Source organism: Stegodyphus dumicola, chromosome 3, assembly GCF_044657685.1.
Source record: "Stegodyphus dumicola isolate Sdum_Otavi_A_Nest chromosome 3, ASM4465768v1".
NCBI lineage: Eukaryota > Metazoa > Arthropoda > Arachnida > Araneae > Eresidae > Stegodyphus > Stegodyphus dumicola.
In genome coordinates, this window is record NC_140770.1 from 186669804 (window position 1) to 186741892 (window position 72089).

General features: G+C 34.4%; 1 protein-coding gene across 1 annotated transcript; it reads right to left on the reverse strand.

Annotated features, from left to right (window-relative positions):
- Nucleotides 1-15064: 15064 nt before the first annotated feature.
- Nucleotides 15065-54046, reverse strand: LOC146998228 (uncharacterized). Its single transcript, XM_085812472.1, has 2 exons — nucleotides 51882-54046; nucleotides 15065-16968 (listed from the first exon to the last, which is right to left on the reverse strand). Exons 1-2 carry the CDS (start codon nucleotides 53583-53585, stop codon nucleotides 15190-15192), a joined length of 3483 nt encoding a protein of 1160 aa, XP_085668598.1. The 5' UTR covers nucleotides 53586-54046; the 3' UTR covers nucleotides 15065-15189.
- Nucleotides 54047-72089: the final 18043 nt, after the last annotated feature.

Here is a 72089-nt window from a genome sequence, read left to right on the forward strand (position 1 = left end):
GAACGCAACAATATGCTATATACTTAACTTGTGTCTGCTGCTTATTTAACTAAATAAAAAGCGATATGACTGCGATTCCTTATGAATAACTAAGTTTTCCTTATTTTACAGGGCCTACTAGCGGCAGAGCGGTAAAGTCGCTGAACACTGGTAGTTCGGTCTGAGGCTCGAATCCCTCGAACGGTCCGGCTGCATGGGTGCCTTCGTAGCTTTCCCCATGCGTAGCGTGTATACGAGACAGTTTCCCTTAGAAAGCTTTCCACGAAGGCATCTCTACCCATAGGCAGATAGCTATCGAGGCTTTGCCATAATCACATAAAACCCCCAAAAAATTGCTTATTTAGCAACGAAACTTAATCAATTTCTTGAATACAATTTAAACTTTAAATAACTGTACCATGTCTGCAGATTAAATTAATTTTTTTATAAACAATCTAAAAAAATCACAAAATTAAAAAATTAAATTTATATACATCTTACTTCCTGCAAGATAACTTTTGATAGATGTGTAGTAGAATCGAAATTCTGATCTCAAATTTAAAATGAAATAATACGTTATTGTAGGAATTTAAAGCTTTAAAGTTATCTCCATTTTAATTTTTTTTAAATTAAGAAATACAAGAATTCTGAAATGTATAAATTTTATTGCATATATTGTGCAAGCCTTTTATGATCTATTGCTGATCTTAATATAATTGAGGTTTGCAGAATTACTATTCATAATTGGAAGTAAATGTTAAATTTTATAGCTTTACACTAATTACTCCTTCTCTAGTCTTGCAGTGAAATAACGAGATTAGAAACTGAGAGAATCAAATTGAAGATGCGGAGAGCCTTCAGCACTAAATTTTTAATTTAGTTTTTAGCTGAATTTTTCTCACATATCTTTTTAACCGTCAAGTTGTCATCTATTACGTGTTCCGCCAACAAATACTGATTTTGGCACGACACGGACTGAAACCCCTAAATACCCAGGTATTAGGCGAGAGGTGATCCACCAGTCGGTAGGCGTAATGGCAAACCATACATTAAATTGATCAATGTTGAACGAATTTCGCTTACTGCGCATGCCCAGAATAGAATTGGGGGCAATTACAACTTTGGCGCAATTTTAGATGAAGATAAATACGGTATGTGGTTGATATTGTGTTATCTGGGCGTATACAGTTCGGGGTTTTAAAACTTGTTAGGTTGCTTCATTACTTAAGAGTGATAATGTTGATTGTAAACTACGCAAATTTTCGTTTAAGAAGGATTACAAAACAGGAAAGATATATTAATTAAATGATGCAAGATATGCCATTCGTATATATTTTCACAAATTAAGGAATAAATCCAGCTTGAATTACTGAATAAGTTAAGTAACTGATATTAAATGTAATGTTTTTGAACAAAATAAACGAAAATGAAATGAAACACAAGCACATGCAATAAGCACGCAGCAAATTTCCGTAGATTTGCAATTTTTTAAAACAGTTAAACCAACATGATTAACAGGCTTATATAGAGTTGCTTATGCCCCCTTTAGTCGCCAGCATTTCCTCCCACGCCAACGGTACACCACTGAGCATGCGCAGTAAGCGAAATTCGTTAACATTGATCAACTCAATGTGTGGTTTGCCATTATGCAGTCGGTAGTCCCCTAGTGATAGGTTAGAAACGTTCACTTGCTACTGTCCCGGTCCCACAAACCGAGACAGACTTTTAAAGATTTCACTCAAAGCCAACTGCTACCAACTGCTACGCGAGGTCACCACTCCAGGTTCCAGGGTTTCACAGAGGGAACGCTTGGAGATTTGACTGGTCGTCAGAAATGCTACCTGCCAGTACCACACGGTGTGCCGAAAGCCCCATGTTAATGGGTCAGGACTTATCTCTCCATACCCTGTGGGCCACCCAGACGAATCCGAGGGGCTGTTTTCTGCTACACCCGTAGGCCACGAGGAACCACCAAGCTCAATGATTTTGTGCCCCTGTGGCCGAGACTGTTTAAGTACAGATCCTAGGACTTCATAGAGTTCTCTAACTGCGAAATTAAACATTGTGCCGCCCAAATGGGTTAGTGGTTAGCGGCTATAATAGCCGTACAGAAAGGCCGGTTTCGAATGCCGGAGAAGACATGGATGTTTGCATATGTATAGTGTTTGTGCGCTATAAACGCGCTCTAAATATGCGGCGAGAAGAAATTCCTCTCGAGAGTCGAACCTGTCCCCTCTGGATGCTCTCATCAAAATTGGGCGGGGGTGGAATGAGCTAAATCGCACTGTCACCTGTAAGGTACTCAAGGCTGTTGCCCACGACAGGCGTATCTTGCGCTCCTTGCCACGAGGAATGTCGTGGGCTTGGGCTGACTTAGGTCAGACAAGTGAGCATTTGTCAACAACAACAGAACAACTCGTAGGCCATCTACCCATGATATATTTTCCATTTAGCCAGAACTCAGCGGAGGACAGCGACATTTCCGCTTGCTGACTGGTGAAAAGAGCGAGATTATTGTGATTAAGAGGAAATGTACGTAGAGGAATTTAAAATGCAGCGACTCATATGTAATGAATTCGAAATTTATAAAGTCATCGATCACAGCTCTTTTTCCATTTCCTTAACTCTACGGGCATATGGTGTTCAGAAGATTTATTTGACCTCAGCTCTTTCATACGCTTACAACAAAGTCGTCCTAAACGATACATTAGTTAGTGCCTGCTCCTGGCTGCTTTGTCTTTGAAATCAGTTTCAAATCTCTGAGAAATCATGGATTTTTGCATACACGACGAGCCCAAGTTCTCTCGAGTAAGTTCTTTGGTAGAAGAAAATAAGGTCGCCCCTTGTGATGCACCTTCAGCAACATTCTAGGTGATGAGACGGCTAAATGAGCAATGGGTATTGGCTACTGTCGATGAATCTGACAAATATCCGCCCATTTGAATCAGCGGCAACAATGTTTATAACCAGATTGTAAAGCAGACGTATTAAGAAACACCCCATTCTAAAAAACAAAATATTCTGTTGTGCTTATTCGACCAACCATTCCTTCATTAAAAATTTCCATCACTTCATTTACCTCTATATTAACTATCGTTTTATACGAATTAGATATCTTTAGTGTTTCCATACAACAGATTTAAAGGAGTTGCACTTTAAGTCTTTCCCATCCATACACTTCTTTAAATGATTTAGATACGGAAATCTCAGCAAAACGAGATTTTTTTCCCCATTCAATACAGATACTTCCGCAAGATTTTCTGGTTTGTTTAAAAAAAAAAAAGAAAAAAAAAATTTTCTGCTTTACTGGAAATATGAAATAGCTCGGACTAGGCGACGCAGACGCATATAGCTTTATGAATTTTTCAACGCAGATGTTATTTTTTCAAATAGCATTCATTATAATGCATAGTAAATTTGTAATTTATTAGTTAGTTCAGCAGTCAAACGGCTTTTCTTTTACTAATACTGTTTATGAGTGGTTTAAGGTAAACCGACGAACCCAAAACAAATGAAGTCTCCCATGTCCAGTTTGGTTTATCTCAGGCCACCCAATATCAACTGGTTATTTCTGGCCAAATTTATCGATTTTAATTTACGTAATTGTAAAGATCGTGAATTATGAATGAAAGAAAAAGTTATGCTTTGCCAGAATGGCAACATCGAAAGAAAAAGATGTTCTAAATATCTGACTAAAGTTATATAAAGATCACGAATTATAAATAAAGGAAACAGAGTCATGCTCTGCCGGAATGGCAACATCAGAAGAGAAGATGTTCTAAAGATCGGATATAAAATTTGTACTTGTAGCTTTTATTAAGACGGAGAAGTTATATGTTTGTGTTATCAATTAATTTTATTATAAGACTAAGTAAAATTTATTATTATTATCAGAGACGGATTTTTATTGACAAGAACCGAATTTTCATGTTTTTGAAATAGTATGCGGGAAGATCAGTAGGAATTAAATCTCAGTATGAAATGAATTAGGAACTAGAAGGTTTACTGTAATCTACCATCCATAGCATTTTGTACATGCCTGGGAACATTAAATAATTCTTTAAATGCTTTCCTCACTCAAGCGCAAACAGCTATAAACATGGTAAGCTTATGTTTTGTTTGACAAACTTTTGGCCACAGCGACGAGCACCAAAAATGAAGTAAATAAAAGCTTGCAAATAAAAATCGCCAATCGGGTATCACGTAGCAATGCAAACTGACCGGGTTTTTTTTTTTTTTTTTTTTTTTTTTTTTGGATAATAAAGCTTTTGTTTAAAATGCTGTAAACCCAAAAAGGAAAACTTTCCTTCAAATATAAGACTGAATAAATTTGATAAATATCAAGCCAAGAGTATTTTTTATGAAAAGCTTTATACAGCCTTTCCTCAAAGATGTTTTTATGGGCCACCTAGATAATTGATTTGAAAGTCATATTTCTTTCAGGTAATGCCCGCTATTTATAACGAGCTACAGCAGAACAGTATTTTCTTCTGTCGGATTTGGTTATTTCTTCGCGCTTCCCTTCCCCAAGAAATCCATTAGTCCCAACATTTGTTGTAAATTTTCTTTTGAGTTGATTTCTTCGAGATCGACTACAGTGATGGTGTGGACTAGTATTTGTAATTGGTGTCACAAATGTTATTACTATTTTAGATCTATTGCTTTCTTCCCCTTTGCGTTTCGATTTATTGTTCTGTTTCTGATCATCTTCCTGCTCTTCGCTTTTCCTATTCGTGTTTTCGTCCAGGTCTAAATGCATTTCATTTCCTGAACATGATGGATTTTTTTTATCTTTTATATTGGGCAGAAAGCAATTAAGGATTTGTAGGTTTCGGATATTTTTATGTCAACAATCAGAAGCGCAATATAGATTGAAAGGTTTTAGAGATGAAACATATTCAGATGTCTGAAGGAAAAATAATTTAGACTCAGGTCCTACAGAAGTATTAAAATATTGAATGTGACCATTATTATCAACAGTCCATCCTTTTCTTTCGGGTCTAGTCTTTCTGTTTCTGAATCTGTCTTTGGCAGTCGGTGTTTTGCTTTTAAATTGTAAATTTCTTTGAAAACTGGTTTGGTTTGGTTTATTTAATTATGGCAAAGCACAGGGCTATCTGCCTAAGGGGAGGGATGCCTTCGTGGAGGACTTTCTAAGCGAAGCTGACTCGTATGCACGTTACACATGGGGAAAGCCACAAAAACACCCATGCAGCCAGCCCGTTCGCGGGATTCGAACTTCGGACCGAACTACCGGTGTTCAGCGACTTTACCGCTCGGCCACTGGTGGGCGCTCTTTGAAAACTGACGAATAAGATTTTTAAATTCGGAAAATCGGAGTGATGAAGTCGCTGAACACTGGTGGTTCGGTCCTGGATTCGTATACTAGTGAATGGGCTGGTTGCATGGGTGTTTTCGTGGTTTTTGTTCTCTATAAAAACGTGGATACGAGACAGTTTAATTTTGCCAAGTACCCCTGTGTGCGAAGGGACCTCTATATTTGGTCATTAAGGCCTTTTATAAAGACCAGTGGATGGGAGGCTTCCCTTTATTTTACCCCTGTGTGCGACAGTGTATGTATTAATGTAATGTATGCATATATTATTAATGTACAATGTATAAGTTGCATAATGTGCACTGATACTGCTCTGCAATATGTCTGGAGAGTGTAGGAAATTTTATTAATGTAGAACATTACTACTATGGTTATCCAACATATTAACACACCTGCTTGAGGTAAAGTAGCTCTAATTTTTATATATTGTATAACGAGCATTGGTATTGTAAGAATCAGCAATACGTTTGTCTTCCAACATTCAGTCCCTGTTTGGCAATTTTTTTTTTTTTTTTTAATTTTTTTACAGTTGCGGTATTCGGATACCCGAATAGTCAGTGAAGGATTCGAACTTGGGCAAATCGCTGCAGCAGTCAGGATCACTAACCACTACACCGGCTGGGCGGCACTCATACGACATTGCACATTAGGAAAACCCCAAGACGCCTATGCAGCCAGCCTTATCGACAGGATTTGAACCCGGGTCACACTACAGGTGTTCAGTGACTTTATTTCGGTCGCTTGAAATATTTTTTAATCATTTTGAACTATATATAATCAGGTAGTCGCACAACAGTTAAAAGTTGTCTCATTATACACAGAAAATATACAGTAATTATGTCTGGACACCATCCAACCATGCTACAATCGCTTCATGAGTGTGTTAATAAACTTTACTTAGACATAGTGAAATATCCTTACCTCCAATGAAGGGAAAATCGAGACTGACGTTACACGACTTCATGAAAAAATTTTGATTTTGTGTATGGTTATGGCAAAGCACATCTAGGACTTCTGCCAGAAGGAAAGGTGGTTATTTTAATTTGATTATGGCAAAGCACCATAGGACTGTCTGCCTAGCATACGGAAAGAAATGCTTTCATGAAGAAATTTCGATATGCAACTGGCTCATATTCACATTACACATAGGAAATCTAAATGATTAAACATTACACGGATGGAAATTGAAATGAGATGTAGATAGATTAACATAGCCTAGGTATGGATTTTAATTAGCTCGTATCTGCTTAGAACAGCTCACTCGTGCCCATGGTACACACGGGAATTAAACCAACAACACGTCCATGCAACCTGCTCATTCGCTAGGATTTGAATCCGAATCGAACTATGAGTGTTCAAAGTAGGAGTCACTATTCAGCCACTGATGAGCCATACAACATACAGGAAGAAATATGAAAAGCAAAAGTAGGAGTCAGCTTTTAGTTTTATGCACAGATTTCATAAAAATGTGAATGTGACAAATTATAAGATAACATGCGAGTTTAAGCCAATTTCTACAAGATGCCTTGATTGCCTAAGGCCCATATCACACGGCGTTTGTTTCACACGAACAACTGTTTCGGACAATTTTTCTGCCTGGTTTACTATTGAAAGAAAGACGCTCGACTTTTTCCTTCCTTTCCAAAAAAATTGCAGGTTGTTCGTTTTCAAGCAATCAGCTATCAGCTTGTTTGTAGTGGGGAACCAGTTAACCCCAAAGCGATCTGTTTTGATTGGCAGTTGTGACAAAGCAGAAAAATTGTTCCAAACAGTTGTTCTTCCGAAACAAACCGACGTGTGATAGCAGCCTAAGAAGAAGTATAGAAAAACTATGTGTAATCTTAGAAATAAAGCATGCTATTTTACTTTAAGAATTTTAACGCCAAATTTCCATTTCCTATATTACACTAGGCAGGACTACGTGTACATGACAGGCAGACATTGCATCGCAGAGGGATCTGATAGATATAAATGACAATAAAATAGTAGATGATCTTCACCTCGCTGACCATATTTCTGACACCATTTTCACGATCACCACTTTTCCTGCTTCAAATGTGATCACTATTTTTTCAGCTTTTTGAAACTGAAATGACATCACATGTATGTTGCTTCTATTCATATGATTCATATATATATTACATCCTTAATTCTTTTGCTGTTCATAGTTATTTTATATCTTAAAGTGTGTTCAGTATGATTTAATACTTTTAATAAAATGTAGAAAACCTTAAAGCTTTTTTAAATACCTAAAATGGCAGCAATATTTTAAGATGAACTACAACTTCAATAAACCAGTGGTCATTGCAAAACGTTTTCGTTACAAGACCAAGACGCGGAAAACAAATTGATACACAACAATTATATGCGCCAACAACCAACGTTAAAATTCTGTCTCAAAGTTCTCAAAATTCAACGCTGTCTGTCCACCGTTAAAATTTAGTTTCATCTCTTACATTAACATTATTGATTTTAAATTTAAAAAAAATTATTGTGTCAATTTATTTCGATCTTTGCTTATTGAAATAACTAACCTAAAAGATCATTGTGATATGTTTAGAAAAATTTTACCGTAGTCGAGCTGAAAGAATTCCAACCAATCTATAGGTCAGGATTTGAGCCTGGCCTATGGACTAGTAGTGTTTAGCAATTTTATCCGCTCGGCCACTTGTGGGCGTGGCGGAATCGGAAAAAAATTAAATCAGAGTGTTGCCAACTTGAGTCAATACTATGCAATAATCATTTAACTAAGCAACGAGTCCTTGAATTCATCACTTTAATTTAAAAGTGTCACAAAAAGAAAGTAGTGTTGATTATTCCACCTAAGCTGCACGTTCTTTTATTAATAAAATATAGAATTCATCAAAACTAGTAAATTCATAAAACAAATCTTACAAATAAATGTTTGAACACAGTATAACTTAATTCCAGTTTCACCTTTACATGTTTCATCATACATGATTTTTAATTTAAGTGTCATAGACATAGGAATCGTACGGATGTTGTTTACCTTGGTGTTAGTAATTTCTCTAATAAACTCTAAAACAGGTTATTAAAGCTTTAGAAATGTCTTCCTTCACAGCAGTAAAAGAATGAAGTAAAACTCAGAACTCAGTATAAATAACGTTTGGGTTAAAATAACACGCAAAAAATAAACTGAACTGATCCGTATACTCCGAAAACGCCCATGCAGCCACACTTATTCACTGGATTCGAACCTCGGACCGAACTACCAGTGGTCAGCGACTTTACCGCTTGGCCGCCCGTACAAATAAAAAGTTAAGTATATAGAAAGTTTCTATATGCAAGATTAAATGTAATGTGAAGACAATATCAAAATTTGGAGAAATTATTCGTACTGTTTACAGATTTTAATTCACCTAAAAGCCAACCAAGTGTAAATTTAACTATAAAGGTCAAAATTTATTAAGAGGAATAGGTCCATAAGAAGATTGAGACTAGTGATAGGATTAGAATACTTAATCAAGGCTGTAAGTTTGAGGAAAGGGATGCCTTCGTGGATCACTTTCTAGGAGACACCTGTTCATATTCACGTCACAAATGGGAATTAGATTACATCTCACTTCCAGAGCGTAATCAACTGTTATTTTTAAGATTATGGAAATGCACGCGAAGGTTATCTCACTAAGGAAAAAATGCTATCAGGGATTGATTTAATTAAAAGGGGGCTCATACACCTTAAACCCCTTATGATCTTCGAATATGCAACTGTTGCAAGAATTGGGATATTTTATTTATTTTAAAAGCAATTACTTCCAACTTTTTACGGCTGACTACATAATATAGCTGCTTTCTGAAATAGTCATCAGAAAGTTTGTGTTGCCAAAAATATTTTAATAATTTAATCCGCTTTGTGACAAAATTTTTCGTCATGTTTCCACCTTGCGCGCACAGTTTAAAACATTCTGTTGCATAATTTAATTCTATATTTAATATATAACATTTAGAACCGAAAATTCTAAAAATTTTATATTAAATTTTTATTTTATTTTGAGTTGAGTTTATAAAATGTATTTTGTTAAAAAAAATCTGTAATGTTTTCGTGCATAAAATTTTTGAATATTAAAATATTAATCAGATTTTGGGTTCAGTTAGAAAATATTGCCCATATAAAGAATTCCATCCAATTTCAAGGATGTACCATTAGCCATTTTTAAAATTCCTGCGCGCAAGGGGGAAACATGGCGAAATTTTTTGTCACAGAGAAGATTAAATTACAAAAATATTTGTGGCAACACAAATTTTCTGGTTACTAGTTTCAAAAGCAGCTATATTACGTAGTCAGCTGTAAAAGGTTGGAAGTAATTGCTTTTAAAATAAATAAAATATCTCAATTCTTGCAACAGTTGCATATTCGAAGATCATAAGGGGTTTAAGGTGTATGAGCCCCCTTAAGGGAACTGGCTAGCATTCATGTCATACATGTGGAAAACCCTGAAAATTCTTATGCAGTCAGCTCTTCGCCGCAATTTGAAACCAGGTCGGGCTATCAGCATATAGCAATTTTATCGCTAGAAGCCTCGTGGCTTGTTACATATGGGAGAAAAAGCACGAAAGCTGTCATGCAACCAATTTGCTCATTGTGATTTGGATTCTAAGTCGAATTACTAGTGTTCAAAGGTCTTCCCACTCAGCTGCTGATAAGCATTAAATTAGCTGAACTGTGGTAGCTCGACACTGGTTCAAATCTTTGCGAAGGGACTGGCTGTATAAGTGTTTTCTGAGCTTTCACTATGTATATATAAATACGTCCTTATGTATATATAAATACTATCCTTAGAAAGTCCTGCATGAAAGCATTCTTTTAGCAAATTCTTTAATTCATTGTTTAAGCATTTTGTTTCAATAGGCTGTTGCAAATCGTTTTGTTGTACACAAGAATTTTCTGCTAATTGTTGGCATTCAGAATATTACTATGTTGCGAGAATTATTTTAAAACTGTCGTTCGACTCTGATTAGCTAATCCCAAAGCACAAACTCCGCTGCCCTAATTACCAACATCAGTTTTTCTATAAAACATTAAAACTTTCCCTGTAACAATCGTCTTAAGTTATTATTTTTCGTCCCTACTCATTCGGTACTAATTTGTTACATTAAGGAGATGTTTATTAAAGCAGCTGTACTTTCCAATTACCTATTTGAATTATTATTCGTCTTAACAGGAAGACAAACTCTTCGTCTATAATGGAAACAGGCAATCGTTGTCCGAATATAAAAATACCAGAATTCTAAGTGAATTTTCGAAATCCAGTGTAGATTTCAGTGACTGCTCAGTCAAATATTCAAATATTATCATACGATCTGTAAAATATAAAATATTTCGTAAATCAGTGTTAAATTATGTTTGTTTCTTTAATCGATTACGCGAAAGCACGTGGCAAATATCTTCCTTAAACGAAGGATACCTTCGTAGAAGACTAACGAAAGGAAACTCTTTTGCAGCTTATACATAAGGGTAAATACAAGAAAGCCCATGCAGCCAATCTGTTGGGGGCGATTCGTATTCAGGTGGTCAAAAGTCATATTCAGTTCGCGTGTGAAGTAACTTCAGTTCTTAGATAAATCAGAAAATGCGTAACAAAGACACCATTTTTTGACATGGAATAAGATATTTTTAGAATTAATATTTATGGAAATATTCCATAATCTCTGCTCTTAGAACTGTTACTGAAATTTTATTTATTAATAAAAATTCTCTAAATTTGTTTTAGTTTTATCGTTATATTTCTCTTTGGCAGCTTTTCTTAAAAAGTTCCAATGTATTACAGCAAGATAAATGTCCCTAATTAATTTCAGGTAATTCAAGGTATTTCCTCTCCTCCATTCAAGGCAATGATGACCAATAATTCTACTTCCCCCTCCCCTTCATTACCAGAAATATGGCCTTTGTTTATAACAGTTTCATAATAATGCCTAAGACCGCTCTAATAATCACATCTTAAAAATCTGCATGACCCCCCTTTTCATTATACTGGATTAGAATTTACTTTGTTGGTTACCTTAAGTAAACTAAACAGTTCTACAAGGAAAATGTCCCCAAAATGTATTTCTGCATATTCGGTGAAGAGAAAGACTTAAATTAGCAATAACCTTAAAAACCTTAAATTAGCAATTTAAAAGCTACGTGTAATTTTTCCAAAATATTTAGAATAACAAATGCATGCAACCTTTAAGTACAAAAAAATAGTTTTCCTTAGAAAGTCTTTAACGAAAGCATTTCTTCTTTTTTCAGACGCCTCACCAGCGATCGAACAGCGATCACGGATAATTCGGCCCAGATTCAAATCCCGAAGAACCGAGTGGCTGCTTGTGCATTTTCGTGGCTTTCCCCGTGTGTAGCGTGAATGCAAGAGAGTTTCGCTTAGAAAATTATCCAGGCTGGCATTCTTGCCCTTAGGCAGATATCTGGTAGTTTTGTCTTAATCGATTAACCCAGCTAGCCAAATAAGAAGGTGAAAGAAATAAAAAAATGAAGGATTGTATCCATCATCGCATTTCATAATAAAATAACTTCTTTAAACTATGCATTGTTGTTGAAAAGTTTTATTTTTATTTTTATTTTTATTTATTTATTTATTTATTTTTTTTTTGAAATTCCATGCGAGTTAATCCTTGAAATTCTTTAATTTTTTCTATGCATTGTACAAAGCCAAGATGATACTCATTTACTTCACATAATTACTCAAATTAATTCTAGAATATCTTAACTATTTCTTCCATAGTACAGCTAATGTACTTCCTGATCTTTATGCTCAAACAAGCATACAGAATGTTAAGGAAAATTATTCAAAATACTGAAAAAAGCACAAACTTTTCATTGGGGAAACACTGAGAAATTGCAAATTTGTATAATAAAAAATTATAACCACTTAAATTTCGAAAAAAATCATCATGGAAAGCTTCATTAAACACCAAAGAAGAATCATAAATTTTAATCTAAATTCAGAGAGTATTATTATCCTAACATATTCAAATAAATTCATTAAAATATATTGGTTAATTTTGTTTGATTATGCCAGAACCAGAGAAGGCTACATGCTGAAGGGGAGGGATGCTTGCACGGAGGACTTTATAAGAAAATCCTGGCTTATATACACTTAAACACACACGGAAAACGATAAACACGTCCATATAGCCAGCGTATTCTTCCTAAATTTGACTTCAAATTAGCCGTGGTGATAAATTACAATGATCACATGCAAAAACTGCGTTTAGAATAAAAATGCATTTGGCATTCACCTGTTAAATGCATTTTTTAAAAATCTTCTAGGCTTTCTATATTATTTTAGGAAATTTTCCATCCATTGTTGAACATTTCTTGATTATATTTCAGATCGGTCATCCCTCACCCAAAACTTAAAAATTAATTTTTGTAAAAATCTACTAGAACAGCAAATTTATTACAGCTATATTAAACTTCGACTGCAGTGTTACAGTGTCCCCAAATGTGTATCCCCCCTTCCGTAAATTATTTTCCTACAGTTCTCTACAACTATCTTAGCCATTCTGCCCACCTCATTCAAGCACTTCACACTTCCAAGCGCTCAATGGAGCATCTACTTAAGAACAACATGCTAATCGCGGCATAAGCGGACCTTGTAGTTCTCTACAAATGCGGCCCTCCCTTAAACAGATAGCCATCATGTACTTTGCTTTAATCAATCAACATGTCGAAACAACTTCAGTAATGATTTTCTTGTGAATACTATGTGTGATACTATGTAGATTCCGAAACTACATCGTTTTATAACTTTACACAGCTTATTTCATTCTAAAATGAATTAACTAAAAATTTCTACGAATATCTGAGAATATATATTTGAAAACTGTTTTAAAAATTCTGATCTTTTTATTGGTGCATAAGAGTCTGCCATACCCACTACGCTCAAATGTTTCTCCAAACTTATTAAAGGTGCAATTAACAACTGCCTTTCTGACTGTCTCTCACTCTACCACTCTGGTGTAGTTAGAATCAAAAATTACATTGTTGACCATTTCTCTAAGAACAATAATCCACCAGCAGTCGAGCGGTAAAGTCGCTGAACACTGGTAGTTCGGTCCGAGGTTTGAATCCCGAGAACGGGCTTTATGCATGGGCGTTTTCGTGGTTTTTCCCATGTGTAAAGTGCATATGAGCCTTTTCCATTGGAAAGCCCTCCATCCCTTCCCTTAGGCTGATAGCCCTCGAGGCTTTGCCGTAATCACATAAGCAGACTCTTTAAGAATATTTAACAAAAACCAAATATACTGCAAGAAAAGTAAAACTGCCTTAAGCTACAGCTTTTTTTAATGAAACTGAAGTCTTTAGAACTTTTTAATGACTAAGTAAGTCTAGGTACTGACGTGCTAACGTAGAAGAATTGGTTAACTTTGGCGATAATTTGACATGATTAGCTTTCTTTTCATTTCTCGTAGAAAACTTTGGTAATAGCTTCAAAGTGATTTTACCATGAGCTACGACTTTCTGCTGCCATACTTTTGTAAAATAAAACTAATAGCATCACCTTCATTGTTTGTTAGATCCCAAAAGACCCGTGAGCAAACTATAAACTCTGAAAAAAAAAATACTCTAATCTTAAAACTGCGTATTATAGGGATTCATACAACTTAGCGACATCATACGGTTGTAACAACGATTAATTTGTATTAAAGTTGGCAATTATTCCCTCTTCTGTTTTCGCGAATCTTCACTTTTTCTCCTTAAAACGCAAGTACCGAAATCCGTGCAGCATTTTAATGTAAAAACTTTGGCTAAATAAACAGTGTGATGTGTAGCACTTATACTACTGCAGCCTTCTGATATACAGTATTTGCTATCAATAAAAAAATCCGGAAACGAAAGCTTGCTATATTCTGAACGCTGCAGGACTTCATGTTAAAGAACAAATTATAAAATCATTATCATCAAAGTAATATTTTGTAAAATCTTTTACTTCACTTACATGTACTTTCCCATACCATGAAAACTTACGGAGATTCCGCCAATTATCCCAGTAGAAATAAAAATAAATTGCTCTATATTTAGTTAAATATTAACATAAGTTTTGGATATAACATATTTAAAAATCCTTGAGCCACATACCATTTAAAATGAACTGACGCTTGTTTTGAGTTTCCACTTAACGTCCCTATTGTTTATATGTTTTTAAAATAAAGTCCTATAATGCTCCCTATTAATGCACGTTATGATACGGTAACTTTTAAATTGTCTCCTACATGTTATATATACAAACAGCATCAAACCTCAAATTTTAATATTTTTTTTTCAAAATATGAGGGGGAAAATAAAATAGCAGTTAACCTTACAAAAGTAAATTAACTTATCTAGGATTAATCGGAGTTACTTATTTTTTTGAGGGGAGGCTGTCGATAATAGTCAAGAGGAAAGTACGTAAGAACTATTTTTCTCTTTTAATTTCAGATTAAGAAATTTGTTTATGATATATGTCTGATTCTAATTCCAATTATTAAGGACCAGTTTAAAGAAACTTTGATTTTAATTTTGTACACATCCAGATAAAAAGTTATGAAAAATACTGAACTTTTCTTTAGAAATTCTACACCAAGCTGAAATGTAATTCTGCTAACTTTCAAAATATTATCAATACTTTACTGAAATAAGAAAAGCGTTGAAATTTAATTAAAGAAAAACATATATTTTATCACTTTGATTCAAGTTCTATTCCTTAATTTCAGTAACATTATTGAAACAAAGCAGGTTCAAGAGTATTCAAGTTCATTTCACTTTATTCAGTAAAATAACATTAATATTAAATACACTTTAAACTGAACAGGTTTAAAAAGCATCAAAGAAAACAGCTAAAAAATCTGTGAAAATAATTCCTTTTTATTGTTCATTCCAACATATCGTCTATGCTCAATAATAACTGCTGAGCAGAATGCTTATTTTGTTGGGAAAAATTCATCCATTCCTTACTTCTAAGAATTTCGTCGGAGTTAGCAAAAAACCAGTTTTTTACACATTGGTATAAAACGTCATCCTTCTGCCTTTTAGCAACATCCAGAAATTCGCTCGCATTTTGTATTGAAAGATTCTGTTGAAGAATCATCCTACATTTAGCTCTTAATCCTGAAATTCCATATTTATAAGAAGCTGCATACAGTTTTAATGCGTTGGAGGATTCTTGAATGTTAAGGGAATGTAATTCTGCGCAATACATGTATTCCAACATAGCCTTAACGATGGCAGCCTCTAAAGTAGATATGACAATGGTTTTATCTTCCGTTTCAAATTTCTCATTACTAAGCAGTTTCATGAACGCACGAGATCGAGCACAAAGAATTGCTCTATGAGCAGAGAATATTTCGGACCCAACCTTAATTTTAATATCTGAAAATAATCCACTTTGCAAAAGCGATCGCAAATCGCTCACGTAATTTTCACAAAGCCTATGCATTGGTGACCAAAGCATGCAAGACTTTTCTGTAATGCACTTTTTCACATCTGTATTACCAAAGGTAAATTCACATTCTATCGAGAGACCAGAACTGTTTTCTAGTAAAGGAATAAGGTGAGTACTTAAAGAATTTTGAGTAAATACACGTGTAAATATCATATCCTCCATATAAATATTGTCACTAATTAATTTTACTTTTACAAGTATTGGTTTCAATACAGCATCAATAATTTTCCAAAGCAAAATTTGTAAACATAAATTTCCCTCACAATTTGTAACTAAACGTAATGTTAAATGCCAAATGCATTGATGCGGGAGGGAAACAGAAAATACATTAGTATACATTGACGTAGGTGAAGATCCTGTTACAAAGCACTTTAATATTAGCTTGTGTGCTTTGATTCGTGTTACAGCCCTGGACTGGGAAACCGCAGAGTACATATTCATGTCCCAAGACGTAACATTAACAGCCATGTTATGCTTAGCAGCAGCTCCTAGAATTTTTTTTAATAATTCGGAACTGTTACAGTCAATCTTTCCAGTGTACATGTACTTTATCATTGTCTGCATAACAGTGGAACTAACATCTAAATTTTGCTCCGCTGAAGTAGACTCTAGCTTCTGAGAAAGTGCTGACCATCTTGCACCTAAAATACATCTATGAATAACGAAATCCTTGTCAGCAGTGTGCAGAACAGTGTCAGAGAATAAATCTCTGTTATATAAAGTTCCAATCTCATGAGATAAAATTTTCTTATCTCTTAAGTCTTTCTCGTCACGTACAGTTACGAAAACGCACTCTATAGTCAAAGTGTCATTTGGTGTGAATTCTTTAAATTCTTCATCATAAATGAAACTTTCTAAATGATATCTAGACTGGTTACCTGAAATTTCATATAAAGTTTCGTCAAACAATAGGTCACCGTCGTCGTTGCTCAGTTTAGTCTTGCAAGATATTGCGCAGTTGAAAGGACGCGAATCATTTCTTTCAGCATAAAGGAATATAGAATTATCTATATTATATGTAGCATGTGGACATATTTGTAGATACCATGTTGTATTAGTCACATCAACCAATTTAAATTTCGGACTGACAAAATCTCTGTTTTCGTGAATTGGAAACATCGTTAGGTTCCGGATAACCCACGTGAAAGTAAACTCATTTTTGCTTGTTTCACAATTTGCAGCTGCCATGGTCGGAAAAAGGTACCATATCTATTAAATATTAGAAATAAGTATAACTTCCATACATGTCGCTTGAAGACACTCACTACTTCGCAGGAAAAAAAGAAACTCTGAAAAACAAGAAAAGCTCTTGAATCCTTGGTGGGTTCTTAGGCTGAACAAGAGAAGCTACAGCTCGTGAGTCCAGAACTTTGGTTTTCGTTGATTCATTTTCCCAAACCTCAATTCTTCTTTCAACTAAAGAGAGTGAAGGGTTGCTGGAACATTTGGCAAGATCTTGAAATCTTACCTGTGGTCACATGATATTTCTTATTGGTGATAAGAGTATCGACTCGCTTTAACGTAGGTTATGATTCGCTGACGTAATTGGCTGGCACCTGCTATACACTATTGGCAATACATCATAAGATTGACGACTAAAGATCTTATGAGAGATAAGGAAATTAACAAGGCACAAATTTTGCAAAATAAATTCTTCGTCTTATTAATAGAGCCGTTTACAAACAGGATGACCAATGCAAAAACCGAATTCCCTATTGCTTTTACTATTAAGTTTGATACTGTGTCTTTGCAAATACGTGAATTCTGAGAGACTACCAGCATCGACCTCCCTGGTCTTCAATTATAGAAGCAAAGAGCTTCAATTTGTTCTCTCCCCGTCAGGTATTTATCTCTTTTGAAGAATATTCTTTGCGACTGCATCACAGTTGAGGCCCTAATGGGACTCTTTCAATAACTGGCAAGACTAGGGAACACTATACCCTACTGCAGACCAGTATACCGACCAAGTATCAAAGTATCAAAGGAGCCGTTTGGTCTGCATAAAGACTTAAAAGATTGATTATGTTAAGAGTACTCTTTTATTATCGGAACCGGATTCAGAAATGTATGTATGGATGTGTATGTACAATACACACATATACACATATACAATACAGAAATAATATATGCACATACATACGCATTGGACACTGCGAAAAAAAAAATGGGACAGTTCATTATCTTCCGTTCTACTGGGCCGATTCACGAAATTCAAATTGCGCTTTTCATGTCTCGAAAGCGCGACTTAGGATATGTATTAGATTTATATATAGCGATGTTCTAATATAAGTATTTTGACTCAAAATTGGACATTTCCTTATATTACATGACAATTTTTTCCATACTTCGATTCTACGACTCAATTTATGTCAAACTCCCAAGTTTTTAAAAAATCGCACGAGTTTGTTTTAAAACGTTAGCTTTCAAAATGTTAGCTCCTCAGTATTAATTGAATTTGATATATATTTATTAATATCTCTTTTTTATTAAACTTACTTGATTTCTTCTTCCAGAATTCGAAAGTTAGAATTAATCCAAATGTAATTCTCGCATTTTTTATGATTTATTTTTAAAATTTGTAGTTTTAAAAAATATTTTGAATTATAACCTATACAATTTTTAACATCATCTTAAAGTAGATGTATTTCTAGGCACACCTGCAAAAAATTAGAGTTTTTTTTCAAGATTTTCTACGATACTCATGAATTTACATATTGGAGCGTTTTAAAATTTGACATCTTTTCTTTTTTGAGCGATAATAACGCCAAACGATAATACGCACTTTGTGAACCTTATTTGAAAGTATGAACAATGACTTTTTTCCCGCTCGTCTACAATGGAAAAAAGGAATGGAAAGTAGGTTGCTATAAATTAAATCCAAACAAATTATTCTTGGCGAAAACTGAAAAAAGTACGCCAAGATAAATTTTTGAATTTGTCCGTAAATTTCACCCTAAATTTTACAAAATTTAATATTTAGGGATAATTTGGAGCGTAGAATCGAAATATGGAAAAAAATTGGCATGTCATTTCAGGGAAAGTCCGATTTTGTGCCAAAATACCCATGTTAGAATGATGCTATATGTAAATCCAATATATATCCTAAGTCGCCCTTTCGAGACATGAAAAACGCAATTTGAATTTCCTCTAATTGGCCCAGTAGAACGGAAGATATAGAACTGTTCCACTTTTTTTTCGTAGTGTACGTACTTACCTACATGCACATATATCCATACATACATACATACATTTATGAATCTGGTCCCGATAACAGAATTGTCTCACGTTAAGAACTACCTTAAGCTAAAGGAAAATTTCTATCATAATGCAGAAACAAATCATGTTGCAAATTTTGCTGATATCTTAAAAAATTAAATTATTCCAGAAGATTACTTTACCAAACCATACGCAGAAAAACTATTCGGTATGTTAGATCTATATACACAATTGTTTATTCACATCATAATCTCCCCTATACAATTTTTAAATGTAGCGCGACCTAAACATTAGCGCGGTAGATAACGCTCAGCAATGCAGAGGTTCAGAGCAACGGTTCGAAAGCATCTGACGGAATGTTTATATTTTTCCTCTCCTGCTCATAAGAGGTCATTTTTGCAGCATCCAGTTTCTGTTCTGCAATCATTCATTAATAGTAATATTTTTTTGCACCTATGTTTCTACAATTATTTTTTAAGTTTCGAAATCTGTGAAGTTCTGACTCAAAACGCGAGCCTCACACAGCATACTGATTCAGAACTCTGAACTTTTCTCCTACGTTCTATGGATCTAAAGGGCCGTTCACACTGGGGTTTATCTGAGCTAACGGAGACATCCTGGGGTTTCTCTGAGCTAACGGAGACATCTGATGTAGCCAACCCCTCTCCAAAACCAGTTTTCCCCCATAACATTGCTACTTGCAAGGCCCTTGAAGGCCGTTCAGACTGGGTTTCTCTGAGCTAACGGAGTCAGTTCCATGTGTCGACTAGCTCCGCTATGCGTGCAGTTCAGATTTTTCAACTCGCTGCTGTATGGAGGGAAATTGTTTTTAGACATGGGTCGACTAGATCAGATGTCTCAGCTAAGAGTTCTTAGCTCAGATAAACCCCAGTCTGAACGGCCCTTTTAGATTTATCACTGCTCATGTACATAATTGTATTTAGGAGTGCCTTATTTTAATTTCTCAAATTTAAAAAAACAAATTAACTATTTTGCAGCATTGTTTAATTTGTTCCGCAATCGTCAAGTGGTTGGAGTAAATTCCAGTATTGCCAACTCTGAAACATTCCAAAACATTAAATAAATTTCAAAAGAGGAACTTTTATGATAACAGTAAATATGGGATGAAATATCAAGCTAAATTACATTAGGAAATAAATGTGAAATAAAGTCACTCTTGATTATTGCGCGCTACAGAAACCTACAGCCTTAATTTCAGAAGCATAAACATGAGTAGAAATGTATGAATGAAGTAATTCAGAAGCATAAACATGAGTAGAAAAAACAGTAAAAGTTTATTTCCACATAAAGTCTCCAGTAAATAAATTCTCACATATCTAACTTATCTGAATAACGAATCAGTAATTTTTAACCCAAAGAGCATATTTTTTCCCTCTATGAATACTGTTTAAAAATTTACTTTTTGCGTATGAAAAGGAACTTTGTTCAATATACGTCGAAATACGTCGTCGTCAACGTCAACGTCGTCGAAATAGCGCGAACATTCTTCAGCACTTGATTATGCGTGACTAAAGTCTGTATTCTTTGCCAAGCGGCAAAGGTGACATGCTGAAAAAATGTCTACTGCACGTACTTAAAGCATGAGTGCTGCTAAAACTAGACGCTACTGTCGAGAGACATACTCAAGCACCTGTGCTGACGACAGCTTTTTTGCTTGTTCGCCATAATTCAATTTTCCTAAAATGCAAATTTGTTTTAAAATTTATTAAAGCACGATGCGCTGCTTAAAATCTTACGCTGGCATTTACTATGCTGCATTATTAAAAGAATGTCCTGGGTCTTGCAGGAAAATCGCCTCTAAAAGACCATTTAAGAAAGGTCCCACGTGGGGTTGAAGAATGTCATCAACATAACGCTGGCCCATTATGGTTTAAAGTACCACAATTAGAATGGACTGGCTATCTTTCTTTCCTTTTTTCCACCGATAGTGAAGCAGCCGATCCACTGGCAGTGAGCATATCAGCCAGATAGTCCCGCTGACGGAATTAATTTGGTCCACATAGCACACTTTGGTACATATTGTGCTCAAGACGAGTGCTGGGAGCAGTGCAAACAAATGCTGGGAGAGACGATAGTGCAGTAAAGGAAGAAGGGGGCATTATGGGTGAGGAGAACAATTTCAGTTACATACTTACAGAGTTATGGATAGGTGGCTACAAAAGGCATCCTCAACGTGAACTAATAAATGAGTACAGTGCAATTAACAGAGTAGCTGATAAAACAGTAAAAATAATATCTAAAATAAGGCAAAATATTAAATAGCAATACTAAAAATACTGAAACGCAAAATAATACATAAATAAAATAAGCCAAAACAGTGAAAATAATACATAAAATAAGGCAAAATGCATAATTCAAGGTTCACAATTCAGGGTTTACACTTCAAGAAGATAAGTATAAACAGGCAAAAAAAAAAACAGAAAAAGGCTACCTTAAGATAAAATTTATTCATTACAGGTGCATAGTATACGGGAGCTTTGCTGGTGACAAGGATGGCAGCTGAGAATTACTCCAACCCGTCTGAGATTTTGCGTGCAATATTTACGCAATCGCATATGCGTTTCAATGCATAGCGATTTTTCGAAGTAGCTTCGGCCCATGCATGGATGTGATCCGCTACTGGTTGCCTAAGATGATGTTCGGCAGTCTCTCTGCAAGCGAACAGATAGTGGTCCGGATCTTCTGCCATCTCGCATGAGCAATGGTCGTTTTCTCGTCGTCTGAAGCGATGCAGATAAGTCATGAAGAGACCATGCCCTGTTAGAAACTGAGTGAAGTGAGACGAACCACTTTTTAGAAGCCGGAAGACTTTTGGAAAAATCTGTGAAATCTTCTTCCGGTGGTCTCTGTCTCCCACAGATTTTGCCAACGTTTCAGTAATTCTCTCTCGAGCTCAGGTTTTAAGAACGAGCCTGGGAGAGGCACGTCAAGTGTACGAACGTGGAGGTCAGTTGCTGCTCTTTTGACTATTGCATCTGCAATTACATTACCCAGTATTCCGGTGTGGACAGGTACCCACTGGAGCTCAGGCCTATAGTATTTTGCTGTTCTTAGTAAGAGTTTTTGTATGGCCCTGACGAATTGATTTTTACCGCATGTGTCTTGGATTGCCTGAAGGCTAGAGGCTGAGTCTGAATAAATACTGGAATAGTTATTTTCCAGTGCATAGACTAGTTAACCATTAACGTTATTTACACGAGTATGTTTAAATTATGATAGGTGCAACATATACTAGGAATATTCAAATAATACAGAAATTAAAATGATAATATCCGATAAGCACAATATTTGAGAATTAAAATGAATAAATAATGTAGAATATTAAAGGTACAAGAATACGATACAAACGAGATCACTGAACGTACGTTGCGTACAAATTTTACTAGGTAAATTCTGAAACTGTAGATTTTAGCAGTGCCCCCTATTAGTGAATATTAGTGACTATTACGCCTGCTGTGCATGCAGTGTGTTTTGCGTTTCCATAGCTATTCTATCACTATTGCAGTCCGGATGAAGAACTTGTTTCATTTCCACTTCAAATGAAGACAGTGGAAGTGGCCTTTTTTTTAAGCCCAGGAAAAGTCCAGACGGTCAGTCTGCTGCCCTCGCTCACCAAGGTACAGAAGATCACTTTGAACCGCCTATATTTCCATCTGAAGACAGGTAAAATTTTAAGTAACCACCAGTTTGGCTTTAGAGAAGGAGTCTCCCCAAACCATGCAGTTAATCAACTATTAAAGCATATTAACTGAAATAGGAGGATGGTAAACACATACTTATAATTTCAGTGGACTTCAAGGGGGCGTTCAACATCTTATGGTCGCTAGACGTGATCGAATGCCTCGACGCCATTGACAATCAACAGGAAATGCAAGCTCTGATGAGAATCTGTTGAGAGGATCGCTATGTTTAGATACTGATTTATAAGAGCCCCCACCAAACTGAGTCTGGAAAAAGCTTCTCCCAAAGCTTGGGGGCCTACACTTTGAAGCTTAGTGGCAAACTCAGCATTCTCAGTCTACGACGGCCAGAGTCATATAAGACCGCAAGCCTTCGCAGATGACTTTCTAATTGTAGTAACTAGAGTGAACGATGTTGAACCTAAGGCACAAATAGAAATTGACCACGGACGAACTGAGCACATCATTAATACAATGCTGAGAACTACAAGAGTCCATTGGGTTACTCCTCCCAGAATTCTGAAGTCTTGGTATAAGACAATTACTGAACGAATAATATTGTATGGTGTGGCACTGGGGGGTCAACGCTTAACTTTAAGTATACAGAAACAACTTACAACGCATAGAAGGCAACTGCTTTTAATATACAAAGGGTACAAGACCATACCGATTCTGGCATTAGAAGTGCTTGCAGGACTTCCGCTTCTGGGCCTCCAGGCAGAAAAAAATAAACTGTACCAAAAGTTCTGCGACTGGAAGAAGACTGTACACTATGGACCCGTAGCTTCTGCACTTCTGATTTCGAAAATCACATACCAAGCATCTTCAGTCATTCAGCGGTAGTAGACATAACACGAACAATTAAACTTGAATACTCAACTCCTAAATTCGACACGCTCTGCTTGTACACGGATGTTTCCAAGACAGAAGCAGATACGGGAAGCGCTTTCTGCGCCATTCCGAAAAGAGATGTGAACCACACATGTATAAGACGTGTGAATGAAAACAATTTAGTGTTTCAGACTGAGATAGCCACTATCTATGCAAGGTACAACGAAGGATTCAAAGTGGACATTTTTAGTGACTGTACCTCCAGCTTGGAAGCTTTAAGAGGCCTAAAAAGCAGGAAAGCATTGGCCCAAGTACGAGTCGTATTTCGCAATCCAGAGCCAATCCATCCTAACCTCACTGGGTCTCAACTCATGTTGAGATACAAGGAAACGAGGAGAAGGAGGATGGGCTGGCCAAATCGGCAACAAACAACGTATTCCTGTTGGAGTCTCCCGCCAAGCTTCCCATTTCGTATCTCAAAAAAGTAACACGTTTGAACAGTGACAACAAAGGTGGTTAACAGCTTTAACTGGCCAGAGGACTTTTATGTTTTATCCGAATGACTATGAAGCAAAATTGAAACCTCTTAGTATTCATCCAGCAGACTATGGGGTTGGAGTTAGGCTCCATATTCCACCATCAGTGTTTCATAATTTTTCAAGCCACGTGATATATACTGATGGCTCAAAGATAGATGATAACGTAGGAAGCGGGTTTTTGCTTTTCATGATAATCTTCCTCTAGTCACTGGAAGGGACATTTATCTATGCAGAATAGTGTTTTTCAAGGGGAAGCAGTGGTGATAGCACGCGCTATCCGCTACTTGCTGACTCAGAATATAACACAAGCGACAATCAATTCTGATAGCCTTTCTGTCATCCACGCCATTGGCAATCCTGAGCATTCCTCTCCAATTATACGAGACATTCAACAGGACTTACGTGCTTCTCCGTCTCTCACTATTCATATTGCTTGGGTTAAAGCGCATGTGGGAGAATATGGTAACGAACTTGCAGATGCCTATGCCAAGGAGGCGGCTTCTGGTGATGCTGATGAGAATATATCCATTCTTTGGCCACATTCTTTTCTCAAGCGAACTTTACGTCTTCCAGCAATTAGTAAGTGGCAAGAGGAATGTGACAATAGCTTCACCGGTCGACGTACTTTCTACCATCTTTCATATGTGTCGACAGATCGCTGCTGTGGCAATGCCCATCTTTCCCGTTACATTTCGGGGCATGGACCTTTTTCTGAATTCTTCGCACGCTTTGGCATTAGTGATACCAATGTTTGCAGTTGTGGTGAACTCGGCTCTCCGGAGCACTATTTAGCCAATTGTCCCCTGACAGAAGGCCTACACATACGATTTCCTACGCAAAATCGTCAGGCATTTTGTAAACTCTTAGTTAAGCAAAGACACCTGATCCACAAACTAAATTGCGTAATGGAGAAAGTCTCCAGCATTGGGCTTGACCTATGTCAAGTCTAATCTAAATGGTTTTCAGAAAATGTATTAACCATGTACTATCTGCTTTTTGTAGCTAGACTGTTAATAACAAATGAAATATAAGTTTGACTGCATCACGTTAGTTTGTGTGTATCGAACTCCATCTATCACCTTTTCAGGTTTGTTAGAAATTTTTATTTTTATTTTTATTTATCTATTTATATACATACGAATTTAAAATATATATATATATATATATATATATATATATATATATATATATTTTAAATTCGTAATCGATTTTGTATTATTATTATTATTATTATTATTTTCTTTTTTTTTTCTAAGCCATGCTTTTACATAGTTCTCACGTTGGTTTGATTGTACTGTACTCTTCTATCGATAGTATGCTTTTCTTATTAAGTTGATTGTCTATAAGACAATCATTATCTTAATCATTGTATCATGCTTACAAGTATCTTCATTCAGTATAGTATTATCAGTAAATTATGTTGGTGTGTTCTATTGTAATCTATAGTGAGCCTTTGTACTATAACAGAAATTGTAAATGTTTATTTGATGGCATCATGTTAATCTAATTACATTGAAATCTGTCTCATGTTGTAAGAATCTGTCTACTTTTTATTTAGTACACAATTTCAATATCATTGTTTCTTGTCTCATGTTAGCTAGTTTCATTCTTAAGTCAGCAAGTATAGCATTATCAGTAAATAATTCTAGTCGGTCTGCAAATATCGCATTCAGTCAGTAATATAGTTCTGTCGATACTATAGCTATTGTTGACAATATGGATAGTTTCAGTCAGCAAGTATAGCTTTTTCGGCAAATTCTTCTTTATTTGTAAGAAACTTTTGCATATTTGAGCCTAGTATTTTTTACAGATGACTTGTTTGTTTGTTCCGTACTCTCCTACTGTTCATATGCATTTTTCATTTAGTTACTTTTTTTTGTTTGTTTGTTTTTTTTTCCTTAATTTTATAATAGCAAGCATTATTATTCAGTCACTAAATATAGCATTATCCGCATACTATGTTACTAAGTTCTATTGCACAATATGTTAGGTCAGCTCTTTAGCATACTAGAAACTGTAAATGTTAGTTTGGCATCATGTTAGCTAATTGCATTGTACTATCTATCGCTGTATGAATCTGTCAACTTTTTAATTAAAAAGTAAATATTATATATTATATAGCATATAGCATTTGTATATGTTCTTGTTTACCTATCGAATTTTGAGCCAAGCATTTATACAGATTTCGTGTTGGTTTGTTTGCACTGTACTGTATTTTCTACTGTTTTTACGCATTTTTTATTTATCTACTTGTTTATATGAAAATAATTGTTGAATGCTTTTCTTTTTATATTATACTAGCATGCATTATCATCCAGTCAACAAATCGAGCATTATCAGTACACTATGTTACTATGTTCTATTGTACTATATGTTCAACTGTATTATTTCTGTCAGCTCTTTACCATACCAAAAATTGTAAATGTTAGTTTGATGGCATCATGTTAGTTATTTATTTTGAACTTATCTAATGTAGTAAGAATTTGTCACGTTAGCCTGCATCGGGCTCCCAACTATTTAGCCAGTTTGTATTGTACAATTTTTACTGAATGTAAGAACCTTGTCCTACTGAGCCGACTACATCCTACTAACTTGCAAAATCTGCAAATTTGAGCAATATACGTGAATTACATAAACAAAATATTTAACTTGCAGACTTTGATCTATAGATTTTGTACTACATCTATAGAATATGGACTATAGACTTTGAACTGTGAATTCTAAATATATAGACTTTGAATTATAGACTTTTGTTGGAACTACAAACTATTCTTCATCACTAATATTTCTTTTCGTCGCATTTTATATTCAAAATTCCGCACATATTTTAAAGAGTTATGTCATATATTATGTTTAAAATTTTTTTATTACATTCAAAATTCTGTACGTTTATAATTATGCTATTTTATACATTCTGCTTCAATTTTTTTTTCCTTTCCAAACTATGTATCATTGCAAATTATGTATTCATTTCAAATTATGTATTCATTTCAATTATGTATCATTGCAAATTTTGTATTCATTTCAAATTATGTATCTGTATGCTAATATTAATAAACGACTGGGATCACGTAGTGGGGAGACGTGACTAAACCAATTAACCAAATGGTAAAGGCGTGGTGCCCGTCTTCCCCGTTCCTAAATCCTAAATCCTAACCCTTTTTGTCATATCTTCTACAACTCCATCTATGTGATACGAAAGTCTGCAGGTGATGCCGATCATAATCAAGTGTAAATTCACGAAGCCACTCCATCGGAAGCAACCAAGTGATCAGTACAGATCGCACTAGGCGGATAATATGTGTACAAATCAAAATGCAAAAGCAAAGCTGAGATATCTGATAAAATTTTGTGCGGAAAAGCACTCATCCATAAGCAGACGAAGAACTGTATTTGCCACTCAAAAAAAAAAAAAAAAAAAAAAAAGAATGGACCTACCTGCACTCTGCCTTAACACTGCTAAGCTCAAACTGTCCTAAGACTTTATCAATTTAGTGTGCATACAGGTAGTTGCATTTATTAGAACATTAGCAATTTATATTGTGCACTGAAGTATGTATTTTCCACTATGTAATGGCTATTGCAATTTAAACTAATATTGTATTTAATATTGGGCACTGCCTACGGCTTCACCTACGGACTATGTATCCCTCAGCTCTTGAATTGTCAATCTCTCAATCGTTACTTGGTAATTAGTATGAATGTAATGACACTATGTAACGATGCTGCAAAATGACCACTGTAATTTACACTATTATTGTAATTAATACTATGCCTTGTTTACAGGTTCACCGTAAGGATGAAGAATATTAATGCAAAGAATATTATTTTCTAGTGACCACATTTTCCTATAATCTTGAATTTATCATTTCTTAATTATTATCTAGTTATATTTATAAATGTAACTAGATTTGTATATAATATAGTGGTCTACTAAATTCTTTAAACAGGCGTATGTAATAGTTTGTATACAAATAATAATTTTTATACAGACTATTTGAACTAGTTTTGTATACAAATGCAAAATAGACTTCAGGAAGATTTCTTCCTACTGATCTAAACCGACTATAGCATTTAATTTAGTGGTAGTTTTTATTAGACAGTACTTCTATTAGACCGTAGTTTTAGTAGACACGGTTTTTATTAGCCATACAGAAAGTGATCACACATTTTTATAACAAATTTGATTTTTTCCACGAATTTAAATATTAATTTTAAAATAAAAACGCGACTAACAATAAATTGTAATAAGGCTTAATTATAGTCTGCAGTATTAAAAATATTCTTTTCTTTAAAACGTCGATGAAAAGTAAACAATGGATCGAAGGCTATATTTTTTGCACTGTCCGAAGAGAAATACTATTATTCAGTTATTAAAAAAAGATATGAAAAGCATGGTTTTAATATTTCTACACGAAAATAAGTGGCATAATTAATATGAAAGGAAAGAAACGTGAAAGCATATCAAAATGCATATCAAAGAGATATACCGATAGCTCTTATTAAATCTAAAGTCGCATTTCATGTTTTAAAGGAAAACCCAGTCCCCCGAAAAGCTATTGCAAAATCTTTAAATACCTCTATAGGAACTGTGAACAAAATTATAAAATCTAATTTAAAGCTAATCAAAACAAAAGAACATGATGTTCATCGTCTAACGCCGAAACATGTTTCTCAGCGTAAGACTATGTGCAGACTGTTCTATGAAAATTGGTATGTGAAAAATGGAAATATTTAGTTAAACTTCACGGGGCTTGGATATACTTACCTGATTGCTATAGAAAAAGATCGATTTACTACCGAAAAAGAGGAGAAAAAGACTTCATATAATGGTTCAGAAGAAAACAAGGAAAATTTTTCTAAAGTTTATATGGTTATTACTGGAATCTTTTATAACGGAAAACTTAAAATAAGTAAAGTAGGAAAACATGTCAAAGATAATTCGGATTACTATCAGAAATATGTTTTAAACTTTTTTCTAGTAACAAAATTACATATTCCATCTCTTTATCCAAACAATCTTCACTGTGATAAGTTCCATCAGGATAAGGCTCCAAGCCATACCTCTAAATCTACTACTCTATTTTTTGAAAAATAAAAAATGAAACCGAAATTAAAGATGATCCCTTTAAACGTCTCCCACCCAAATTCCTTGATGTGTCTCCTATGGATTACTGTGCATTTGTACTTTTAAAACAAGCTCTTTAAAGGGCTATCACACTGAATATATTAGAAAATAAAATTAAGGTTTGTTTATACATAAATCTTTGCAAAATCGTTACAAAAATGTGTGAACACCGTCTGTATATTTTTTTAAGAGGTGTTTTTTTTTTTTTTTTTTTTTTTTTTAACACAGAGCATGATGACTAACAAATTCAGATGTGTCATAGATCAGTCGGCCATTCTAGGCCCTCCGAGATTGTGGTGTAGTGGAAGTAGATAGCGTCTGCAGAGAGGATATTTAAATGCTGTGAAGCTGAAATCTTTTCTTGAGAATAAGGTCTGCAGTGTGTCACGTGATAACGTGGATGGAATTGTACCGTCCGTTAGGGCGGTTATCATCTGCTCCTATAACGAACCGGTATTCGTCATTAAATACCACGTTTTGCCAGTCTGTGGCATTCCAAGCCGATCTGTCTTGGTACCACTGTAGGCGGAATCGCCGATGTTTCGGTTTAGGCAGTATACAAAAAGGGGGGGTTGATTGCAGATTCGCTTTCGCAAGGCGTCTGGAAATGGTTTGTGGAAAACTGGCGCCCCTAAATCTAGTTGCAATGTGGAACGAGTTACTGTGGTATCCATGATAGCTTACCATATGATCCTTCGATCCTCTCGCCTCGTCGTCTTCCTGCTAGCTCTAGATCCGGTTCTCCACATGTGGATGCCATATTTTGTCAACTGCGCCTAACATTTTCTGGCGGCACACTCGGAAGGATCGACCTGGCGAGCAACACGTAGCGTCAACCAGGCTGGGGTTTTCATTCTGATGATCAAGCCCTTCTCCAACTCGCTTAACTGTGAGAAATGTCTCTTTACGAGTCTACCTGGCTTTCGTCGCTTATTGAAGCCCTCCTAGAGTTGGAATGTCATTGTTATCTTTATGAATCTTCATCTATGCTCCGGTTGATGTAGGGCCTACTTCCTGATTGCAGCTTCATTGCAGCGTGGATGGACATGCACAATGGCAGCAAACTTGGATCATTTGCATATCGGGATCTCACTGTATTTATTTGCAAAGTTTCACGATTGTATGTTTCTTCCTTATTGTTGCGCTTTATCAGTGTTCCATAACAGGAGTGCATAACAGGAATGGCTATAACACGGCTCTCATACGAGAGTAGTGGGAATCTTATGCAAATAAAATATATGTATGAAGTATGGTAAATTAAATCTACTCAGTGTCCACAGGAAAGTAATTAATTTATTTCATTTCGTAAATAAACTTATTAGTAAACTGAAACTAATCAATATCCAAACGCAATTAGTTTATTTCATTTCTTATTAGTTAAGAAACTTAAGTAATGTTATTCACACATACACACGCAGAAAAAAATTACTTTACTGATTCTATGAAACATTTGTAAAAAGAATCTTTAAAATAAGATTTGCTTGTGAATGCTTCAAGAATGGATGGATGTTGCTTTTGGATGCTTTGCAGAAATAGTCTGTAGAAATTCTGAATCATTAGTAGCGATAGAATTGGGATGGTCTATGAGCAGAACAGAAAACACATGCTGTGCATCAGAAACACTTAATATCATACAGAATTTGATACAAGTTAAAAATCATTAAAAAGGTGATTCGACATAAAAACTGATGAGAAATTTAAGGCAACTGAAAGCGTTGGGAATTTCTAATAAATGTGATGACAGTCATAGTTTGGAAGACGACGTTACGCTTAGAAATTTTCGAGTAAAATTTTAGCACAAATTTGAGACCTGCTATACAAGGAGCATGCCGCGGAATTACTGGATAATTTTGGTCGGGGTTGTTGTTCATACATTGTTCAAATGTATTGGAGAGCGGTCAAATGGATATTTTCGTTACAAATGATACCTGAAATTTTTCGCGATTACAATACTTCCCTTACTTCGTACGAGGAAACATAAATCGCCGAAATTCCGTGCAACCGTCTACCAAAGTAGCACCGGAAAGGTGCGGAAATGTTTAAATATTACAGATAGCCAAGATGACGTAATAATTTTCTCAGTAAAAATAAAAAGCTTCATGGATCTAAAACCATGATGCTTGGTCCTTGCCATACAAGCTTAAGATACACTGAAGTGACAAAAGTCATGGGATACCTCCTAATATTTTGTCGGTCCTCCTTTTGGCCGGCGAAGTGCAGCAACTCGACGTGGCATGGACTCAACAAGTCGTTGGAAGTCCCCTGCAGGAATATTGAGCCATGCTGCCTCTATAGACGTCCATAATTGTGAAAGTGTTGACGGTGCACTGTTTTGGGCACGAACTGACCTCTCGATGATGTCCCATAAATGTTCAATGGAATTCATGTCGGGCGATCTAGGTAGCCAGATCATTCGCTGGAATTGTCCAGAATGTTCTTAACCAATCGCGAACAATTGTGGCCCGGTGACATGGCGCATTGTGATCCATAAAAATCTCATCGTTGTTTGAGTACGTGAAGTCCATGAATGGCTGTAAGTGATCTCCAAGTAGCTGAAGGTATTCATTTTCAGTCAATGTTCGGTTCAATTGCACCAGAGGACTGAGTTTATGCCATGTAAAAACAGCCCAGACCATTATGGAACCACCACCAGCTTGTACAGTGTCTTGTTGACAACTTGGGTCCATGGCTTCGTGGGGTCTGCGCCACACTCGAACCCTACCATCAGCTCTTACCAACTGAAATCGGGACTCATCTGACCAAGCCACGGTTTTCCATTCGTTTAGGGACCAACCGATATGCTCACGAGAGTCGCTGCAGGCGATGTCGTGCTGTCAGTAAAGGCACTCGAGTCGGTCTTCTGCTGGCATAGCCCAAGGAAGACAAATTTCGCCGCACTGTCCTATCGGACACGTCCCTCGTACGTCCCACATTGATTTCTGCGGTTATTTGACGCAGTTTTGCTTGTCTGTGAACATTGACAACTCTACGCAGACGTCTCTGGTCTCGGCCGTTAAGTGCAGGTGGTCGGCCACTGCGCTGTCCATGATGGGATGTTATGCCTGAAATTAGAAACTCTCGGCACACTCTTGACACTGTGGATCTCGAAATGTTGAATTCCCTAACGATATCCGAAATGGAATGACCCATGCGTCTAGCTCCAATTACCATTCCGCGTTCAAAGTCTGTTAATTCTCGTCATGCGGCCATAATCACGTCAAAGCCTCTTCACATGAATAACTTGAACACAAATGAAAGCCCTGCCAAAGCACTTCGCATTTATACATCTTCTACGCGATACTACTGCGATCTGTATATTTGCATATTGCTATCCCATGACTTTTGTCACTTCAGTGTACATTAAGATCACATTGTTGCGTGCGTACGTTTCGTAATGAATTGAATGCACAAGTCCGATGAAAAATGAATAAAATTTATTATTATCACAACAAATAAAACAAAATACTTAAATTTCTTCAGATATTCGTACAATATTCCAATATCTCATACTAGTTATCTTTTAAATTACTAAAAACGGTCAAAAAAGTAATTCAAAATAGAGAAACGTAGAGAAAGCTGATCTGATTTCACTAGGAATTCGCTATAGTAAACAATAGCAGTTTTCTAAACCAAAACTCATAAAACAACTAAACGGAGTTGTTTTGATGCCGCTTTTATAAGATTTTTAAAATGCACGAGAACTTTCTCGATTTTTCCCGAAAAGCAAAAGCGTGTAATTAAATAAATAAATAAATAAATGCACGTGCACTTGTATTTTTACTTTTTTCGGCTTAGCTTTCTCTTCAAATAAATCGCGTGCAGCATTGCACGAGAAATGAAACAATTTAATAACAATACCATTAAAAATTGCAAATTAAATACAAAATTCGTAACAGTATGTTCATTTATATTATACGTAGAATTTTAACAGGCGATTTTATATTAACGATAAAAAATACCAATATGTGGTTTTCCAGTTCAGAAAACAATTTTCTGTGATGCAAAAGTATAGTTACACGCTAGCCTAACAAAACATTGGTAATAGATGACAAAATTACAAGCATAAAAAGATAGACTTCAGTTTGCATACCAAGTATTAAAATTCCTATAGTGTTGAATGAAAATGAAAGCTGCTTAAAATTAACGGAAATATTTTTTCATTTTAAAACCTGAAAATTTTTAGTAAAAACGTGTTTCACAACTAATTATGCAAAACAGAGGACCCGCATTCCTTCCTTTAAATTTAATATATGCAGAAACAAAAGCTGTTAACTTCTGAAGTTTTAAAAAACGAGGGCATAAAAGAAAACAATCGAGGAGAGTTTTAAAGGCAAACAATGAATATTTAATTCGAACTCGTGACCGTGTTTCGTTGATTATATCATGAATATGAATGTAAGACAGTAGCGAAATAACATGCAATATTTAAGGATATGTCTGTAAGAAAACAATTTCTATCTGTTTCTCTAGAGTAGAAAAACAAACCAAAATCTATGCTGTTCTAATCTTGTAGGTAAAAAGTTTTATACTGCAGCTGACAAGCTAAAAATATCTTTTAAGTTGTCTAATCTGAAGAAATTATTTTTAAATACATTTTATAAATAATGAAGTAAAAAGTCTTTACCCGTTTTTTGTTTAAAATGAAGGTAAAGGTTAATTTCTAAAATGATATATGTCGGATCCCTGTAGAAGAAAATCAAGAAAGGTTGAATTAAATAAATAAAATCATGAATAAAAAATTAAATATAACGTAAATGACTACATAAATTAGGTTACATTAATGAAGAGCAGTTAAATAACAAACTACACTCATGTCCATAAATTAAGGATAATGCAAAATAAGGCAAAGGAAGAGTTAGAAGCAAAACAAATTTGACTTATTTATAAAGCTTATTTGTTAAACAAAAGGTAAAGAGCAAAAAAAGATGCTATATGTTTGATATTATAAAAACAATTAGCGATTTTTTCTCCCTGGAGCAAATTACAAAAAAAAAAAAAAAACCTATTTACAAAAAAACCAATATTACATGGTTAGTATGATTGTTAATACATTGTATGTCTCCCCAGACGATGCAATACAGTCCGTACAACGTCTAGGCATGTTGAGTATCAAATTATCGATCTGATCTTGGGGGATATTACACCACTCAAAAAGCAATGCTCTCCGAAGTTCCGGTAGACATGTAGGAGGACATGTAGGTTCCGGTAGACATGTAGGAAGACATGTAGGTTCCGGTAGACATGTAGGTTGACGGACTGCAACTCGTCGGCCAAGCATGTCCCACACGTGCTCTACTGGATTCAAGTTCGGTGAGAATGCTGGCCAGTCCATACGAGTGACATCCTCCGATTAAAGGCATTCCCTTACGATGTTTGCACGGTCAGGACGGGCGTTGTCATCCATAAACACAAATTGTGCCCCCATGGCGCCCCAAAACAAACGTACATGTTGTTCCAGAATGACGTCCTGATAGATTTGGCTTGTCATCGTTCCAATTTGAACATGCAGGTCAGTTCTGGAACCCAGAATAATTCCACCCCAAACGAGCACTCCTGCACCACCGTAACGGTGTCATTCGATGATGTTTTCTTGGTGGTAACGGGTACCTGGAGCTCTCCATATGAAAGTCCGGCGACAATCAGACTGCAAGCTAAACCTGGACTCGTCGGAAAACATCACACAAGCCCACTGTTGCGGTGTCCACAATGCATGCTCTCTACTCCAGGCTAACCGTAGGCGACAGTGAGTTGCAGTAAGTGGAACGCATCTGACAGGTCTACGAGCATATGGACCAATCTGCCCTAAGCATCTGTACACGGTCTGCCTTGAAATTGTACCAGTGGCTGAAGAGAGCTGACGAGACAGGTCTGAGGCAGTGCTCCGCCTGTTTCTTTTGACAGTAACTGCCAAATATCGGTCCTCATTCGGCGTTGTAACTCTGGGGCGACCTGTGCTGTAACGTCTACTTACATTACCATCATTTTGGAATCGCTGCCAAAGCCTGGAGATGACACTCTGAGCAATTCCAAGTTCGTCTGATTCTTCCAGTTGGGTACGCCCACATTCCAGACGGTAGATAATTCTACCACGTAAAAAATCATCCAAATGCGTCCTTTGTGTCATAACTATTCGATTATTGCACTGAAATGCTTATAAAGCGCTTGCGAACAATTTTACTTCTTTGCCTGTATTCCTTATGTATCACTCTCTTACACTCTCGTCATTGTGACATACCATCGGTGTCATCTGGTTACTTCCTGAAATTTGCATATGATTCTTGAAGATGTGTGTAGTGATTTTACAGGTGATATATTTATTTTAGAGTTCGATTTCCGCGTGACTCCGAATTATCCTTAATTTATGGACATGAGTGTAAAATACCGCCGTTGATTTTATTTGTGGATTTGGCTGAGATTACGATTCCACTTAAAGACTAATAAATACCAATTTAAGCTGAATAACGGCTGAATTTAAGACCTGGTAATGATTTTAAGATTAGTGGACTTTCTCTCTTATACAGGGAGAAAGAGAATGAACATACATTCCTTAAACCAGTGCTTACTGTTAATTCAAACATAGTCCTATAAAAAAAATACCGTGTTTAAACTTTGGTTTAGTTTTTAGACGAAACTTTCACATATATTATTCTACAAAACAAACAGATAAACATTTATATTTCAAATTCATATATCAGATAACTTCTTTACCTACACTTAAATAATCGTTCACATCCATTTATCTCTTTTAAACAAAATGCACAACTTATTTACATTCACTAAAATTGAACTGAGATATTAGTTTTTACAGTAGGCTTAATAATATGCATTTACTTATATGTTACTGTTTATATTTTTTTTATTTCCTTGTACGGAATAAAGGAAGTATTGTAATCTCGAAATCTTTCAGTATCATATTTCAGAGAAAATATTCATTTCAACAGCTCTCGAAACAATTTGAGCAATTGTTTTGCTTGACAAAGGACTGTTTTTGTCGAAAAGGGATTGTAAAATGGATTTAAAATTGATTCAGAAGAGATTTTTTTCTTGAAATCTGTACTTACATATGTGTGTATATATCTTATATAACTCAACAAAAAGAAGACGGAGAACTTTGAAATTTTGTATATAGAACTGCTATAACATGCAGTTGTGCACTTCCCTTTTTCATTGTAATTAGTTGCACCAATCGTATATATATATATATATATATATATCGTATTTTGTTATATCTTATATATATGTGATGTACCAGCTTTAGTCGTAGCTTAAATTATGAGACGATAAGTTTGAAAAAAAAACAGGATCTATTTATTATTATTCAGGAGAAATAACAGTTACAAAATCAGATATCCGGAGTAAATAAAAAGAATTACTAATAACTTTTTGTATGAAGTTTACTGCATCGTGACATTTAAGAAAAAGCCCCGATATTCTTTTGCGAGTCCTTTTATAGCCTCTGGAAACGCGGAGCTTCCAAGAAATGACGTCAGCCTCGTCAGCCAATCGAGTTCGCTTTAAATATTTCCAGAACTTTCTATAACTGTGCGTGTAGAATAGGCGGGAAAAAGAACTTAACTACGGGGCTGTGGATTTAATTCCACGTAATTTTAAATAAGAGAACGTCGTCATTAAAAATGAAAAGAACATACAGTTAGAATTTTAAGTGTATTCTTGATTATGGAATTTTATTATTACATATATATATGTAATGATATTTTTAAATCCATTGATTAAATTAAATTCTAATAATATTGCTTAATAATGTGTTGGCGATTCTCTACCTAAATTGCATCCCTGTTCCTAAATTTTGGCGAAATCCTTTCTTTAGTATAAAATATATTAACCTGTTGGCGCCCGCCAAATCGCCAAACTCATAAATCTGTCATATAATATAAAGTCCTTTAGAACACTCCTGATGAGAGGATAGCGTCACCTCGTGATTTCAGTTAATATCGCTGATTGGAGGAGCCTCGTGACGCACACATAGGGATAAATAGGGCTTCTGCCCAAGGTACGAAAAAAAACGCTTGTCAGATGGATGCTAAAATAAACCTACCACTTTATATTCCAAAATTTGTCTCATTCCTCTTGCCCGGCTGCACAAAACAAATAATGTATGAGAAATTACATTTCATATATATATATATATATATATATATATATATATATATGTAAGATATAACAAAATACGATAGCTGTTGTGAAAAAAATAATTGGCGACCTCAAAATTTACATTCTAGATTTGGTAAATTCATCCCCCTAAATTCGTCTGTTCTTCCGGATTCGAGATCTTTCTATGTTACGTAACGTTTAATGCAAATACATCTTGCCCAATCACTAAATTGTAAACGAAAACTTTGTCTAACTCGAAATGATACTATTGACGTCCTCCCTGCTTTAAATTGCAGCGTTCTCTTTCGCTTACGCTTCCCTGCTGGCAAGAAGCTGCTGCTTATTTGCCTAAGGTGACGCCGTACTTTAAAATGGGACTTATTGTATTCAACTGTAATTAAGAAATATCTTGTCTTCAAAAGCATGATTTGATATGCGTAAAAAATAAAGACTGTGATTCTTCAAGCTCAGTGGTGCTAAATGCGTCATCATGATTTTCCACTCAGTCCTACCTTCAGCCACTACGGTCTTCTCAGCCATGATGAATATCTAAAGATGCTAAAAAATACCGGATTTTTCCTTCTACGCATTTGAAATAGAACATATATATTCCCACTCCTTAAAAGTGATTGAATTGTGTGGTTTTGCTCCGATTAAGGTTTTTATGTCTTTAGTTAATGTGCATGCAATATTTATAGAGTTATCAACAATTTAAAAGTGATCAATTAAGCCTAACGAACCGTCATATGTTTTCAGTTGAAACTGAGTCGAATAATGAATTAAGTGATTTTCTGCACTTTCAATGTCTTTTTGCCGAGTGGGACCAAAAGTCAACTTTCAAATTTGTGCACCGAAAGTATGCCTTCCTGCCCGCTGGCCAATGAACTTGTTTTTTGCGTAAAAAAGTCTAATTTTAGCTGTAAAAATTTTTTTATTAATTGTTTTAACTGTATTTGGTTTTTTATGTTTTTCTGTATTTTACAATTTTTAGTAGAGATGTTTTAAGCTTTTGTGTCTTTTTGCTTTGCTGCGAAGTGAGAACTAAATTAATTGAATGAGAAATATATCCCTAATGACATTCGAGGATATAAGTTTAAATGAAATGTAGCAAAATGTGTATATAATTTAATAGGCCATACAAGGACTCATGTGGTGTCCATACCAGATTTTTTTATTGTATTACATGCTCCATTAAGCACCACAAGGAAAGGGAGGGACTTCTTAGAAGGCTTTCTGAGGAAAACTGACTCGTATCCACGTTACACAAGTGGGACCACGGAAGCGCTCATGCAGCCAGCCTGTTCGACGGAACTCGAATCGCGAACCGAACTATCAGTGTTCAGTGGTTTCACCGCTCTGTCCCTGGTCGACTACCGTTTATAGGTTAAGTGCATATTTTCGGAACACGTTCCTCTACTTTAATATGTTTTTAATGTACTATAATGTATATCATTTTATGTTATTTGAATAAAAAAGGGGAAATTAAATAATAATAATAATAATAATATCAGACTTAATTTCACTTAGTCTAGAACGAGACTTAGTAAGAAGCGATCTGGTATCTGAAATCTGGATATTTAAAGTTGTTCTGAAGTTCCATTATTAATGGATTACTTTGTTCAATATTTTGCCATTTTCATTTCGTAATCCATCAAATGTCTCCACAGTAGCTAAATAAGCAAACCTCAAACAGCACACACTTTCCGTCACAGACTCCCTTTCCCATGGTCCACCACCGGCGGAGTGATAAAATTGCTAAACACTAGTCATTCATTCCAAGTTCGAATCCGCGGAACAGACTGGTTGCACGTATGTTTTCGCGATTTTTACCATTTGTAACTTGTAAAAGAGACATTTTCTAAGTCCTCTAAGAAAGCATCATTTCCCTTAGGAAACTAACTCTCTAGTGCTTTGCAGTAATTCAATAAAACCAAACCACCCTTTTTACATGACAGAACACCTGAGTTTTCTGAATTTTACTAAAATAAAAGTTTCTCAATTCATCTTTGCCCACCAGCGGTCGAACGGTAAGATCGCTGAACAGTTCTAGTTCGATCTGAGTTCTAATGCAGACGAACGGGGCTTAGCTGCATAGACGTTTTCATTGTTTTTCCCATGTGTAATATGTATACCAGCCAACTTCCCTTAGAATGTCTCCCACGAAAGCAACCCTCCTCTCAGACAGATCAACGTGCTTTGCCACAATCGACTAAACCAAAGCTGAATTTCCACTAATTTTTCTACATCTAATTAATTTTCTACATCTAATTTTTCTAATCTAATTATCCGCAAAATAATCAATCAGTTTTTTTCAAAAAAAGGCTATAAATCTTTACAGCATACCTAAAATAGTTTAGTACTAAAATTAGCATTTGGAATAACAAATAATGCTTTTGGTAAGTTTGCATGTGAATCGTTAATCTCGAAAATCTCATTATGCTGTAAATTAAAAATGCTTCGTTAGCTGTAATGAAATTAAGATTCCAAAACACGTTGTATTGTAATATAAAAAGACTCCGCGCACTGTAACTGATGATAATTAAATTAAAATAATAGTTCCCTGGTTTGTTTCGATTTTACCTTTGGCATAAACACAACAGATTCAACAATCTTTTGTAAGATAGGTTCGGTCTTACTTTTGTTCTGGTTCTATAAAAATGTTTTCTACAGCTTTTCTACTCATGAACGACTGAGTTGCAGAAGATAACTGAATTGGAATTCTTCACCAGTGGTGGTCATTGCTAGAAGTTAAAACACACAGACAAACGCTATTAATGTAGAAGTTTTCCTAATTTACCCTATGTGTAACGTAAATATGAGCAAAGTCTCCATCAGAAAAGTACATACGTTTTTAAAATTCAGCTTTTCAAACGCATTCCTAATGAGACAAACAACTCTCGAAGGCCTTTCTAAACAAAAAAATAACCTAATCAAACGGAGATACTCGTATATTTTTAAAACTTTTTCTATCAGCTTTTTTTCAGCAAAATTAATGTCAATTTTTCAGCAATATTAATGTCAGTAATGTTGTACTTTTAACTTCACTGGTATCATTTCAAGTGTCATAAATTTATTGTTCAATGTCTGCGCGAACATATTGTTTGATTCTCCTGAAAAGAACAAGGAGAATAATTTTTGTACTTTTAACTGTGTATTATATGTTCAGCTTTAAGCAATCATATAACAGTTTAAAAAATAAAATCTGAAAGCTTTCAGACTACACATACACGTTTCGAGAACATTTGGACTAAAAAAAATAAAAACAGTCTATTTTAAGAATTTCCGATAGACGGTCTCGAGCGCTAGAGACTTTTTTTTCCCCTAGTGTTGCTATTGCTCTGAAATCGTTGAGTTTATTAATCAAAAATTCGTTAAAGATTTTCAAATTTTGAAATACACAATAAAATATTTAAAAAGAGCATCTCTTTAGAATTTCTGATAGAAAATCTCGCGAACTGGGTTTTTTTTTTTTTTTTTTTTTTTTTTTTTTACAGTGTTATTATTGCTCGATTTGAAATCATTGAGTTTGTTAATCAAAAATTCGATAAAGTTTTGCAAAATATGAAATACACAATAAAACAAATCTCACATTCGGGCTTCCATCTGTCAGTATTTGGGTGGAAGAATACGTTATTCAAAATACGATGATCCTAGGTACCGTTGTTTTCTCACAATGCGAAAAACATGCATGCATTCATGCAAATTCTTCCTTACTTAATTTCTTTAAATTTAATACAAGATGATAATATTTGGTGGCAACAATTTGAAAAGTGATTCAGACTTTTAGAACGATTCAACGCAAAATCCCGTTTGGGGACTAATAATCCTTCTAGGCTAACTCTCCTTTGGGCTTAAAAAGAAATCGCAGTCACCTTAACCATTCGCTGCATTAATATTCTTTTAAGCTAATATGCTGGAAACTGTTCAAAGCATTTCTCATTTTTAATTCCAAAAATGGAAAACTAAGTAACTATAGTTGATGATGCATATAATGATATCTGTCGGTTTGGTTTGTTTGTTTATGGCACATGCACGCGAGGGCTATCTACTCAAGGGGAGGAAGGCTTTCGTGGAATATCATACCTGTCGTATCTGTCATTACCGCACAGACAGAAAATTGTCCTATTAATTTCCGTTGTTACGCAGACTAAATACGAACCAATAGTGTTTTTTAAGCAACAAAAAGTTTTGATTGGTTTCAGATTCTAATGTCGCCCAAAATGACAGTTTTATATTGCTTATCAGTACTGATTATCAACAGAGATGGCCCAGAGGTAATAGTGAAATATTTTATAGGAGAATTGTGAATATACATTTAAACTAACACAGGAACTTATGCTTCTCCTGTATACTTGAAAAGTGAAAAAATATACTACGTAATTTTATAAAATATTGAATTATTAAATATTGAAATATATACTACGTTTATTTTTTTAAATCAATCAGGTTCCAAAGCAAAAGCAAAAATATATTCTTAAGGCTGCATCTGTTGCTTTTAAATAGCTTAATTTGTTAACCAACAACAGAGATATTCAATTTGAAAAATAAATATTTTATATTTTGCCGAATGACAACACACTCGAATGAAAAGTGAAACAAGCATATAGTGAGTCAAAGCAAAACGGTGTTTCCAGACCTTTTTGGTTTCGAAAATCTTGAATTAAGGATTTTCTTCCGGAAACAAAGATGGAATATTAAAACTTGATTTTATTTTTCTTAATTTTTGGAAAACTTCCAAACTGTTTTTGAAAAAAAAAAAAAAAGTTTACAATATAATAACTAATGGCAATAAACCAGTTAATTTAATCTTATGCCTATTCTGAAAATCTTGTATTTACCAGTCACTGTTCCAAAATGTACATTAAAGTTCAGCAATGATTCCCTTAGCCCATCTATTACGGCTAAACTAACAAGGGTGAATGAACCATAATAATTGTCAGTAAACAGTAATAGTAATTGTCATAGTAATTGTAAAGTGCCTATTATATTTCGTTAACTATTATATTCCTATAACCTTGCACTATTATATTTCGAAGGTTCTGTTTAACCTTAAACAGGTTATTGGTTATAAATGGTTTCTTTAGAGCTTAGTTCTTTGCTATGCTCTTTTATAACAAGTGTTTCTACCTGTAAGAAGAAATACTTTCTTGGAGGATTTTGAGTGGCCTATATTTTTACTTCATCTGAGTAGAAACATGAAATTCTCTTGCAACCAGGTGCCTATCAGCGGCCGTGCGGTAAAATTCCTAACATTGGTAGTTCGACTTAAGTCCGATTGTAGGCGAACGGCCTGGTTGCATGGACGTTTTCATGGTTTCTCTATGTATAACAACATATAAACCAGTATCTCCTACAGAGTCATTCACGAAAGTATCCCTTCTATTAAGCAGATACCCTCTCTTGGTTTGCGATAATCAAATAAACTAAACTAAACCAAACCAAACTTTCGCAACTAGCTTTTTCCGTCCAGGATGAATTGCCCCCCCCCCAGCGGCTGAGCAGATAAAATCGCTGAACATAGATAGCTTAACCCATATTCAAATTCCGTGTGAATGAGCTGGCTACAGGGTCAATTTCCTTTATAAATGTCCTCCACGAAGGCATATTTACTTACTATTAGATAGCTGGCTGTAGTAGGTTTTTCTATCTATACTCGTAATAAATCTAGATCAACCCAGAACGAACTGCGAATGCCTCATGGTTCTAGCTAAATGGTATCTGACAATGATTTGTCATAGGGAAAAAAGAAGTGGGTCTAATTAAAAATTCATGTTCTTAGTTGCAAAACTGTGTGTATTTCTTTTCACTTTTGTGTATAAGTTTTAAAATATAATTTATGTGAACTGCAATTGCACAGTCTGCACAAAAGTATAGAAGAGTTCCATACCTCCTGTTCTACTAAATAAAGGGAATTTAATTTGCATTTTTCATGTTTTGAAAGAGCGACTTAGAATATATATAATATTTAAACATAGCGTTATTCTAACATAGGTATTTTGACACAAAATCGGACTTTTCTCAAATGATATACCGACTTTTTAGCATAATTCAAATTTTAAGATTCAAAATTATGCCTAAGTATTCAATTTTGTAAAATTTGGTGAAAAACTTACAAATTTAAAAATTTATCTGCGCACACATTTGTCACTCTGAGCCAAGAATAATTCACTTAAAGAAATTCTTAATTTACGTTAACCCATTTTCTTTTCCCTTTTGTTGTGCATGAGAGGAAAAGAAGGTGTATCGTTCATTCTTTCGAATAATTTTAACATACTGCGTAAAGCACATTTGGCGTTATTATCACTTATAACAAATATGCCAATTTTCAAAACGCGCCTATATGTAAATTTTCTTCTGCGTTCGGAGATTTCGAATAACAAACTCTAATTTTTTACAGGTATGCCTAGAAATACATCTACTTTAATGAAATGGTAAAACTTTTATAGGTTATATTTCAAACCTTTTTTCGAAAAATTTATAAAAAATTACTAAAAGACAAAAATTTTAAAAATAAATCAGAAAACATCTGTGAATTTCATTTAGATTGAACCTGAATTTTGAATTGTGAAAGAAGGAATCAAGCAAGTTTAATTAAAACAAGTAATATAAAAAAAATTTAAGTCAATTCCTACTTAGGTCAACAGAGGAAAAAAAATTAATATGTGAAAAAAGTGTATTAACATCAAGTGTCATCCACTACAAGTTTAAAAAATGTATTTGAACTTGAGTGGATGAATAAAAAGCATTTTATTAACGATTGAAAAATAATTAATTAATAATTAATTTAATTAATTTTTAAGTCAGGTCTCACTTAGGTCAACAAAAAAATTTTAAATATACAAAAAAAGTTTTTTAATTTTAAATTTTACAAATTTTTAACATGTGAAAAAACTGTATTAACATCCAGTGTCATCCACTAAAAGTTTTAAAAAAATTTATTTGAACTTGAGTGGACGAATAAAAAGTATTTTATTAACAATTAAAAATTTGAACAAGATATATGGAGAGTGTGAGCTTATAGTAGGAATTTAATAAAAAAGAGATATTAGTAAATATATACCAAATTCAATTAGCATTGAGCAGCTAAAATTTTGAGAGCTAATTGTTTAAAAACGACTCGTGCGACTCTTACTTGGCATACCTTGAAACGTAGAATCAATATAAATTTAAAAGAAAAAAAAATCGGTATATTATCTCGGAAAAGTCCGATTTTGTGTCAAAAATTAGAACAATGATATGCGTAATTCGAATACATATTTCAAATCGCTGTTTCGAGTCATGAAAAACGGAAGTTAAATTTCGTCAATCGCCTCAGCAAAACGAGAGATATTAAACAGGAGTCGATGTAATACTACTGCAGGCAGATATTAAACGAATTCGTTTCTCAGATGTGGGAAAGGAAGGATTAATATCCGGTCTCATTTATTATATTGTTTTAGGAAACTTAATAGTCTTTGAATAAATACAATCTATTATTGTAATTAGAAGCGGTTGGAGAAGCGTAGGATAAATCTTCAGTCATGAATGTTTATTGCCTAAAACACCCCCACGTTCTTTCATTTCTCAGAAAGACAGTAATTAACAAATAAATGATTTTTCAATTCATGAAAAGTTCTGGAATTAGAAGTTAGGTTAGGTTATTTAATTATAGAGAGAGCTATCTGCGTATGGTGAGGGAAGCTTTTAGGGAGGATTCTTAAAGTTAGAGGCATAATTATCATTTGATCTTTTTAATTTATAAATATGCCAATTTAGTCGAACACCGCGTAAGCTTCTACACTTTAAGGAAATTTTAATATAACTTTTAAATAAAAGTAGTTTTAATAATCTATAAAACTGTGAATTTCAAATTTGGAAAAAAAAGCAGAGCAATACAATTCAGATAAGCGATCCTCTTTTACTCTGGGCCCACCAGCGGCCAAACGGTAATGTTGTTGAATACTGGTAGTTCATTCCGAGGATCGAATCCCGCGAATGGGCTGCCTTCATGAGCGTTTACCTCATGTGTAGCCAGCTAGTTTCCCTTAGAAATCCTCCATGAAGGCATCCTTCCTCTTAGGAAGATAGTCTTTAGTGAAATGCATTAAGCCTTCCGTTTCATTCGTGCATAAATTATAAAACCTATTTTTTAAATTCCTGAGATAAATTTATATTTAATGGTATAGACAGAAAGAAAAAGCAGCGATTTTTGTCAATATCAGGTATGTTCGACCCATAAAAATTAATATTTGTGTAAAAAGTCTCAAAACTTGGAATTTTGCGCAAAATTCATTCACCTTCGATCTTGCAACCATTTCCTTTACAATAATTCTCTACTATGTGGATGCAGATAAAAAATGGGAAAATAAGTATTCAAATAAAGAGATGTGAAAATGCAGGAACATCGAAATCTAGAACACCAAATGCAAAATGATGTTCTAATATGTCTAAGAGAAACGTCTACAAGGTTAAGCGGGGAAACATGGATCTTAATAAAGTTTTAATGAAGCAAATTAAAATAATTAAATAATTCCTTTAGATTTTGAAACAATCTTAGAAATATATGGAATCTTTAATTCAAAATTAAAAGCTGTATTTGAAAATTTTAAAACAGTCTTTTAATTTTTAGAATTATTTTACTATTAAATTATTTAAGGTACACTGCCATTAAAAAATCAGTTTATGTTATACTATTTGGGGATAATAAAAGTTTAAATTCGGGAAAATTTAAACCGAGTTAAAATTATTTGAAATATTATACTGTTTGGAATATGTTTCACCTTTATAATGATTTTCAATGTTACCAATGTTATAACAGCAACACTTGATATAACTATTACCTGTATTGTAGTGCAGATGTTTATTATTTGATATTTAAAATAAATTACTTATTTTGGAACACTTTATTGCTTGAAATAAATCTAAAACCTTAAGCTATGCTGTTTGAATTAATTTCTTTCATATTAAATTTTCTAGACAGTTTGCATTATACTGTTCAGTTTATTACATTTTTGTACTGTTAAAATTACAGATGGTAGTGGCTTAATAAAAGTTTTATTTCTTGGTGAAAGCGTTTCACAGAAATATAACTGAAAGCAATTTTAAATGTTGTGTATTCTACTAAAATTAACTCGCTCATAATTTCAAAAATTCTACAAAATTCATGCGAGTTATTAGCCCACCAGTGGCCAAACGATAAAGTCGCTAAACATCGGTGCTTTGGTCCGGGGTTCAGATTCCAGAGAACGGGTTTACTGCATGGGCGTTTTTGTGGTCTTCCCCATGCGTAACGTGTATATGAGCTAATTTCCTTTAGAAAATCCTCTACGAAGGCATTCCTTCCCTTAAGCAGATAGCCCTTGTAAGCTTTGCCGTAAGCAAACCAAAACTACACGAGTTATTAAATGTAAAATTTAAATCCAGAAATTCTTTTTCTGTGTGGTTTTTTTTTTTTTTTTTTTTTTTTTTTTTTTCTTCTTCTTCTTTTTTTTCACAGAACTCAAGTTATCAAAAACAACTTTCAGTAATAAAACATTGAAACTTTCTAGCCCTTAATTAGTTTCAATTAAAATATATTTGGTACTTGGTTATACGGCCTGCCAATATATCGCCAAAAATGCCATCTCTAACTCTGATGAAAACATTCGCCAACCCTAAAAGCTATTTGAGATTCTTCTACAAAGATGAGTTTGCTTTTTCTTATTACTGTTCTTTTTTTAGAAAAACTAAGGGAGGCGGGAATGCATTTTCCCCCCTCCCTATTTCAATGGCAATTTTTTACCTCGGACTGGCATTCGCACAGGCAGTGGAATGCGTATGAGATCAGCATAGTGACGGAATAAGAGCCAATGTGGTATAAATTGTCATGACTTATATTCTTACTTATTAAAGTTAATATACTATCAAATCTTAAATTATTTTAGTAAAACAAACACACCAACGCTATGTTATCAAAGGGCCTCCATGGAGGACTTTCTGAAGGAAACTGGCTCGTAACCACCATACTCAAGGATGCAACCAGCCCGTTAACCTGGATTCTAGCACAGACTGAATTACCAGTATTCAACAGTCTTTAATCGCTCCGTCCCTGATGGAGCTTATAAGGGCAGGAACAAGCTGAAAAATAGCTGACTGACAAGCTAAGAGAAAGCAAAATAAGCTTCCATTTGATTGGCTTTGTTTATTTAATTAGGGCAATGGAGGAAGAATACCTTCCTGAAAGGCTTTGGTGTACAGATTACACATGAGGAAAACTATGAAAACGCCCATGTAGCCAACCCGTTCGCAGGAGTTCGAACCACGGTCAGAACTACCACTATTCAGCGACTTTTACCGCTCGGACACGCTGGTGGACCGATTCACTTTGAATGCGACTGCCAGACAATACCGATTGGAAATAAGAAACTCAAATTTCATCGCTAAAAGGCGCAAAGAGATTATTCACGGTATAATTGTTCAGGTTCTTTGGATACCAGGAAACCAATAAGTATCAAACAGTCTTTCAAATTCCTCGAAGCTGCAAGGCATTCCTGAAATTATCAAAATCTTAAAAACAAATTTTATTCCGCTGAAAAGCTGTGCTACTATAAACATTTAACTAACCAAAACGAGAACTGTACACTAAATTAAAATTACTCTGATATAACCGGGCTTTAATATTAAAAATTGTTGCGCCTCAAATTGTCACGTAGCTCTTTTTTGAAACTTTTCACAGTTCATTAGTGTCAAACTTTTCATAACTTTAGTTTCTTATCTATAAACTTTAAGATCTTTGCCGTTACACGCCAGAAATTTTCTTCAGAAATTTCAAGTTCTTTATTAGCGTTTAAGTTCTGTAACAATATTCCCGTTTTCAAAGTACTGTTAAAGTTTTTAAAGCGTGTCATTCCATATCGTAATCACGAAAAATTTCAAGTATCATATTTCAAATGAAATCTCCGTGCTACCATTCCCAGATACATTTGGACAGTTTTTTGCGTGATGTCTGTACATACGAATAGAATAAAGGACTCATTTTAATAACCGAATTGTAAAATAGAATTAAAACGAATTTTCTGTGAAGTCTGTACGTAGGTGTGTATCTTGCCTAACTCTTAGTCGTAGAACGTTAAAATTTTAGCCTCTATTTTAGCCGTTGAAATTGCAAAAGCCTGTAGTTTTCGCAACCATTGTTAGTAGTCATATACCTTGAATTACAGAAGTGTTATAAATGGCGAAATATTCATGTTTTGGCAGCATCAAAATTTTTAAAAAATTAATTCTAGGAAAATAGCGAAACCTAACTTTAAATGCAGTCTCCCAATTCCCATACTTAAATTTGGGAAAGTTTCATGCTCGTTATAAAAAAAAAATAAGAAGTTTGACTCCCATATGACGAAAATTGACTAGGATATTTAATTTAAAAATATTTGCAGTTTTTTATGTCATTTTCAATTTTCCTGCAGGGAACGGTTAACTAAGAATAGTTCGAAGAAATAAAATAAATTGCAGCAAAAAATGTGTACAATTTAACACATTGCACAAGGAAGTCTTATGGTGGGCACATTAGAGTTTAAGAACCTGGCAAATGGATATTTCCGTTGAAATACATTTTCTGTACGTACGCACAGAATGCAGAATTTTTGTTTCCAAAACAAATTGCAAAATGGAGTATAATAGTGGGGGAAGTCGTGGTGTCCACAGAATTGTTTCCTTTGTTTACTCAAATAACTACTCTAAAACATATTTCTTATGTTTAGAAAGCTTTTACCGCACTCGAAATGAGCTGATAAATGGGAAATACGTTTCTTTTTGTCTTAAGATGACGCGTGTATCTTTCTAGAGAAAATTATTTGGCGCGTATTATCTTAAAACGGAAAAGATCCCAGCCTTTTAGTATACAGTAAAACTTACCGTACTTTATTAAACATATCAGATATAAATAGATATATGTATACATGTCTGCACTTTTTGTTGATGCAACCTAAGAGCATTTTGGACAAAATTTAAAGCAAGCAATGCGGTTAATTTGCTTAATATGCCGAAGATTCCAAAGTTCTTCGATTTTATCATCGTTGCAATTACAAAAGTGTATTTTTAGGATGAAAAATTAAAAGGCTTCTTTGGATAAAAATTACCCGCATTTTTGATAAATATCGTTACATACGTTACGGTTAAGAATTTATCTCAAGAATAACATACATTGGTATTTTAACTTTTTATATCGGTTACACACATAAAATTAAACCTCGTAAAAACTTCAAAAGGAAGTGCAATAAATCTGGCCTAAAAACAACCATTCAGTTCCACGTGATTATGTTTTCTTATATAGATAGTAGCTTTAAAGAGATAATGATTTTACATTCTAAGGAATAACTATTTACTTTCAGAAGACGCAGTGAAAAGAACACAGAAAATTTACAATCTGCTATAAGATGAATAATATTAAAATTAAATAACCAGATTTTTCTTTTTTTATCCTCTTTACAAATCAGAGTAAATTTTTTCCACCTTAAAACTCTAGACTTCCTCATTTAAATATTATTGCATTAAATTGCTTTTCAATATACAATGTCATGAATAATAATGCGTAAACGTTCTCAGCTAAGTTAGTCTTATCTAGTCAAGACTTACATTAGTAAGTTTATTGCATTCGCCAATAATGATTTTAAAGGATAATCAAAGCTTGTCCAGAACTGGATCCTTAGCCTACAAAGCCTGCAGTTTTATTTAATATTGTACAACCTACGACGATTTCTAGAAACTTTACGACGAATTATAGATCTAAAGACACAAAGTTTTACCCGAGGAAAAAAATATTCATGAAAATTTATTTTAATCTCAAATGTGTAACTTAAATTTTGAATACGGAATAAAATATCTAGAAATCATATAATTATTTAGCAAAAAAATTAAAACTTATGCAATTTTTAGTACTTTTTACAAAGTACCTGTGATTTCATATTACACTGATCACACGTGAAAGCTTTGCAATTGATGTAAAAGACTTCACATGTCATAAGTGTATTTACACTTGCTCTTCATCAGAACTTTTTTCAAACAAGTTTTTCAAAAATTTACACAATACACTTAAATAAACTTTTGAAATTCTGTTAAATGTTAAGTCTGCAGAGTAACTTACGGAAAAAATTCATTTTGATTTATTTACGAAAATAGGTTATGTGATAATCTAATTGGGATAATAATTTGAATTGTATTTTTCTGTTAACTAAACTATAAGGAATAACTAATATAATAACCGAATTCCGATTATAATTTTAAAAAATTTTCCACTACATTAAGAATAAATACTTTTCGAGGAAATTTTTCTTGTTGAGCGGAGCAACAAAAAATCAGTAGTTACGTTTCATTACCATTTTAACACATTAATTGCAATTTTTAAACATTTAATTTGCAATATAACTATTCTTCAGTACGAAAATATGAAATTTTTTAAAATATAAAATTTCACCCCATTATGTAAAATAACATACGATTTTTGAAAATAATTTGGTTTAATCCTAGTATCCGGTGCACACGGGGTTTGGCTACTTTTGGCAACTTTTATGATGAGCAGTAAAAACGGGACATATACGATGAGTAGTAAACGGGTATTCAAAGAATATATATAGTTATACGTAGTATATACTATGTATATAGTGATAGTATATAGTGTATAGTATACTATCACTATATATACATAGACGTTTTTTTGGTAATTTTTGGTGTTGGCGATAATTTTCAAAATCGCGCCAAGGCTGCACCGTATACTAGGATTTTACCAATATTTCTACTTAAATATGGCTTTTAAAAGCAAAGATATTCTCGAAAACAAGTTTTAATAAAGAAATTTTGCTTATAATTTGAGCAATTACGGATTTAGTTTTCGCAAATATATTGGCATAGAAATGGTTTTAATAGTACCATTCCTTAAATCTTTTTCTTTCAAGAGGCTTAAATTTTCTTTTAAGCAGAATTTTAATCTTTAACTGGTATGAGAAATTCCGCAGTTGCAAATATTACATTTTAACCTAGAACTATCACTTTTTACCCCTGAACTGTCATTTTAATTGAAATAGGAAATGCATTTTATTTCAAAAAGAACTGGTAACAGTTTTCATGAATAACAAATTACTGATCTGAAAAATATTTACAAATAATTTTATCTAGAAAATTTGTATTCGAACATCACAGCACGCTTTTCATGTCAATAAATATTAATCCTACCTCACGATTCCTAATTTTAAATTTTAATTTTAAAACTAGCTCAGAGTTAACCGAAAAGCAGTCTACTATTAGTACTTACTCATAGTACTTACACAAACTATGGACAAACGTTTCATTTAAAATCAACATATATATGTATGGTTGAAGTTTGCTAGCTATAAAAATATTATTTGCAACATGGAGAAAGCTATAGAATTTTTTTTTCAATTAAACCATTCTCATTCAATTAGTATAATTTAATTTCAATAGCATTTACAATTTACGGAAGATTAAACTCTTTGTGCATAGTACATACATTATTCCACAATATTTTATCACGCAAACATTACAATAAATATAATATAAAATCAGTTAGATAAGAGCTTCAAGTAAGAAATAAAAACGTATAAAATTCACTTGAACTTAAGATGTCTTTCCTATATCAGATAAAACATTTGTAGCCAAATCTTTGTTCGTTTCCGCAAAATTAAGCCATTCCTGACTGCTAAGAATTTCGTCAGTGTGAGAAGAAAGAAACATTTTCGCAATTTTGTTTAAAACTTTATCGTCATGCAGATTGGCCAACAACAGAACTTTACATACGTTTTTCACCGAAAGATTCGCTTCAAAAATAGTCTGGCATTTGGCCTGTAGGGCAGGGACACCATATTTAATAGCCGCTACGTACAATTTCTGAGCACAGGAACATTGCTGGAAATTCGCAGTATAGATGTATTCCAAAAGTTCTTTCATAGTAGCAGGCTCAACATCTGTAAGAGCAATACTCTCCTTCTCTGGCTCTGTCATTTCCTTAAGCATTGTTTTGAATACAGTAGATCGGGCATTCAGAATTGCTTTATGAACAGAGAATCTTTCCGGTTCGATCAAAATTGCAAGATCTGAGCCAATTCCTCTTTCAAAAAGGCTCCTTAGATTTTGTATATAAACACCGCATGGTTGGCCGCCTGACGGTACATCACTGCAAGTCGTTTCCGTGATCTCGGTCGACTCTTCCATATTACTAAACATAAGCTGACCTTTCAGGTCCAGATCATAGCCATCTGACGAAAACTGAGCGCAGGTCCATTCTTCATTTGTAAGAAATACGTGTTCTGTAATAGGAGCAGTGCCTATATTACTTTTTACAAGAACTGGTCTCGGCTCTGTATCAAATTCTCTGCAAAGGACAGTTTCGAAATGTCTAATATTTCCATCGTCTGCAGTTAAGTTTAATTTTAAGCTCCAATCACATGGATGTAATATTTCAACATTAAACTTAAAGCTGCGTAATGTCATAGGCACAGGTAAGCTAGAAAATCTTGATATAGGCCAACTGAAATTCACCATCGAAGCATGGATGCGAGTTGTTACCGCCCACTTCTTAAACGGTGAACATAAACTCCTGACCAAATTATCGAGTTTATACTTAATGATAACATCAGAAATTTGGGTAATTAAATTCGTGGTATCGCTCTCGATCTTCCCAGTGTACAAATATCTTACTATGCGATCTAGAACAGAAGGAGTGATATCTAGACTTGCTTGTTCAGCTGATGTAGCGTCAAGCACTTCCGCAAATGTTGGCCACATCGCGTCCAGAATGCATCTGTGAACTAAAAAAATCTCGTCGCCGCTACAGAGAGCAACATTAGCAAAATCGCCACTATTATACAATGTCTCCAGATCCCGAGATAAAATCATTTCATGATATAAATCGTTATCGTCATTTAAAACACGCAGATGACACTTCACGATTAAAAGGCAGTATGACAAATATTTAGGAAAATAATCAGCATCTGCTACAAGTATTTGAGAACGATAAGTAAATTCCTTTAGTACAATTTTCTTAAAATTTTCTTGTAGCAAACCTTTGCTATTTGATACCGAAGTCTTGCACAGTATTTTAGAATTCGAATAACGAAATTCATTCTTGGCTAGATAAATACTTGTATATTCAGAATCATCGTTACCCTTTGGAAATAATTCCAGACGCCATTTTACGTAAGGTAGTCTATCCAATACGAACTCTTCACTAACCATGCACTCGCCACGTCTTTGTCGATGCATCCAAAAGTTTTCGATAGTCCAAATGTACTCATATTTTTCGCTGAATTCTGGATTGCTTGCTGCAGCCATTGTCCAGTAAAGAGCAAATAATATTCTGAATCAGATGTAGTTGATACTTCATCAAATATCGGTTGAAGAACGTCACATCACGCAGGTGCATAGAGGGGAAAATGCAATATCAGCCAGGAAAGCTAAATTTCTTCCAATCTGTCTTTCTCTTTTTAATTCAGCCACTAAAATTATAATACTACGTGCAACTGAAAGGGCAAAGGGTTGCCAGAAAACGTGGCGATATCCTGAGAACTTGGTTGGGAATTCTATGGTTATGCCATAATCATTTTATTCCCGGAGCGTAGCTTATCTCAATCATTATCTACTCGTTTTAAATTTTAACAGTTTCTATATTGTCGTACTTTTTCATTGCAAAATAATATCCGTGCTAATGCTGGGGAATTAAGAAATATTTCTTTGTATAGAATGGAAAAAAAGTTATATCTAGTTGTACGATACGTATGCCAAATTGGCAATTTTGAACTCAGTTTGACTAAAGCTTCTCGATGTGGATAATAATTTTCTGCGGTATAATTCCGCCTTTATATTATCATAAAATAACACCGTGTCAAGTGTAATAAATTAAATATTTTCCTATAAACAGAAATTTATGAATTAAATTAATTTATTCTAGAATTGAATTTTTAATTATAGATTTGAGCTTTTTATAAAATTTATTTAGTTCCATTGCGAACGAAGTTGAATTTAATGCGATTTCACTACTTTTCTTTAACTCATAAATTACATTGGATAATTTGTCCAATCATTAAAAATGTTAAATTTGAAAATGTCGATATTAAACATGTCAGTTTAAACATGTGTAAGACATGTTTTATTTGAATACAGTATAATTCGTCGAAAATAATTTCTTTCAAAAACGATTTGTTGAAAAATGACTCACTGTAACTGTATCTCAAATTTTAATGAATGATTTGTGCTTTACCAATGAAACCGCCGCCCAACCGGTATAGTGGTTAGCGTTGCTGACTACCGTGCCGAAGGGTCCGGGTTCGAATCCCGGAGAAGGCATGGATGTTTGTATATGTTTAATAAAAATTTGTAAAAACGTTTGTTGTTAATTTCAATATTAACCCTCACGAATTGGAGGAAATGGCGTTCGCCAAAGTCCTCATCATCTTTCTCCTTGTCTAAAAGGCAAGATTGATACTGATACTGATACCAATGAAACTTCAATGTTTCTTATTACTGATATAAATAAAGACGGCTGTGTGGCAACACCTTTTTATTTCCCTTTTTATGCACAGATCAGCATTACAGTATATCGGGTTGGCAAGAAAATAATGCCTGTTTTTTAATATGAAATAAAACTAATTTTTTTTCTATATGAAACAGGATACATTTTGTTCGATTACCTTTCGCCATCTTAATGATCCCGCGCTCATACAATACCTGATCTTTATCAGCAAAAAACTCAAGCAAATAATGCGATTTGAGATTATCGATACTGCAAGATCAGACAACTCTTCACCAGTGGAAATGCCATCTGTCTTCTTTTAACAGCGTCTTCCAGAGTGAGGCTATTGCTATTCGACAAGCAATACAAACAATCATTAATCATCGATATTCACATTCCTATGTTCTTACCGATAGTCTCTCCACATTGTATGCCATTTTAAATCCTCTGCATTCATCCCCCATTATTGTGGACATTCAAACTAGCTTGTCTCGACATAAAAATCTACACATTTGTTTAGAATGGACAAAAGTTCATGTGGGGAACTACGGTAATGAAACTGTCGATAGGCTTGCTAAAGAAGCAGCACAGAATCACGAGATAACACAGACCTTGACGGTTTCACGCCCAGTATCTAATCTAAAGCGTCACTTACTTCTCACAGCCATCTCCTTGTGGCAAAATGCATGGAGTTCGGAGGAAACTGGTCGCCGAGCATTTGCCCATGTCCCTAAAGTAGATTTAGACCGATTAATCATGCCACCACAGCTGATCTTCTACATTACGGGCCACGGGCCTTTTCCCTTATATTTCGAGAGACATGGACTCTCTTCCTCAGCACTCTGTAGTTGTGGACAACTGGGCAATCCAGAACACTATCTAATCGATTGTCCACTTACTACTGAATTCCATATTCCTTTTCCACCAACGGATAGGACTGCCTTTAGTCGTTTTTTGATTAAGCAACGGCATCAAGTCAAAAAGATAGTCCGTTTAATTGACAAACTGATGAATCTGGGACTTGATCTTTGTGCCTTATAATATCGACATATGATTCAACTTCTTCAACTGCTTGTATATATTATAACCCATCTACTTTTATGCTCTGAAGTGTTTGTAACCATTGTAATCTATTGTAATCCATCTGTTATAAGTCGCTGTGTATAGCAGCAGTCAAATATTTGTATATTCTCTCTCAGCATCTTTTTCTAAGTGCAACCAGGTAATATTGTCTATAACAGCTGTCCTTGTACCTATGGTACATTTAATACCAGGTGCTGTTTAGTATCTGTATATCTTGCATTTGCCTATTTACCGATGAATAATAATGTTATCTTTTGCATATGCACATTTATTATCAAGTGCTGTTAAATATCTGTATATATTGAATTTGCATATTTATCTGTTGCATATGTATTGTCCTAATAGTCTCTTTGTTGTCCATAGCAGCTATCAATGTACTTATGGTACATTTTTTACCAGGTGCTGTTAAATATCTGAATATATTAAATCTGCATATTTACCTATGAATAATAATGTTATTGTCTTTATTTTTATCTTTTGCCCATGTATTATCAAACATATAACTGTCTATATTCCCTCATAATGCACTATGATAATATCTACATTGAACGTGTTTTGCGTTTTTCACTGTATAATAGTATATAATATCTTGGCATATTTAGTTGGGCGTATTAATGGTACATTGTTTGCCAGTTGCTGTTAAACATCGGTATACCATATACTTGCATATTTGGCTATACATTATACTGTTACTGTCTTCTTTTCATCAATTGCCCATGTAATATCATACATTTAATTCTCTGTGTAATAATAACACTGAATGTATTGGGGTCGCTAGAGATTTTCATTGTATAATATATCCAACCATTATCCATTGTTTTAAATATATCCATTGTATTTATACCAACATTGAATGTATTTTGTGTTTTTCACGGTATAATATATGTTCATAATTTGTGGCATACTTAAGTCTATATTTCATCCTTTGCAAATGTATAGTAACACATTTAACTGTCTGCATCAATTTATTTGCTGCATAAGGATCACAAGTGTCATGATAATTTTAAATGTATATTTGTGTTACCAACACTGAATGTATTTTATATTTCTATTGTATAGTATTGTATAGTATCTACTGTATCGTATCGTATTATGGTATTTTTTTTTTTTTTGTATTGTATAGTATCTTATATCAATTGGCTTTATACAGGTTAAATATGTTAATTTTTATTCATTATAATCGTTTAATTAGCTTTTGTATTGCATTGTATTGTAGTATTGTATAGTATTGTATGGTATCTTATATAAGTTATCTTTTATGCAGGTAACTGCATCAATTTATTTGCTGCATTAGGATCACTGGTATCATGACAATTTTAAATGTATTTTTGTGTCACCAACACTGAATGTATTTTGTATTTTCATCACTAGTGTCATGACAATTTTAAATGTATTTTTGTGTCACCAACACTGAATGTATTTTGTATTTTCATTGTATAGTATTGTATAGCATCTACTGTATCGTATTATATTGTGGTATTGTATCTACTGTATCGTATTGTATTGTGGTATTGTATAGTATTGTATAGTATCTTATATCAGTTGGCTTTTAGTACAGGTTAAATATGTTAATTTTTTTTTGTATTGTATTGTATTGTAATATTGTATAGTATTGTATAGTATCTTATATTCGTTAACTTTTATGCAGGCTAAATATGTTATTTTTATTCCTCATAATCGTATAATTAGCCTTATTGCATGTTTTTCCCACAATACCACGTGATCAAGTGTATTGTACCGCTATTGCATTCTGTTACATTGTATTCTTTTATTTTTATTTCTTTTGGTATATCCTCTCTGTATTGCTGTAATCATTTACATTCATTATTTCACTATGTTCTCTATTTTTATGTTATATTGTCATTAAGTCTAATTCTACTGTCTATATTTTATTCATTGTATATTATTGGGCTGCCCAACATCAGACTGTACTTTAGCTTATGTATATTCTATATTTGTGTGTATTACACCTTTGTAAAATTTTTGCTTATTGTCCAAACTCGCCCTTTTTGGCCCTGCATGCTTTTGTTATTTTATTTAATAAATGTGGGGCCTGGGCGGTTGTTGGGACTGTCTTTCGTGGGCATTTGGTCTGTTGGACTGCCCCCGGGTTGAATTTGGCTCTGGGTTTGGGCGCCCGGCGCGTGGCGTCTTGTGATTCCTCTTTAGGCTCTAGATATAGGTGGACGTGGTGCTATACCGATTAACCTTTTGGTAAAGGGACAGTGCCCACGTCCTCCGTTGCTTATCGCTTACTGAAATTTGTACAATTTCAAAAGTTTTGTAAACTTCGAAATAAAGGATAATCGGATGGCGCAAGTTCGGGCATATATGGGAAGATGCGACATCACTTCCAACAATTAAGTTCCAACAATTTCGTACGTGTTGCTTAAGATGTGTGACGCCTCGTATTATCGTGGTGGAACACGATTCCTTTGCGATTTGTTAACTCTGGCTTTCTCTCTTTGATTTCTTCCTCCAGTTTCAGCTATTGACACTAAACAATCATTTCTATGAGTTGATCGTTTGTTCTCTTGGAAGCAGCTAAAAATGTACAGCACATTTGTAATCCCAACAAAATGACAGCATTATCTTTTTCTGGTGCAATTAGTTTTCGATATGATTTGTGATGATTCATCATGCTTGGACTATGGTCTTTTCCCTTAATGTTATTGTAGGCAATCCATTTTTCAACACCAGTGATAATTCGTTTCAAACAAGGGTCGATTGCATTTCGTTTAAAATGCGTATCGCAAATATTAATTCATTGTGTTAAATTAATTCCTTTCAATTCATGCGGAACCCAAATATCGAGTTTCTTAATGAGTCTCATCTTACATAATTTTCAGTAGATGTGTGTGATACATTTAACTGTTTTACAATCTTTTGCGCAGTTATATGATGATTCGATTCAATTATGGCTTTAATTTTGTCATCATCAACTTCAGAAGTTCGACCAGAATTCTCGTCATCTATAAGAGAAAAATCTTCAGAATGAAAACTTTTAAATCATTTCTGACTCACGGGCTCTGTTAAGCAATCAAAACAATAAATTTCCCGTATGTCCTTGTCAGTCTCTGTCGTTTTCTTGCCTTCGTGAAAATAAAAAAGCAAAATATGTCGAAAATGTTTATTTTTGCACCCCATGTCAAAACTGACGGAAAACTAACATTTGTAAACAAAAATACACGGAATTCGTTTCTATAGCAACCTAAAAATGCCAACTGCCAAATCTTCAAAGAGAATAAAACTATATGATTTTGGCAAAAGAATAGCAAAAACGATCATAACGCCATCGATTTGTGCAAACCGAAATTACTTTGTTGCCAACCGAATACTAACACAAATACGAAATACATGACATAAAAATTAAAGATTGTGAAAAACACCTCTAATAAAACTCAATTATTTTCATTGTTCTTTACTTCCCAATACTTTCCGTGCATTAATTTCTAAATTATAGTCCATTCATCAATAGTAGATCTATTGCTGGAAGCCTTCTAGAAAAGTTCCATTTTCATTTAAGGGAAGAAATGGATGTTTCTAAAATTTCTCCTCCCATGTAAGCACTAATATTCTTTACAGATCACTTACTGAAAACGTTCTAACCCCCTTTTTTCGTGTATGTGCTTTTTTGATCGCTTGCGTCCCACGTATTATTTAAAAAAAATGAGAGGTAAAGCAAAGATGTTACCAAACAGGAAAAGAAAACACACATCTCGTAAAAACTGAATACTTCCTCCCTCCTACAACGGCTTGAGTTTTTCGTCCATGCGCAGAAGCATCGAGGGAAATCAGGTTTTAACTTGGGTAGAAAGTACTTTCTTTCCTTCCTCAGATGATTATCATCCAATTATACAGAATTGCTTTCACTGTCTTTACTTCCCTTCTAATTATCATAATAACTAATTATCATAAGTTAATCATCGTCTGTGCTTCCCCATCGAAATGATTGTTTATTTTTTGGTACGGATTTCTCAGTACTTTCCCAAACATATTTTTTATGTAAACAAGGGGGATCAAATTTCTCTTCGGTTTCGACCAACGCGCTGTAAACGAGCAAAGTTAAATCCTCTTTAAACCAAGGAAATAAAAGATATGCTTCAGTCCTTATTCCTTCTTTTAACTAATTATAAAACTTAGCCGCTTGGGACAAATGCATACTTTCGAACTGAAATGTTTATCAAACGCTCGTATATTCAAGTTAAGGTAAAAAGAAGTCTAGTTAAACAAGGATTTCGGAAGGGGATTTTAGAGCGTGTTATGCTTGCTTGAAAGCCACGTTGTTACTTTAACTTATTAGCGAGTTGATTCTGTGGCGTTGCATGCTTTTAGCAGTTAGCTTGTTTCCGCTGACTTCTACAAGTAAGAGCTTTCCTGTGCGTTTAAATTATCCTGTGAGCCGTTAGACTAGATTAATTACATTTTAAGTTTAACATTACTTGTTTAAGCCAGACGTGTTGGCTTATGAAAGCCCAAGTTGGTTGTTCAACTTTATGTGCTTGAATAAAGGGTTCTTTACACTCATCTTTTGACTTTGTCTGCTGTTGTCATGATCTGGGGATAATTCCTCTTTCAATCTTTCTATAGATCGTTAGTTTATGCTACCTATAAAAACGTATTTTTTGACTAATACGTATATTAAGATAAAGAATATTTTCATAGTGATTATTGCTCACTGATATCTTGGCTTGGAATATTTGTAAAATATCTTTGAAACTTGAGATTTTTTTTAATGAGTGAGACAGGATTGTGATAAGCATACCAGGACATTAGCATACGGTGATAGTAGTGCTGTCCCTCGATACTGCTGATCCAGTGAAACATCCTAGACAAGATCCATGCTGTCTTTCCTAACCATTTTCGCGCAGTTATTATATAGAAGGGTATGCACATTAAAATAAAGATTAATTGCTTCGTAACAATTATGATTGTTCAGAAAGGTTGTAGAAGTTAAGTTTTTAACAGTTAAGATACAATAATTTACCCTAATTCCAATCCATCTTTGCTTTCAGCCTTTAAAGGAATCATGTTTTAGTTCTGGTTTCATCAACAGATGGCGCCAGCATCAACAGATCGCTAGCTTATCGTCCAGGCTTTCTTATCTTATCTAATCATTATATCTTATCTCGTTCATTTGCGCTTTTGCAGCTGAGGATGATGGTTCGGTAAAACCATCGAAACTAGTCCTGTGTAAATTTGAAAGTATAACGCTGACTTTTGTTGTTTGACTTCTAAATTAATATTTTTAACAGTTATTTTAATTTTAAGCATGCTTTACTGTCTATTCTTGTTTCCCATTGTGGTGTAGTGGCCGAAACCGCTACGCAAAACTTGGGTTGTGAGCAGGGTTGAAATGAACTTCTAACTCAAGTTTTAACAATAACATGAATTTTAATAAGATGAAAACCTTAACAGTTGCATATCTTGATAGTATGGGACTTGGATATATTTAGTCCCGTAATTTCAGAATTTTGTTACAGGAAAAATGCTCTAACGCATTATACACGAGGGATGATCGTTTTTAGTAGGCCAACATGCCCATAGCTCTAAACAGGAAAGATTGTTCCCTCTTCTCAGGAAACCACCTTATATATCTCCCTGTGTTTACTTGCGCTGAACTCCCAAGGGGGGGGAGATTCTTTCACTCATGCATAACAAAGTATCCTGATGAAAAACTCTTTGTCCACTGGAGCGATCTTCGAGGCTGCAACCGGAATCAAAAGGCACAGGATTCCATCCCGGATATGAAACTATTGCACTTTGAAAACTCATCCTAGACAAAGAACCTTTATGCCACCTTATCACACCGTCACCTATTCCTTACCAGAATGAGTTTTTAGTATCACGTTGTATGCAAATGAGTTAGAAGGAGTTAAGGAAGGTTCAGCTTACTTCAAGGAGAGAGAGCTTAGGAGTCCTTAGTAGCGCGTGTTTGCCGTCAGGCTGCTTCGTACTTCGCTCGGCCGTATTGTACGTGCTTGTTGATAATCTGATACCTTACATACTCTGATACTCTGATACCTTACATACACTTCCTTTTAAAGACCGACTGAGGGCTATGGGATACAATCGCCTAATCCTTGCAATGACGAATTATCGTCCACTGTCTTTTATTAGTTTGAGCTCCGCTGTATAGTCATTAGGTTATTTGGAAGTAGAAATACATGAAAAATGACCAATGTGCTTCACAAGACTCGAACTTGGACCTGCCGACTGTGCTGCCGTTACACCACAAAAGCATGCTGAGAGAAGGGATAACTTCGGGATCATAACTTTGAATTGACTGCGATAACTGCGTCTTCCTCTCCGACATTTCCTGCGTGTGCTTGTACTCAAATAAACGAAATTTTCATTTGCTTATTTTCTTGGAGGACATAAAAGATTTCTTGTGCTATTCAAGAAGGCTGCTTGAAATTTTCTATTGCATGTAGCGAAGAAACAGAATCTGATTGGATTGTGAGCTGATTGTATTTATTAATTATTGCAGTTTGTATTGCCTTTTTAACAGCTAAAGTCTGGGCTTGAAAAACTATATGTTCCGAGTTCAGGTGTCCTCTCTCATGGTATTTTCAGACTTTTGGCTTTATTAAAATTATAATTTGTTTTCAAATTTTTCATCTATTCTTGATCCATCTTTTAGAACTTACCTTGCCGGTTTGCTAGCAGAGTACCAACTGTGTCAACTCAAAGTGCCTTCGAATGCCTACATCACCTTCCAGCCTACTGCAATGCATGGTACACCACACGTATACATCATGCACCAACTCTGACTCTGCCTAAGCACTAGTGCACACATCAGTGAACATTAGATAATTATCTTAAACTGTTCACTGTCATAGTAACTGTGCAACCATTGTGACTGTGTGCTGAAATTACTGTGCCTAACATAGTGTCTGCGCTGTAGCGACTGTACCAACCGATAGCAATTGCGTTAAAACTTAGTGACTGTGCCAAACTCCAAATTTAGTGCTATTAGTACCACAGTGTACACTAAACTTTAGTGTAGCCTGAACTCTTGCAAATTTGAACTATAGTGCAGACTGTACTTTCAGCGAACTCTAACACTAACTCCTGGCACCATAACTCTACATACGGTACTCATTGTTTCATCTCTGTGTTTAAGTACTCACAGCACATTTACAGCCACAAGGATACCAGCAATACCCATATGACTCCCTTTTCCCCATTCTGTATTTTAGCTCTTTCTTTTTTTTTTTTCTTTTTTTTTTTTTTTAAGTATTTAAGATTTTTGCTCTTGTATTACTCTTGTTTTTACTCTTGTATCTTACATATGTGTCTCTCTTCATATTTATCTTAATATCAATGCATCCTTATGTTCGTATCTGTTAGTATTTGTTTATTTTTGCCTGTACATGTATCTATTCTTGTATTTGTTTTGTATATTTTTATGTATCTGTGTTATTCCAACGGCCATGCACACCCACAAAGTTATTGTCACGCAACCATTGTCAAACAATAATCCTCAGCACTTATTTGGCCATGTATTGATCTTTACATCTGTATTATAAACTCTCAAGGCAGCCTCACGGGGCCCCAGGGAGTTGTTATTCCTAGATAGGGGTGGGCGTGGGACACACGCCTGTTTACCTATGTTAAACACCAAGCGTCCCCGTCCTCCGTCACCTGTCACCTGTGTGTGTAGTTGAGTATGTAGTGGTATCTACTGGTTCTTTAATGTAAATTTCGTTGTTAAGAGAATCTGCAAGATATCAGAAATGCGAAGACACTGGGATTTAATACTGGGTAATTCAGTTTGTATGATAGTCCATATAAGATTCCTAAGATCTGATGTTTCAGTTTTATTACGGTTCTATTTTCGACAGAAGCTATTAACAGTGGCATACTGGAGAGTGCGCACAACACAACATTAGAAGGGGTAAGGAAAGATTTTTGTGATAGTCAGGATAAAAAGTCGTTGAATGACTACGAGCTATTGTTTCTTCCTCTTTGTCACGTGGATATCCAGCCATCAATTCTGTAATTAACACATTTTTCAATCATGGTGTTGAACAGGCAACTTCTGGATATGATGATTTAAGATCCAATCATATCCTTTCATTCTACTTATGATATTGTGTACCTAACTAATTGTACAATTTCGAAAATAAAAAAATTAGATTCAACCTTTTCTTTCTTCCTCTTTTTCTGAAAATCACCATCATCACCTTATGATCTTACCACGATCACCTTATGATGCTGCTTCTAAAGCTCTTCCAGTTCGTTCTTGTTGAGCTCATTTTAATGATGCTCTGGTGACATCTCCGTGTCCATACTGTTAACATTTAAGCTCACGATTTCGATTAAAGATGAGGTATCACAATTTATATAAAAATCATCAAATACTTCAAACTCTGCGCCTGCAGCATAATCTGGCCGTAATTTCCTCCAAACCAAATTTATGGTCCCGTAAATCGCATGCTACCAGGCTTTGTAAATGGGAGCTAAGCAAAGGAAACTATCAAAATAATGTTTCAAGAAATCCTTGAGTATTAATTCTATATCAGAAATTACCTCAAAACACCTCTGAAAGGTTTGGATGTCCGTAACACCAGACACCCTTCGTCATCAGAGATGCTTTTTGTTCAGATAATTTGTTTGTGTCGAAAGGTGCTCGTGATCTGAGGTCCCAATTACATTGGAAACACGAATAAAGCAAAAATGTACAGATCATATTTAAACACATGTTAATACTAAAATATTTTTCTGACTGTATGACTTGAAAAACTAAATATTGTTACGAAATCCTAACTGCGGGGTAAGGTTTTCCAGAAAGTGGCACAAAAACCAGGGTTGCCAGATTTGGCGCGAATGCCAACATTTGGCGACAAAATTGGCGATATGCCATAGACATTCTAGAACATTCTAGAACGAACGCATAGCGGATTTTCCGAGAATGATCTCGAAGACAGGTCAAAAGCTATGTATACCCTGCCTGTTGAGTTCAGTAGTAGTATCTTTAGCTCGAGGGCAATCGACCGAATCGGGAGCTGTACTTCAGTGCTTTGTCGTGAAGCTTTCTTCACCGTTATAGCCTGATAGCCTTAAGGCTGTGTTGCTGATTGTTTTAACCTGTTTATCGTAGATTTTCGACGACTGTAAAGAGTCTTTGAAACTATCTTGTGTAATACTGACAAATAAATTGTTTTTTGATTCTTCATCAGGTGTTGTTATCAACCGCCCCTAATCCACAAACTCGTAAAACGCAAACAATGTATAAATAAGGGCGATATGCACATTTTATAAAAACTAATTCAGGACAGAGAAAAAGCACATTCCACTGACAGATATATACTGTTAACATAGTGGACCAATCATTTTAAAAAATTCGTTTTCTGCGTTTTACAGCACTTTTCACATTTTATCTGAATATTTCACAAATATTGTAAACTTTAACTCTAAAGATTACTTGCGTGAAATAAATATGTTATTTTTGATGTTTTCGGTATAAATTTTCATTAAAGAAACTTGATCCTTTTTCATTTGAGTTTTTTAAAGTGCTTTTTTTTTCTGCTAGAAGTGAGACGATGTTGAAAAGAAATTTCATACATCGGCTCTTTAGATGTTGATATCAGAATGTCTGAAGTCGAAGATCTTATTAAGTTGAGCAAACCTTTGCCGAAAACGCTTTCGTTGCAGGTCCTAATATCTGCTTTATCTAAGCGCCAACAAAAACGCTGAATTAAGCAGAAAATCCTGACAAATTTTTAAGATTATATTTCATTATTTTTAAGAACTTGGGATGTTAATATTTTAGCATGTTCCAAATTTGAAATGAATCAAGAATCAATTTGAAAAATTAGAACAAAATATTTTCAAAATCTACAGAATGAAGTTCTACATAAATTGGGTTTAGAATATGTGTTTAAAAAATGTAAGTTTTTAAAATACGATCCTTATATTTATCGCTATAAAAATAGTTTTGATGCGAAAAAGAGTCTATATTACACAACGTGGTTAAGTAGTATTTTTAATGACATCTACACGAACTGAAGCCTTCTTGTTTTAAATACAGAAGGAAATATCAAAGCAATTGAAATTTAAAATGGCGTTCGACAAGGCGATGGCGTTGGCATGCCTTCTCTTCAAAGTGGAACTAAAAACTAAATAAGAGATTCAAATATTAGTACCAAAGGAAACATCTTGAATAAACTGCTACTGGCTTTCACTGATGACATTGTCATTATTGCTAGAGCACCAGCAGCACTAAAACGGGCTTTTATATCTCTAGAGAAGGAGGCTCTCAGGATGGGCCTGAGAATTAATGAAAATAGAACAAAATATATGCTATGTACTAAAACAGACTTCAAGGGCACTCACATTGAAGTTGGGGAATGTAAATGTGAAACTGTTGACAGCACTGAATGTTAGACTCTGAAATTAACAACAGAAGCAATATTACTACAGAAGTACGAAAGGCATCGCTGCAGCCAATGGGTGCTTCAGTGGAATAAGAAAATATGTGAAATCCGGGGCAATTCAAAGAAAAACAAAGATTTTATTGTATAAGACACTTATAAGACAAATTTTGACACGTGAAACTTGGACCATGACGCGCACTAGTGAGGCTACGTTGGGCATTTTTGAAAGAAAGGTTTTAAGAAGTATTTATGGAGGAATACAAAAAGATGGTGTGTGGCTTAGAAGATTAAATTCCTTCATATAATGAACCTCACATCATTAATTTCATAAATGCCAAAGAATAAAATGGGCAGGCCACGTTATCAAATTGGATGAAAACCGTGCAACAAAAAAAGTCTTCAAAGCCAGACCAACAGATACACGGAAAAAAGGCAGACCAAATCCAAGATAGTCAGCCAGGTCAGACCATTGACCAGCCTAAGCTGCCAGACCATTGAGGAAGGAAGAAAACCCTCTTATTTCTCTAAATCAATGTCAGATAATCCGTTCACATCAACTTTTACAGTGATGGAATATGAACACGCTTTTTTGAAAAATGTCTTCATACCGTGGGCTTCGAGAACAAGGCCTTACAGCTCAGTGACGTAGAGCGCGTGACGTCAGTACAGAGAGTGCACCCTTCTTTGGGTTTGAGGGTAGCGTTGGGTCAAAGGTTATTGTTAGTCGCCATTGCTGCGAGAGAAGTGGTTGAACTGCAATTATTGACCTAAAATCTTGGTATATACCATTGCTTTTTTCGTAGTCGGACACTTTAACTATGATTTTATTGATATTTAAAGAAAACTAGATTAAATATTCGATACGTTTAATATGTCTGTTTTTAAAGCCAAAATGATTTCCACTGAAAAACTAGCGTAAAATATTAAAAAAGTAAACAATAACTAGTGTAAAATATAAAAGAAAACAATGAACTAATTAAGTCCATAATACTACAGGATTATTTAATGCATAGTAAATTTTGTTTCATGCATTGTTGAAACGCTGTGCATTATGATTATATATTAATGATTATAGCATTATGATTATAGCATTAAATGATTTCTGATATCTAATTTATTTCAGTTTTATTTTTAATGTACTTTTCATTATAGATTTAAAGATTTAAAAGTAATAATGTTTTTCATTTAAAAATTCAAATTTGTGTTTTTCACATTACCCTTTTTTTAAACATTTTTGTCATACTTTCAAAATTATTGAGAAAATTGTAATTAATATTATATTTTTAAAAAATATATAAACAAAACTTGAAAACAATATTGTTACACCAGTTGCTTATAAAGTTTAGAATTTTTTTCCCCTAAAATTTTGCTGTTACGTTTTTTTAAATTAAACTTCATACACTAGCAAAATGCTAAATTTTTGAAAATCTATAGAGTATATGATGTTTTAAATGGATACAATAGAATAAACAATTAAAAAAGATTAAATATACTGGGAGAATGAAGTGCTTCTGCAAGGGACGTCCGGTATCCTATATTATCATTGCACTTTCCTGATATGATATAGGCTCTACCACGTGTGCTTCGGTAACGAGATGTGGAAACCTCGGTTAACTGCCTTGCATTTCTGCAGTGTGTTCGTTTCAAAATGTTGTCTATTATATTTTCAGAGAATTATTACTTTCCCCTTTACAATTCCTTAAGGATACACATAAGTGATCCAAAAAATCAAAATTTACACATAGTTACAGGCACAACTTTCGATCTAGAGAGCTACAAAATTAACTATTATGATCATAAACTCTAACGTGGACATATCAAGATTTCCCTAAAGAGTAATATAGAACAGTAAGAATTCATATCGCAATTAAAAAGGTGTTTAATAAAGACCGTAGGCAAAATTAAAGTAAAATGAGTTTCTGTGACAGATTAAAAATATATCTTTGGTTTTTATTCTGTAAGAATCTGGATCACTGGAAGTTTAATAATTATTTTAATAATAACAATAACACCATTTGACAGTTTAAAACAATGTTGACATTAAAAATTATCATTAAAAAATAAATTTTCATGTATTTATAACGTTAAATAAATAATGAAATATTCCTTTTTAATATTTAGTTTATTATAAAAGATCTACACTAAAATTTGTTTAAAAAATAAATGTAATAACCGAAAAAGCTAGTTCTTTCATTTTATCGCCATACTGAAGAAAATTAAATATTATTTAAAAAAGTCTGTAAGAAAAAGTTGGTTCCTGTAAAATGCTCTTTTTATTCATATTTTTCATGTTTACATATGAATGAAAAATAATATGCAATGTTTCGTGCAGTTCGAAAGCTTAATATTTTCACGTTATGAAGTGTTTTAAAGTTTATCCAATCTACGGAAAATAAAATGAGACTAATATAAATAATTATTGATCATCCAGGTGAAATTTTTTATCAAGTATTAAGAAAAATAAACTCAGCTATCTGAAGTCTTAAAGCGTAATATATAATAAATGTTTAATAGTATCATTTATTTAATAATCTCCTATTTACTTTACATCAGAATAACATAAAATTAGCTTCTCTGATAAATTAGCGCTCTGTGGGTTCACTCGCTTCGAATGCGGGAGAGAGATTTCTTCGCACTCCTCATCGTGACGTCACGAGAGAGCTGGACGGCCTTATTTCTCGAAGGTCACGTTCATACTCCAATATTGTAAACGTTGAAGCCTATATCAGAAATATACAGCTGCTAATTTCAAAGCTCAACATTGGCAAAATTGGATACAGCACAAAGAGTTAATGTTCGATATAACTGTGCCTGGTGAATGGACTAGCTGCTTAGGAGTTTTCGTGGTTTTCCCACGTGACGTAGACGCAAAAAAAAAGTCACGCGCTCTATATGTAACTTGAACGCTTGAGAAAAGCCACATGGATCAGTTCCTCTCAGAAAGTCTTCCGCGAAGGTACCAGTTCCTGTTGTTGTTATTGTGACTTATCTCACTTGTCTGACAGTAACATCAGAAGAAGCCCACAAAATTCATCGTGGCAAGGAGTGCAAGATCGCGCCTGTCGTTGGGAAGAGCCTTGAGCATTATACAGGTGACAGTACGACTTCGCTCAGTTCCGCCTCCAATTTTGATGCAGAGAACCCCAGGGGAACGGAACCGAGGGTCTCCCACTCCTCTTCCCCTACCACCAACCTCTCGAGAGGACCTTCGACTCGCCCCATACTAAAGTGTTCCCATGTCCCACGGGCATTATGCATTTATAAACATCCATACCTTCTCCTCGATTTGAAACCGGGCCCTTCGGTTCCGCTGTAGGCTCCCCTAACCAATATATAGTCTGATCGGCACCAGTTCCTGTATGCGTTAAGCTCTTCTGAGCCTTATCATAATCTGTATAACTAATCCAAACGATGACTGCCTCCTACCATTTTGCAGTTGATTTGAAAATCTGTTTCTCGCCATATGTAACTTCGACAATGGTCACAAGTAATGTATTTTCTTATATACGCTCAACATTAAAAAAAAATCTGAAAGGTTTCAGATTTTAAATGACGTCCAAAGGGACTTTTTTTAACGTTTTGTGTGTTACCTTTATTTATTAAATATCATGTTCTTTGCACTTAAACCACATGGTCTTCTACATGCCCATATTCGTAGGAGGATTAAGTCATTCAAAATTCGATGGCTCTATGTACCGTTGTTTTATCACAATGCGAGAAATATACATACATTTATGCCGATTTTTATTTATTTAATTTTTTCGAATATAATGCAGGACTCTAACATTTGGTGGCATTAGAAACGGACATTTATAATGAACCAACGCAAAATCGCAAAACGAAAACAATAGTCCTTCAGGGACAAAGCCCCTTGGGTCTAAAAAAAAATTTTTTTTAAGAAAATAATGCGTCAAGTCGCTGATCTGTAGTCGAAACATGCTGCAAATCTTCCTCTATCTCCAACGCACCTCCTAAAATTAAGGTCAAGGTGCAACTTAAAGAACAGCTCCTGTCACCTATCAGTTCGAGCTCACTACCAGTTCCTATAATAAAATTTCCAGTACCAGAAGTAAGGTATCATTATCATTATTCAATTATGATGTTAGATGTCTTAGGGGACTCATACACCTTAAAATCCATAAGATCTTCAAATATGTGACTGTTGCAAGAATTCGGATAACTTACTTATTTTAAAAGCAATTTCTTCCAACTTTTTATAACTGACTACATAATATAGATGCTTTCTGAAATAGTAATCAGAAAGTTTGTGTTGCCAAAAATATTTTTATAATTTTAATCCGTTTTGTGACAAAATTTTTCGTCATGTTTCTACCTTGCGTGCACAGTTTAAAACATTCTTTTGGATAATTTAATTCCATATTTAATATATAGCTTTCATAACATTTGGAAACTACTCTGAACCAAAAGTTCTAAGAATTGCATGTTAAATTTTTATTTTATTTGGAGTTGAGTTTATAAAATGTATTTTATTAAAAAAATCTGTAATGTTTTCGTGCATAAAATTTTTGAATATTAAAATATTAATCAGATTTTGGGTTCAGTTAGAAAATAGTGCCCATATAAATAATTCCATCCAATTTCAAGTATGTACTATTAGCCATTTTTAAAATATCATGCGCGCGAGGTGAAAACATGACGAAAAATTTTGTCACAAAGCGGATTAAATTACAAAAATAGTTGTGGCAACACAAACTTTCTGGTTACTAGTTCCCAAAGCAGCTATGTTATGTAGTCAGTTGTAAAATGTTGGAAGTAATTGCTTTTAAAATAAAAATAATATCCCAATTCTTGCAACAATCACATATTCGAAGATCATAAAGGCTTTAAGGTGTATGAGTGCCCTTAAAGACTATCAAAATGCATACCACCAGTATATATTCTGAGTCATCAAAAATTGCTATTTTCATATAGCATATGACATACTAAACGAATTTAGCATAAAATCTGACTCCCAAGCAGCTATTCTAGCTATTAAAAATCCTTTACCTTCCTCTCCATTGATATCCGACATAAATTCTCTTCTTGGCAAAATCCCAAACTACAAAATTCAAATTTCATGTATCATAGGACATAGTGGCCATTTTGGTAATGATCAGGCAGATGAACTAGCCAAAGAAGCAGCTATGAATCAAGATGGTACTGAAATCATCATTCCGTGGCCTCGCTCAAATTTCAAGTACCAACTAAAACAACTTGCTTCAAAATCTTGGCAAGATTTGTGAAACAATGCTCCACAGGGAAGACGCACATATAACTTGATGCCCAATGTAAGCTTAGCATCTCTGAACTCGAATCCTTCCCTAAATTACTTTATAACAGGACATGGAACCTTCCCCACATATTTCTACGCAAGAAATTTGGCAAATTCTGATATCTGTATATGTGGGGAACAGGGAACTCCTGATCACTACGTTTTCTCATGCCCCTTAACTGAGGATATTCACATAAAATCCCCAAGAACTGACCTCCTGGCATTCCAAAGGTTTATAATTAAAGATAAACATCAATATCCAAAGTTTCAGAAAATTATGCAACAACTCTCTTCCTACGGCCTCGATCTCTGTCAAGTGTAAGTCCACATACAGTTTAAACTTAGTGAACTTTTACATGCTGTGATTATGGACAAAATGGATCCGCTCGTGAACTTTATAAACTGCAATAAGCCAATATATCTGAAATAACCCATGGACACCTACCTCTTTAGCATTATTATAACAATTCATTTAACATTGTGTTGCCAGTACTAATTATAATTATCTCATTATGTTTATTTGTTTATTAATTATGTTTATCTCCTATTTTTGTTGCACCAAATCAGATGTTCAATTTATCTTGGGAATC

Bases quoted from the DNA above. Each gene is read 5' to 3' on its own strand.
- LOC146998228 (XM_085812472.1), bottom strand. From the start codon at position 53,585: ATGGCTGCAGCAAGCAATCCAGAATTCAGCGAAAAATATGAGTACATT. The intron at 16,969-51,881 runs ACATCTTAAGTT...AATATTTAATAG, and splicing joins TTTTATCTGATATAGGAAAG to ATATGGTACCTTTTTCCGAC.